We start from the raw sequence: 72,089 nt of genomic DNA, 5'->3' as shown, positions 1-72,089 counted from the left end.
GCTTAAAGAGAAATATAAGCGAAAACGTTTGGTGTTGGCCAAAAGTCTTGTGGGAGACTCCCCAAACATATGGAAGAAGGTACTCTGGTCAGATGAGACTAAAATTGAGCTTTTTGGCCATCAAGGAAATTGCTATGTCTGGCGCAAACCCTACACCTCTCATCACCCCGAGAACACCATCCCCACAGTGAAGCATGGTGGTGGCAGCATCATGCTGTGGGGATGTTTTTCATCGGCAGGGACTGGGAAACTGGTCAGAATTGAAGGAATGATGGATGGCGCTAAATACAGGGAAAGTCCTGAGGGAAACCTGTTTCAGTCTTCCAGAGATTTGAGACTGGGACGGAGGTTCACCTTCCAGCAGGACAATGACCCTAAGCATACTGCTAAAGCAACACTCAAGTGGTTTAAGGGGAAACATTTAAATGTCTTGGAATGGCCTAGTCAAAGCCCAGACCTCAATCCAATTGAGAATCTGTGGTATGACTTAAAGATTGCTGTACACCAGCGGAACCCATCCAAGTTGAAGGAGCTGGAGCAGTTTTGCCTTGAAGAATGTGCAAAATATTTTGCATCTTCAAAATGGTAGGCATGTTGTGTAAATCAAATGATAACCCCCCCACCCCCCCAAAAAAAATCAATTTTAATTCCAGGTTGTAAGGCAAGAAAATGGGAAAAATGCCAAGGGAGGTGAATACTTTCGCAAGCCACTGTATCTCTTGACGCATTAATGAAAATAGTCATGCTTCTATATCTTCAATCTGCATACTGGACCCTATTCCAACTAAACCTTTGAAAGAGCTACTTCCTGTGCTTGGTCCTCCTATGTTAAACATAATACAATGCTCCCTATCCACCGGATGTGTACCAAACTCACTAAAAGTGGCAGTAATAAAGCCTCTCTTAAAAATTCAAACCTTGACCCGGAAATTTTAAAAATATATATGCCTATATTGAATCTCCCATTCCTCATAAAAAGTTTAGAAAAAGCTGGTGCGCAGCAACTCACTGCCTTCCTGAAGACAAATAATGTATACGAAACGTCAGTCTGGTTTTAGACCCCATCATAGAACTGAGACTAAACTTGTGAAACTGTACATTTCGATGAAACATTGTGAAGCCCCAAAATTGCCTACCCTGGAATCCTGTGTTTCAGACATAAGGAAGTGGATGGCGGCAAATGTTTTACTTTTAAACTGGGACAAAACAAAAATGCTAGTTCTAGGTCCCACGAAAGAAAGAGATCTGCTGTTGGATCTGACAATTAATCTTGATTGTTGTACAGTCGTCTCAAACTGTGAAGGACCTCGGCGTTACTCTGGACCCTGATCTATCTTTGGACGAACATATCAAGAATATTTCAAGAACAGCTTTTTTCCATCTTCGTAATATTGCAAAAATAAATGTTGTCCAAAAATGATGCAGAAATGCTCATCCATGCTTTTGTCACTTGTAGATTAGACTACTACAATGCTCTACTCTCCGGCTACCCGGATAAAGCACTAAATAAACTTCAGTTAGTGCTAAACATAGCTGCTAGAATCTTGACCAGAACCCAAAGATTTGATCATATTACTCCAGTGCTAGCCTCTGGCTTCCTGTTAAGGCTAGGGCTGATTTCAAGGTTTTACTGCTAACCTACAAAGCATTACATGGGCTTGCTCCTACCTATCTCTCCGATTTGGTCCTGCCGTACATACCTACATGTACACTATGGTCAGAAGACACAGGCCTCCTTATTGTCCCTAGAATTTCTAAGCAAACATCTGGAGGCAGGGCTTTCTCCTATAGAGCTCCATTTTTATGGAATGGTCTGCCTATCCATGTGAGAGACGCAGACTCAGTCTCGACCTTTAAGTCTTTACTGAAGACTCATCTGTTCAGTAGGTCCTATTATTGAGTGTAGTCTGGCCCAGGGGTGCGAAGGTGAACGGCAAAACACTGGAGCAATGAACCGCCCTTGCTGTCTCAGCCTGGCCGGCTCCCCTCTCTCCACTGGGATTCTCTGCATCTGACCCTTGAGTGGATTGAGTCACAGACTTGATCTTCCTGTCCAGTTTTGCGCCCCCTCAGGCTCGTGCGGTGGAGGAGATCTTCGTGGGCTATACTCAGCCTTGTCTCAGGTAGTAAGTTGGTGGTCTATTGATATCCCTCTAGTGGTGTGGGGGCTGTGCTTTGGCAAAGCGGGTGGGGTTAAATCCTGCCTGGTTGGTCCTGTCCGGGAGTATCGTCGGATTAGGCCACAGTGTCCCCCGACCCCCCCGTCTCAGCCTCCAGTATCTATGCTGCAATAGTCTATGTGCTGGGGGGCTAGGGTCAGTCTGTTATATCTGGTGTACTTCTCCTGTCTTATCTGGTGTCCTGTGTGAAGTTAAGTATTTCTCTCTCTCTCCCTCCTCTCACGGAGGACCCAAGCCCTAGGACCATGCCTAAGGACTACCTGGCCTGATGACTCTTGGCTGTCCCCAGTCCACCCGGTCGTGCTGCTGCTCCAGTTTCAACTGTTCTGCCTGCTGCTATGGAACCCTGACCTGTTCACCGGACGTGCTGCCTTGTCCAGGACCTGCTGTTTTCTACTCTCTCTCTCTACCGCACCTGCTGTCTCGACCTCTGAATGTTCGGCTATGAAAAGCCAACTGACATTTACTCATGAGGTACTGACCTGTTGAACCCTCTACAACCACTGTGATTATTATTTGACCCTTCTGGTCATGTATGAACGTTTGAACATCTTGAAGAACAATCTGGCCTTAATGGCCACGTACTCTTATAATCTCCACTCGGCACAGCCAGAAGAGGACTGGCCACCCCTCAGAGCCTGGTTTCTCTCTAGGTTTCTTCCTAGGGAGTTTTTCCTAGCCACCGTGCTTCTACATCTGCATTGCTTGCTGTTTGGGGTTTTAGGCTGGGTTTCTGTATAGCACTTTGTGACATCTGCTGTTGTAAAAAGGGCTTTATAAATACATTTGATTGATTTAGGTCGTTAAAATCTGGCATTGCCAAAGCTCCATTGTTTGACCTGCAAGGACGCCGGTACAACAGGCTTGAAAGACCTGCAAAGGAATGGCTACTGGCCTGCCACCCTCAACTTTTGCACCATCTTCTCAACAGACATGTTTTCTTCATATGAATAGATGAAGATGGCTGCGCCAGGCATGTCACTTCACTCATTTCCGACAATGCTTGACCAGAGGACAGAGAGTTTTGGAAGAGTACGTTTGTCTCAGAAATGAAGCGTTCTTTGAATGACACTCACCTGGCTTCATCAATGAGAGAAGATTTTAAATAGAAAGATGGCGATGTACACATTGTTGGATTACTTCATGGAGCAAAAAATAAAAAATAAAACAACTATAATAAAAAAAGCCTGTTGATTTGAATGTTAAGGTAATTTGCTGGATCTTTTCAATAAAGTTATGTCCACCGCTGGAAGTCATTCTCTCTCGTTCCCTCTCGCGCTCTCTCGCTCTCTTTCTCATTCTCTTGCTCTCTCTGATTCTCTCTCTCTCCAATTCTTTCTCTGATTCTCTCTCTCCCTGATTCTCTCCTCTCTCCTCTCTCCAGTCCACTCCTTCTATGGACGAGTTCAGACAGGTAACCGAAAACTCCCAGAAATCTCTGGTGGACATCAGGAGCAGAAGCATTGTAGTGGACAATTTTTGTGTCCTCTGTGTCTCTGCAAATGCGTGACTACATGTAGCGTATTGTTTGTTGTTATTGTGTTAGGATGTTCTGTGACTTTGCTCTCAGGGAAAGGACTGATAGGAGAACAGAAAGAAAGGAACACATTGTTACTTTGGCCCAACGCCTAGAAACTGTGTGTGCAAGGTCATGATCAGCCTACTGCACCCTGAGAGCAGAGACGCATATTTTGTGCATGAGTATAAAGAGTGCTGAAGGGAGAACATCTCTTCAGAGCTTCTGACAGACTTGTACTTTAAATATTAATTTTGTTGTAACCTCTCCGGCCGTGATAATAAACAGCTGTTCACAACAATTTGGCGTCACAAAACAGGATGATTGATTCTACCTGTGGAGCTCGGCAGTGAGGGTCTGTGAGGGAACACCGGTGGCGCATTCCATGTGAAAGCGTTTGTTATGATGAGTTTCTGGTATTGAGAAGTTCAAGATGCAAGAATTTACTTAGACATTCTGTGGAGACTTTACCAAGTATTTATTTGATCACAAGCCCGTGGGTTCATCTAACAAACGGACATAGACTTGCCCCGTTGTCAGTTGAACTGCCCACACACACACATCTCATATCTATTATACTCTTGGTTATACATTTCTTCAACCACATCTGGCCATCGTCAATGAGCACTCCCATTCTTTGATGTTATTACTCTTTACCCCAAGTCAGTATATCCTGTCCATCAATCATGCTATCCTAAACATCAGTAATCTCCTTTGACATAACGGAATGTAGACTCCGTGGCACCAAGCCCATTATCTACTAACCCTAACCTGGTCCCCACGATACTATGACATGTCGTCATAACACTATAAAAACCTCATATCAATCCACTTTCTTTTTCTTATTTTGTGGTAAGTAGCATAACTTAATTCCATATATATATATATATATATATATATATATATATATATATATATATATATATATATATATATATATATATATATATATATATTAACTATGCCAGATACCTGAATCCAACAAGATTCCCACTATATTTAATCAACAAAGGTATAACTTCTCAGTCATTTAGCTCATGCCCTATCAAACCTCTCACACAGTGGCGGCTCCTGAAAAAATTCTCAGGGGGGGCAATTTTTCTGATGATTTAGGTGACCTACACACATTTAAAAAAAGATATGTCCAGCAACAACATGAAGACAGGGGCAGCATATAAGTCAATACCAGAAGCATTTATTGACTGATCTCAAAAGTGTTGGCTTACAAAAGCAAAATAAGTTATCACAGTAAAAATAATCAAGGGTGTTCTTTCACATTCCTCAACACTGCATAAACAATATGCATTTCCATAAAACACCTCATCTAATTGTGCCACAAAGTTGACAAGTCCAAGAAAAATACCAGGGTTGGTGGAGCCCTCAGTTTCATCTTTGCCTCGCAAAGCTAACTCAAACACTCCGCAAAACTTCACACACTGGATTAGCCGGCTGAGGATGTGGTGGTTCTTGCTAACCTCATCGTTGTGGCGGCGGACAGCTAGCCTGTATCCCTCATCCAGTTGAGTGGCAATGTTCACTCTCCCCAAAGCAGACAGTCTCAAACAGCTATCCATGTGGGTCTTTGACAGCTCATGTTTCTTAATCTTTTCTGAAAGATGGTGCATGTCCGTTACACCAGTCGCTGTCCAAGCGGTGCTGTCTGCCGTGCCGCCTTCAGGGTGAAAGAGTAAGCAGGGGTAGCAGAAGACTGCATTAGCTACATCGCAGCCTGCTAGCCAGGTTTTTCGTTCGTACCAATTTTTGGAAAATCCTCGGGTGTAGGACTTTCCCCCTTTAGTAGAAACCTGTTGAATTATTAAATTTGGTCTGGGAGGTCCTAATTGTTTCGTTGCCAATTTATCTTGATTTGTTCGCCGACAAAAAGGAACTTCTTTCAAAGAGACAATCGAGTTGCACTGAACGCTAGCCATCTTGACAGTAGTACGTGAATTGATTGACGCTGCTACCCGCTCTTTTCTTAGTTACGTTCATGGTTATGTTACGTATGACGAAAGCGCGTAAGTGCAAGCCCTCCCGGAACCCATAGAGATTGTATTGAAAGCTCTGATATTTGAAAAAAAAAGATTTTACATGAGAGTCTATGAGAGACTTCTGGGGCGATTTTCAACCTGACTGAAATCGCCCCTAAAGGGGCGGGGCCATTTGAAGCACGACTTTAGCCTGATTGGACATTTAGTGGCAGATCAGACGTCTAGATTAGAACACTGATAACTACTGTTGCCGTGATATAATTGATTAGGAAAAAAATCCCTTCCTTTTCCCGTTTGGCAGTGCGTCGCCCATATCGCCCTAATGAACACACCGCCCCTGCTCTCACACGCTTATGTCTTCAGTATGAGTAAAAGATAGACATGCTTAACTACTATATATTCATACTAATATTCTATGTAGTCAAAACCTTACTAATATATATAAGGAAAAATCCCACATAGACCATATCCCCCTTTTTGAAATGACATTTTTGTATACATCATTTTCAAATATACCCATTTCTTAGACATGCTACCAAGAAAATATACATCAACTAAAGTGTGACCATCATGACATCATCCCCACAAATACAAAGATCCATGACATTTACTAAGTTACATGGATATTATAATCTGGTCACATGAATATAAAAATAACAAAACGTCCATCTTCGTCATCCATGCCCCGTCAGATGAACCCCAAGCTTGTCACTGGTCACTTGGAGCGCTATCTGATCTACCGAGACAGTCTTCTTTCCAAATCTTCAATCCTGTAAACCTTAAAATCACTTTATACATTTCCAACTTAACATTTCTCATTCCTCAATCAACATTATCAATGTACTCTAAACTGTAATAACATATAGATTAATCATTTATCCTTTCTCTCCCTGCATTTATATTGACTGATACATCTCTATTCATACTCCTAATACCTTCCTATATGTATCTAATATTTCCCATATCTTTATTTAAATTCACAATACCTTCCTAATCTTAATATCCAACATGTATCCCCCATATAATCACATACATTCCCTCTTTATCTACTATAATAGCATCCAATGCTATGTGATTATCACTTACTTAGTCTAATGAGTAACATCTCAGACCCAATTGCTTAAAAACCCATGATTGTTAAAATATACAATGTTCAACTCCAACTTTGTCCTCCTAATATACCTGATTTAGATACACATTATAACACTCTATTTTCACTCCCTGTTAAATCATTACATCCCTCAACTATTCATGCTTTAAGAATTTAATCAAAATCAGATCATATAAAAATATCATAACCCCATGATAGTAACCAATTAAGTACATTTACCACTCTAAACATCCATATCAATATCACCCAATACTTCAAATGTATATAATGACTAAAATGTTAATACGTTAAACCAATTAATCAACATATTCATGATTTCATTCACAATCCTCACCTTAACTTCCATGTTTGAAACAGTATTATTCAACAATGTCTACTCAAAATAAATCATATAAGTGTATCCTAAGACATCATAATATATCACTGTTTTAACCTATAATATCTATATAAAAAAATTCTATACTAATACATACTAATGATTTACTTAAATCACTCATTTATGTTATAAATCATAACCATAACCATAAACATAACCAACCAAATTACTTAACCAAATTTAAAATGACAATTGTTATTGATTCACTATATCCTTATCAATGAAAATTAAAACCCTCAACTTCATCACCCATTACAACTGTCAGAATGTACACTTATATTATCATACATTATAAACATCCATAATTCAATTATGACTTACCTCATCCTGATAATAAATACATATTATTATCTCAATGCATTCTTAATACTATTAATTTAGCAGTGTATATACCTACTACCCAAATTAGCAAATTTAGATAAATCCAATTTTATTATCAACACAGCTAAGCAACCCCTTTATTTCTCCCGGCACTTAAATCTTCTTGCGTCTCTTCATTATGTTCTTCAGACAGCTTCATAGATCAAAATGACTTGCCCATGACAATGTCACAACTACAATGTCTCATTCGATTCACCACCAACTCCACAACCTCATTGTCTTGTCCATTTGCCAACCATTATGCCCACAACATTAAAAAATGTTGCATTTGAACATATATCTCTCCATTCTCACTTAATGGTGGACTCCTTTCCCACTCCTTCGAGATAAAAACATGAGAAAATCTTTTGATATCTTCGATTGGTTGTTGTAGACCAATTGCATTTAGAAGTGGTATTTTACAAAAACGTCTTCAACGCCTCTGATATTCATCTTCAGCCGGTGCAGAGTTTGTTACTTTTATTTATTTAGGTTCACACCATGCTAGGCCAAATTATCCCTACTATGCATCAAGACACCATCTGTATTTACCTCACTAGAAGACAAATATAACAGTTTAATTATTTACATTTCTAATCCAATAAATCCATACAATCATTGACAATATGACAAATTATTATGTTTTACAATTATTCCTAATACCAATTTCTAATATACTTCCCAATTTCAATTAGATAAACCCTTTAAATACATATAGTCAGTTGATTCCTGAAAATCTGGAAGATCTTGAAATTCTTGGAGGTCTATAGCTCTGTGCCTCCACTGAGGTAATCAGCCATAACCCACAGCTCATCAGTATCATTCCTCTGACATTGTCTTCCATCACCTGATAATTGTCATCAACAGCATCCTCATCTCCCTCATCTCTATATCGTCAGTTTCCTCGTAGCAATCTGTTGCAGTGGTTGACATGAGATTTGGTCAATCTCACCTCTATTCGTACCTCCGTTGGTGTAGACTGTGTGACGATGCATGAACCTGCCGAAGCGGTGCCATCTTCCTCCTCTGCGTTAGAAAAGTCCTACAGTGGTACATATAGATCTAGGAATCTCTCTCTCTTACTTGCCCCTCCATCAAGGTAGCCAGCAACACCTATTACTAACCTTCCCACTTGGGTTTTGTCCATCTCTGACCTCTTTAATCCTTTACCACCACATAGTCTCCAAGTCGCAGAAAATCTCCAGATTCTCCTGGTAGGTCTGGCAGAGAAGCCTTCACCTTTTGAAAAAAATCTTCAGAACATTGTTTATGTGAGACACAGCATGCTACCTCATCCTGTCTTCTTAGCAGTCCTGATAAGCCTTTTAGATTAGGAAGTGCACATACTTGCAGCTTGTTGCAGTCCACTCATTTCGTAGAAAGGCCTCCTCTAAATTCTGCCTTATGCCACAAATACATTTACCCCTAAAACATTTAATCTAACCCATAACACATTACTTACTACTGCTCATATTCTTAATACAATATGCAAATGTACCAATAAATCCTCTTACCATCATTACTACCCCGTTTTCTGAACACATGAGTCACAACGTGATTGCTTTCAAAAACAAAACACCAACATTGCCTAAATTAGATTAGTACAATTAACTTGCAACAGGTATCCCTCGTTCAGGGAAAGCTCTCTCTCTCTTTTGTTATTTTATGGTTCGAATCACATATATTATTACCAAATTATAAACTTCTTTACACTTTTCACAGTATTATAAATTACCGTCAACTCTGTAAAATAAACTATCTTAAATTCCTCAGCCCTTGTTTCTAGGATTTCCAGCATGGATGATCAAATCACACTAGAAAGTCAGAACAGAGTGCAGAGGTCATTGAAATCATTAAACGAATTGTTCCATCAAATAGTATACTAATCATTACCAACATTCAAAACATTTCATAAATGTTGTGTATCCCAAGTGTACATTAAGTCCTCATGACATTTCTTCTCATAAGAAATCATGTGTATACCCAAAACTCAGTCAATTTTTTTTTTTACAAATAAAATAAAACTCCATAAAATACACTGTGTGTGCTCCTTTAAGACTTATCACCTTTGACCTGTTGAAAACCCCCTAAAATCAAAATAACAACCCTTTCTAAACATCATACTAAGTGTGTTGTGTTTTTTATATGAAAACCCCAATTGAAAAACAACAAACAAAAATAGCCAGTCCTTACTTAATTTGGTAGCTCCCTTTTACGACCTAATACTTCCTAACTTCACCTCCAAACGAGCTTCAATGCCATACAACAATCCTTCAGTAGCCTCCAACTGCTCTTAAACACTAGTAAAACTAAATGCATGCTTTTCAATCGAACGCTGCTGGCACCCGCCCACCCGACTAGAATCACCACTCTCGACGGGTCTGACCTAGAGTATGTGGACAACTACAAATACCTAGGTGTCTGGTTAGACTGTAAACTCAACTTCCAGACTCACATAAAGAATCTCCAATCCAAAGTTAAATCTAGAATCGGCTTCCTATTTCGCAATAAAGCCTCCTTCACTCATGCTGCCAAACATGCCCTCGTAAAACTGACTATCCTACCGATCCTTGACTTCGGCGATGTAATTTACAAAATAGCCTCCAACACTCTACTCAGCAAATTGGATGTAGTCTATCACAGTGCCATCCGTTTTGTCTCCAAAGCCCCATACACTACCCACCACTGTGACCTGTACGCTCTTGTTGGCTGGTCCTCACTACATGTTCGTCGTCAAACCCACTGGCTCCAGGCCATCTATAAATCACTGCTAGGCAAATCCCCGCCTTATCTTAGCTCATTGGTCACCATAGCAGCACCCACCCGTAGTCTACGCTCCAGCAGGTATATCTCACTGGTCATTCCCAAAGCCAACACCTCCTTTGGCCGCCATTCCTTCCAGTTCTCTGCTGCCAATGACTGGAACGAATTGCAAAAATCTCTGAAGCTGGAGACTCTTATCTCCCTTAATAACTTTAAGCATCAGTTGTCAGAGCACCTTACCGATCACTGCACCTGTACACAGCCCATCCGAAATTAGCCCACCCAACTACCTCATCCCTATATTATTTATTTTGCTCTTTTGCACCCCAGTATCTCTATTTGCACATAATCTCTTGCACATCTAGCATTCCAGTGTTAATACTATTGTAATTATTCTGCACTATAGCCTATTTATTGCCTTACCTCCATAACTTGCTACATTTGCACACACTGTATATATATTTTCTGTTGTATTTTCTGACTTTATGTTTTTTTTACCCCATATGTAACTCTGTTGTTTTTATTGCACTACTTTGCTTTATCTTGGCCAGGTCGCAGTTGTAAATGAGAACTTGTTCTCAACTGGCTTACCTGGTTAAATAAAGGTGAAATAAAAAAAATAAAATAAAAACTTCACTAAACTGCTCCCCCTAGCCCTGGGCAACATTCCAATGAGATAAGGAAATCCCCTTTCTCCTGGAAGAGAAATTATACATTTTGTTAACATTCAATTACAAACAGTAATCCAACGATAGTAAGTACACACAAACATACAGATATACACAGTCCTATCTCATCAATAATCGTTTGTTCCAATCTAATTCCTCATAACTACTCCATAAAAAGATTATATAAAATCTCTCAAAAGATGAAAACCACTCAAAATTCCTTGAGTATACAATAATTATGTTTAATTGATTACCCTTCAGATCATATCCTCTTTAATTCTCACAATGATTATTGAACCCCTAAATCGGCTCCATGTGATCCCATATCAAATGATCCATTATCGTTTACTTGATCAACAACATAGGAAAATCTGTTTCCCCTTCTATTGTTCCTGTCACCCCTGTAAATTACATATTTCATTCATTAGTCAGTACTCCGTGTAAGTAAGACGTGATATTTTATCCCCTGCATCTATTTAAAAAATGTTAGATACGTCATCTCCTACTTACCCTTAACATATACTGTACTATACTTCCATCAATCCTGGAAGACACTATATAATACCACGTTTCATTAAGTTCACTACACCTTCTAATATAAACCTATAACCCCGTTCTAGTAATTTAATCATTGCAACCTGTTGCATTGATGTTTTACAATAACAACGTATTGTTTAATAACTTCATAACTTACAAAAAAAATGTATGTAATCCATCAGCCTATCCAATTGTGCGCCACTCCATGGGTCTCCCGGTCGCGGCCGGCTACGACAGAGCCTGGATTCAAACCAGGATCTCTAGTGGCACAGCTAGCACTACGATGCAGTGCCTTAGACCACTGTGCCACTCAGGAGGTTACTTCCTTTCACCCTCTTACGAAATCATGTCATTAGTAAATTGTCTCCACAAAGCACTACTACCTAATAACATAGTCATTCACCTAAATATAAATTATTATTTTAATACCAGTCTTATTAAACAATCCAATTCAACATCAATTAAACATGTCTCATCACCCAATTACTTTGTAAACCCTCTACAATATCTATTATTCTCTATCGCTAACTTTCCATATAACGGTACCTCAACAAAATATAAATTTTTGTGAAGTTATAGTCAAAACTAACAAAACATCTAATCACCGATATGCAACTTTAATTACTATGTTATACTATTCGCTATGTGTTGGTAAGACAATTCCTTTCAGGTATTGTTATCAATTCATCTAGTAATCTAGGTCAATAGCATCAATGTAAAAGATTTGCTTTCTGTCCCTACCTGGGCTCAAACCAGGGACCCTCTACACATATCGACAACATTTACCATCGAAACACCATTACCCGTCGCTTTACAAAATCCGCGATCCTTGCAAAGCAACTACTTTTAGTTCACATAGCAAGTTACGTCACCAAATGAAACCCCACTAGCTATCACCGCTAACTAGCTAGCCATTTCACACCAAACATTCAACCCCCTATGACTTCCTTCTCCACAGCAACCACTGATTCCTGTACTCCTAATTTAACCCATAATGTCCCTTACAGCGCTCTCACGTTTCAGCGAGCCCCAAAGGTTAACACCCTTAGACAAAAAACATGGAAATTCTTCCATTTTTTACTAGCAGACCAAATAAAACATTTTCAAACAGCGTTCTGCATTCACCTCTATCATAGGGTTTTAAAATGGAGTTAATAACATTAACAATCCTAAATTGCTGTAGTAACGTCATGTTTGGTTCAGTTTATCTATTACGATAGTATGTCCATAATACTTCTAACAAAGCTACATTATCCCTAGTGTTTGTTTAATATTACTATTATTCTCTAAGTTCCCTTGCTTCACTTCCCATGAATATAAGACATTCACTTCTCCATGCGTCGTAAACTATATCCTATTTCCCTTATAATCAACTAAAATCATAGCCACAGCACTTAAATACAGCAGATCTAGGCAACTGTCCTTTCTAAGTAGGCTCCAATCAACACCAAACACATGCCGTAGTTGACCAGCATATATTGACTTTATATCCACTTATTAATATCCAGTGTAGTGATCGACATTACGCCACCATTCTCAATCGCTTATCTAGCAAACCCTTAGGCAACGCACAAAAAAATTACCAACACACAATCGTCTCGCTATTCCTGTTAAATAAGTGAGTATGTCTATTTCAACCACGCACGCGTCAAACTTCCCTTCTACATCACCAAACCAAATACTTTATAGGATCTATCTAAGCAACACATACCAGCAGATTAATTACACTCCAAAACTTTTAGTCAGTACCATGGAACCGATGCCTTTTGAAAAGACAATAAGTCCCACAAATAGCCCAACTACAATGGTTCGTAGTCTTAACCTCTGGTACATAATAACGACACAATTTCAAGAAAATATCCTTAAAAAGGTCTTTCAAGTGTTTCTTTGCAAAGATCTCACGTGCTCAAAATTAATAAATTAGCAATCAACGAGTCAAATCCACATTCATTGATTTGGAAATAGATCTGCCGATTTTAATAAAACGGATTATGTTTTCCCCTGCGACATAATGAAATTCCTTTATTACATCATATGCGCTCCATAATGAGTTTTATTTTGATGGAATCCCTAAATTGGCTCTGTACAATATTATAACTTACGTCTTTAACCACATTACTCATGGTCAGTTTATTCCTTGAACCCTACCTCGATCACACCATCCAACCACGGTACAAACTTAGAAAACCCACATCAATTATGTCCCACCCATGACGTACCTCTACATTTGGGTGAGCAAGCCAAAATATAATTATTATTCCAATTATTATTTAATGAAATCACTAGCAATCACCTACCCGCACATAAAATGGATCATATTTTCACATTTGTCACAAACTCCATATAGACCGTTAGAAACTTCTAGGTACTCACATCAAAGAATACGTGCGCTCCTTAAATCACATGCTACTTATGCCTCTTTAATATAATGTAAATCCCATTTCGTGTTGCTTACAACGATATTGTCCATGACATATTTTGACGCTATCTGTAATTTACCCCTTTTGACTACTCTATTGAGAATATTCATTATCTGTACATGCTGACCTATCACTAAGATATGGGTCCACAATGTTTTGTATTATTAATTCATGCAATGTTAGTAAATTAAACACTTGCATCAAATTTCCACCCTGGTGTTATTAACATTTTGTTTGCTTATTTAGACTTTTGGTGCTATAATACAACAGGTTTACTTATCTCTGCTCTGGTTCTTTCTGTCGTATGACTTATTGCTTTCTCTCTCTCCTTCCTGTTTGGAGCAACTTCACACGCCTTAATCTCTTGTTACTACAGCACTCTACCTCTCAGAAGGTTGACCCTCCTTAATTTGTACTTCTCCTCTATATTGATCTTACTCTCGTAAAGAATTACGGCATATTTTAATTGTAACCTTCTACCAGGGATTTGAACCTTTATCCCTAACCTCGCTGAGGACTTGAACCTCGCACCTTTCTATGTTCGTCTAGCAAGACGTTATGGCTGAGGACGTGAACCTTGCATCTTTCTATGTTCGTCTACCAAAGATGTTTATCGCTGAGGACGTGAACCTCGCATCTTTCTACGTTCGTCTACCAAAGACATGTATCACTGAGGACTTGAACCATGGATGTTTCTACGTTCATCTACAAAATACGTTTATCGCTGAGGACTCAAACCTCGCATCTTTCTACGTTTGTCTACCAAAGACGTTTATCGCTGAGGACTCAAACCTCGCATCTAATAATGTCTATCCTGTCTTCACGGGACTGACATAACCCATCTATCTTACTTTAGGACACAAATCTAACTTAACATAATAAAAGAGCCTACACCCAATGTTGTTAAAACCCACTCTACTACTTCTGTTTTGTGTTTGGTCCTTTACTCAGACCAAACCCTGTTTAGAATAATAGCACCCTATTATCGTCAAATGTAATTAACTCCTTACATCTCAATATATAACTCAATACAACTCATCTTCCCCCTTTAAAATATATAATTTTAAAAGTCTGTTACAGCTAAGCCTTACCACAGATAAGCAGAATTTGACATAATCAAAAAATGAAAGTCTGCTTACCTGTTAGTTTGGCTGTGAACTGCATCCTGTTCGTTTAGACGCCAATCTGTTATGATGAGTTTCTGGTATAGAAAATTCAAGATGCAAGAATTTACTTAGACATTCTGTGGAGATTTTACCAAGTATTTATTTGATCACGAGCCCGTGGGTTCATCTAACAAATGGACAAATGGACTTGCTCCATTGTCAGTTGAACTGCCCACACACACAAATCTCACATCTTTCATACTCTTGGTTATACATTTCTTCAACCACATCTGGCCATCGTCAATGAGCACTCCCATTCTTTGATGTTATTACTCTTTACCCCAAGTCAGTATATCCTGTCCATCAATCATGCTATCCTAAACACCAGTAATCTCCTTTGACATAACGGAATGTAGACTCCGTGGCACCAAGCCCATTACCTACTAACTCTAACCTGGTCCCCACGATACTATGACATGTCGTCATAACACTATAAAAACCTCATATCAGCGTTCAATGGAAATTCCCGTCTGACCAAAGACGAAGAGGACCCGACCAGACCAGACACTCACTATGAGCTGCCCGGGAGAAAACACATAATCTATGAAACCTGGAAGGACTGACAACTAAATTTCAGTAAGTCAATATAAATGAATTTAAATGAATTTTGAACAATAAGAACTGTTTTGAAAAGCTTAGAAAAGGATCCAGAGTCCCAAGAAGGGACTAGGCGGGGGTAGAGAGACCCCATCGGCAACGTTGTCTGTAGGTATTCAGGGAATACTTACGTAGTTCTGGTAACTACATGGAAGTTCTGGGAACTCCATTTTAGGATTTAGAGAATAGTAATTGATTCAGTGGAATGATTTTTGTATGATTGACTAATTTACTGAAAAGGGGAAATTAGTTCCCAGAATGATTGTGGTATGAGTGTGATAATTGTCAGAGTAAAGTAAATTGATGTATAAAAGTATCATTAAAAGTAATGGGAAAGGGAACAGTAAAAGTAGATATGAAGACCCAGATTGGGCACCAAAGGGACCCAGTAATGTGATGGCAAAAAAGGTTTGTAAGGGGGTACTGTGCCAGACAGAAGATTGGACAGCATGGACTGATGGTGGTTTCCCTGAGGAGGTTATCCTAAGCTCTGACAAATTGGAGGAAATAAGAAAGCAGCTGGAAAAGAAATAGAAAAGTAATTAGAAGATTAAAGTGAAGTGGGATGATTTTAGAAAGTGGGAGAGAGAAGCGGCTTCTCTGAAGGAGAAAACAATAAATGGCTGATGGTAAAGCAAGTGCAAGAGCAAGACAAAGACAAACAAAAGGAAGACGAGAGAAGTAGAAGAAGGCTGAGAGAAGAGTTTGACTGTATCCAATCTTGGCAATAGCACCGCCACCACCCCCTCCGGTTCCTCTGGGAGGACGAGGCAAGCCAGGACATTTTGCAAGGGACTGTCGTGGTGATGGAGATGACCAGATTGAATGGTCAGGACCACCTGAAGATGTAAGGGTTGGAAATCCCTTTGGTGGGCAAAGAACATAGGATGAGGTGGAAACAGAAGAAGACTGATGATGAAGAACCACAAGAAGCATTCCAGATGCTGAAACTTACCATGTTTTTTGATTAACCTCTTAAGGATAGGACCCTTTTTTTTTTTTTTCACCTAAAATTACATACCCAAATCTAACTGCCTGTAGCTCAGGACCTGAAGCAAGGACATGCATATTCTTGATACCAATTGAAAGGAAACACTTTGAAGTTTGTGTAAATGTGAAATTAATGTAAGATAATATATAACACATTATATCTGGTAAAAGATAATACAAACAAAAAAACATGAATTTGTCTTTTTTTTTTTTTTTTCATCATCTTTGAAATGCAAGAGAAAGGCCACAATATAAAATTGCAGTTTAGGCGCAATTTAGATTTTGGCCACTGGATCGCAGCAGTGTGTGTGTAAAGTTTCAGATTGATCCAGTGAAACATTGCAATACTGGACTATTTTGTATCAAGTCTGCCCAAATGTGCCGAATTGGTCAATTGATACATTTTCAAGTGCATAACTATAGAGAACATACAAAAATGATATGGTAATACAAAATGTAAGTTTACACACTCCCAGGAATGTCATACATGATGGATCATTACCTTATACACTAACTTTCACACATCTAGAGAGACAATCTGCCCTGAGAGTAAACCCCTCTGAAATAAAAACTCCACGCTGTTATGAGCATCAGGTCACTTACAGAGATCACTTACCTCCCCACACCGCTGTGCATGGGAGGTCCCGGAACATCTTCACTGCAGAGCAGCTGTCCCTGTATATCAACAAATATGGACAAAGCAGAAAAGCAGAGTGGAAGTGACAATTGATGGAATATACTACGGTGAGGAATTTACAGCGGGCGGAGTTCTGCTCTCTGATGAGATCGCTGTCTGATGAAATCGCTGTATGAAGTACTGGGCGCTGTCCCACACTGTAGTATGTCGATACCCCCAATCGAGAATGGAAATATGTTGGATCTTGGATGAAGACTGTGATGACAGCCACTGATTGGGTGGCCTGGGAGTGGGATGGGAAGTGGTCTCCATCAACAGCAACCTTTTTCTCCCCTTTCTGGGTTACTACTCGAACGATACCAAAGAAATAACCTATTCCTACTGAAAGTATGATGGTCGTGTCCCAAGACCATCTCTGGGCTGTCTCCAAGACCAATATTGGGAAAATGAAAGGTGCCACCCCGGTGAAAGTTGTCCCAAGAATAATCACAGACCATATAAAGCTCAGTACCCTCTTAGAAAATAAGCAGGAAAGGGTATTATTCCCATCCATCAGGCCCTGGTTGAAAATGGGGCTTTGATCCCATGCCCAAATTCTCCCTGTAACACCCCTATTTTACCTGTTAGGAAGCCATCTGGTGAATATTGTTTTGTGCAAGATCTTAGAATAGTTAATGATGCTGTTCACGCAAGAGCACCCCTGGTGCCAAACACAGTTACTATTCTTTCCCAAGATCCCCCAGGGAGCTGTTGTTTTTCAGTTATAGATTTGGCTAATGCATTTTTCAGCATCCCTGTTGACCCAGGGTCACAGGATTGGTTTTCTTTTACGTTTCTTGGGAAAAAACGCACTTGGACACTGATGCCACAAGGCTACGTTGAATCACTTGCCATTTTTGCCCAGGAAATGGTGAGGAACCTGGAAGGTTTTATTCCCCCTGGAGGTTGTACTGTGGTTCAATACATTGATGAGCTATTGGTCTGTTCCTCATCTGAGGAAATCTGTCACGAAGATACTAAGGCATTGTTGATTTTCTTAGCTGAAAATGGTCATAAAGCTTCCCCCTCTAAGATGCAGTTGTGTAGAAGTTCTGTTAAATATTTGGGTCATGACATTACTTCTGAGGGTCGCGCCCTCTCTAAAGATAGGCTTGAGGCGATAACTTCCCTGACTAAACCTGAGTAGCACATGATGTCGCTGTTGGGAGTGGCTGGCTACTGTCGCCCATGGTCGAAAGACTATGCTTAGACAGTACAGCCTCTGCAGGATTGTATTCACGGCAGAAATGTCTGAAGTGGGGGAATGGACACCTGAGGCTGAATTAGCCTTGATTAAGATAAAGCAGGCTCTAATGTCGACCCCCTGTTTGGGTTTGCCTGACCACACCAGACCATTCCATCTTTTTGTCTCTGAGAATCATGGGTTTATGTCTGCTGTGTTGACACAGTACCATGGAGGTGGCTATAGGCCTGTGTGGTATTACTCTAAGCATTTAGACGCTGTTATCCGAGGCATGGTTTCCTGCCTCCGCTCTGTTGCTGTGGTCACTGAGGCGGTTTTGGCACGTTCTGATATTGTAGCAATGACTGAGCTGACGGTGTATGTTCCCCATGTGGTTCATGCCATTATTACACAGGCTAAAACTGCCCATCTTACACCTGCCAGATTGATAGATTATCAGAACATCCTTTTGATGATGTCTCATGTTACACTGAAGAGATGTACTGTACTTAACCCCTCTACTCTCCTCCTTACAGCTGATTCCGGTGAAGAACATGACTGTGAATTGACCATTGAGATTGACTGTAGCCCTAGGCTTGATCTAAAGACGTTCATCTTTTGAATTCAGACTTTGAGTTTTATGTGGATGGCTCTGCCCAGCGAAATGACAAGGGTGAACCTTAAGTAGGCTATGCTGTTGTCACCTCTGTTCAAACTGTCTGCTCAGGCAGCAGAATAATTTGGTTTAACCAGAGCATGTATTTTGGCTAAGGATTGCTCTATTAATGTCTACACTGATAGTAGATATGCATTTGGAGTTGTGAACGATTTTTGCACGTTGTGGAAGAATAGAGGATTTTTAACTTTGTCTGGAAAAACTATTGCTCCCAGTGATCTTGTCTCCTCTTTGCTGATGGCCGTTCAGCTCTCCTCATCTATTGCTGTGGTTAAGTGCCAAGCACACACTTCTGCAAAGGACAGTGTTTCTCAAGGGAACGCTACAGATAGCAGCAGTTCCTGTTCCCACTAATCCCTTCTCTCCTAATGATGTTGTTGTTTTGCAGGCAGCAGCGTATGCGAATGAGAAAAGGCGGTGGGCTGAACACTGTCACAAGAACACCTCGGGTGTATGGCTTGATGATTCTAATAGACCTGTCATACCCTGTTGTACTATTGTAAATAAATATTGGAGTACAGTAGGATTTACTGTGTTTGCTGAATTTTTTTGTAAGAAATGTGTGATCTGTATGACTAATAATGTTGGATGCGACATTTCAGTAACCCCCATCCCAGGCCAGGAGGGCCGTTTGAGCACTTGATGATGGACTTCTTTGAGTTGAACCCATGTGAGGGGAACAAGTATTGTTTGATGATTGTTGACACATTTTCTAAATTGATTGAAGGTTATCCTTGCAGGAGAGCTACAGCAGCAGCTGTGGCAGGCTCTTTTGAGAGAGATCATACCAAGGTGGGGTCTGCCGTCAAAAGTCTCCTCCGACAATGGTCGACATTTTGTGAATGAGATTGTTCAGTCCCTGTCAGAGGATTTACAGATTGATTTGAGAACCTATTGTGCCTATCCTCCTCAATATGGGGGTGCGGTAGAACGGGCAAACCAAACCATACCACCGCAGACCCGGAGTAGTGGTCCAGAAGGAGAAGTTAAAGGTCAAGATGACAGAGGGAATATTTTCCTCTCTCGAGCTGAAATGGTGGCAATGTCACCTCATATGTACACAGAGAGCTAACATTAATATGCATGTCAATCTCTACTGGCTCAAAGTGGAGGAGAGATTGACTTCATCACTACTTGTATTTGTGAGAGGTATTGACATGTTGAATGCACCGAGCTGTCTGTTTGAACTACTGACACACAGCTCGGACACCCATGCATACCCCATAAGACATGCCACCAGAGGTCTCTTCACAGTCCCCAAGTCCAGAACAGACTATGGGAGGCACACAGTACTACATGTAGCCATGACTACATGGAACTCTTTTCCACATTAAGTAACTCATGCAAGCAGTAAAGTTTGATTGAAAAAACAGATAAAAATACACCTTATGGAACAGTGGGGACTGTGAAGCAACACAAACATAGGCACAGACACATGCATACAAACACACGATAACATATGCACTATACACACACGCACACATGGCATTTGTGTTGAAGATATGTGGTAGTAGAGTAGCGGCCTGAGTGCACACACTTAATATGTTGTGAAATCTGTTGTGAATGTATTGTAATGTTTAAAAAAAAATTTATAACTGCCTTAATTTTGCTGGACCCCGTGAAGAGTAGCAAATACTATACTATACTATAATAAATACAAATACAATACTTATTGTTGGGTATGTAGGTTGGGTCTTGAGGGAGTAGATAAGGGTCTCCGTTGGAGGTGAACATAACTATTCAACTGTCCTCAATATTGTCATTGGCTAATTTCCCCACCAAAGAATCCCGACTCCATTACTTATTTTGTCAGCCTTGTACAGTGCATTCAGAAAGTATTCAGACCCCTTGACTTTTTTCCACATTCTCTTACGTTACAGCCTTATTCTAAAATTGATTAAGTTGTGTTTTTTTCTCATCAATCTACACACAACACCCCCTAGTGACAAAGCAAAAATAGCTTTTTAGAAATAAAATACGAAAATATCACATTTACATAAGTATTCAGACCCTTTACTCAGTACTTTGTTGAAGCACCTTTGGTAGCGATTACAGCCTCGAGTCTCCTTGGGTATGATGCTACAATTTTGGCACAACTGTATTCGGGGAGTTTCTCCCATTCTTCTCTGCAGGTTGTCTCAAGCGCTGTCAGGTTGGATGGGGAGCGTCGCTGCACAGCTATTTGCAGGTTCGATCGGGTTCAAGACCGTGCTCTGGCTGGGCCACTCAAGGACATTCAGAGACTTGTCCCGAAGTCACTCCTGCATTGTCTTGGCTATGTGCTTAGGGTTATTGTCCTGTTGGAAGGCGAACCTTCACCCCAGTCTGAGGTTCTGAGCGCTCTGGAGCAGGTTTTCATCAAGGATCTATCTGTACTTTGCTCCGTTCATCTTTCCCTCGATCCTGACTAGTCTCCCAGTCCCTGCCACTGAAAAACATCCCCACAGTATGATGCTGCCACCACCATGCTTCACCGTAGGGATGGTGCCAGGTTTCTTCCAGACGTGACGCTTGGCATTCAGGCCAAAGAGTTAAATCTTGGTTTCAGCAGACCAGAGAATATTGTTTCTCATGGTCTTACAGTCCTTTAGGTGCCTTTTGGCAAACTCCAAGCGGGCTGTCATATGCCCTTTACTGAGGAGTGGCTTCCGTCTGGCCACTCTACCATAAAGGCCTGATTTGTGGAGTGCTGTAGAGATGGGTGTCCTTCTGGAAGGTTCTCCCATCTCCACAGAGGAACTCTGGAGCTCTGTCAGAGTAACCATTGGGTTCTTGGTCACCTCCCTGACCAAGGCCCTTCTCCCCTGATTGCTCAGTTTGGTCGAGCGTCCAGCTCTAGAAAGAGTCTTGATGGTTCCAAACTTCTTCCATTTAAGAATGATGGACCACTGTGTTCTTGGGGACCTTCAATGCTGTAGACATTGGTACCCTTCTACAGATCTGTGCCTCAACACAATCCTGTCCCGGAGCTCTACGGACAATTACTTCAACCTCATGGCTTGGTTTTTGCTCTGACATGCATTGTGGGACCATATGTAGACAGGTGTGTGCCTTTCCAAATCATGTCCAATCAATTTCATTTACCACAGGTGGACTCCAATCAAGTTGTAGAAACATCTCAAGGATGATCAATGGAAACAGGATGCACTTTAGCTCAATTTGGAGTCTCATAGCAAACGGTCTGAATTTGCAAAAATGTCTAAAAACCTGTTTTCACTTTGTCATTATGAGGTATTGTGTGTAGATGGATGAGATATTTTATTTATTTCATCTATTTTATAATATGGCTGTAACGTAACAAATGTGGAAAAAGACGAGGGGTCTGAATACTTTCCGAATGCACTGTATATAGATCCCCTGTGGTATTGCTCACTAGCTCTCCCCATCGCTCAAAGGTATTATTATTATTATTATATATTTTTTTTTATTATCAAGGTTAGAGGGGGCAAAGGAGGGATTCCTCGCAATAGGGAGCAGGAACGATATTGGTCTTAGGTCAAAATTGATCTTAATTTGCTTCCGGATACGGACTGTGCTATGTACAGTGGGGAAAAAAAGTATTTAGTCAGCCACCAATTGTGCAAGTTCTCCCACTTAAAAAGATGAGAGAGGCCTGTAATTTTCATCATAGGTACACGTCAACTATGACAGACAAAATGAGAAAAAAAAATCCAGAAAATCACATTGTAGGATTTTTTATGAATTTATTGGCATATGATGGTGGAAAATAAGTATTTGGTCAATAACAAAAGTTTCTCAATACTTTGTTATATACCCTTTGTTGGCAATGACACAGGTCAAACGTTTTCTGTAAGTCTTCACAAGGTTTTCACACACTGTTGCTGGTATTTTGGCCCATTCCTCCATGCAGATCTCCTCTAGAGCAGTGATGTTTTGGGGCTGTCGCTGGGCAACACAGACTTTCAACTCCCTCCAAAGATTTTCTATGGGGTTGAGATCTGGAGACTGGCTAGGCCACTCCAGGACCTTGAAATGCTTCTTACAAAGCCACTCCTTCGTTGCCCGAGCGGTGTGTTTGGGATCATTGTCTTGCTGAAAGACCCAGCCACGTTTCATCTTCAATGCCCTTGCTGATGGAAGGAGGATTTCACTCAAAATCTCACGATACATGGCCCCATTCATTCTTTCCTTTACAAGGATTAGTCGTCCTGGTCCCTTTGCAGAAAAACAGCCCCAAAGCATGATGTTTCCAACCCCATGCTTCACAGTAGGTATGGTGTTCTTTGGATGCAACTCAGCATTCTTTGTCCTCCAAACATGACGAGTTGAGTTTTTACCAAAAAGTTATATTTTGGTTTCATCTGACCGTATGACATTCTCCCAATCCTCTTCTGGATCATCCAAATGCACTTCAGACGGGCCTGGACATGTACTGGCTTAAGCAGGGGGACACGTCTTGCACTGCAGGATTTGAGTCCCTGGCGGCGTAGTGTGTTACTGATGGTAGGCTTTGTTACTTTGGTCCCAGCTCTCTGCAGGTCATTCACTAGGTCCCCCCGTGTGGTTCTGGGATTTTTGCTCACCGTTCTTGTGATCATTTTGACCCCACGGGGTGAGATCTTGCGTGGAGCCCCAGATCGAGGGAGATTATCAGTGGTCTTGTATGTCTTCCATTTCCTAATAATTGCTCCCACAGTTGATTTCTTCAAACCAAGCAGCTTACCTATTGCAGATTCAGTCTTCCCAGCCTGGTGCAGGTCTACAATTTTGTTTCTGGTGTCCTTTGACAGCTCTTTGGTCTTGGCCATAGTGGAGTTTGGAGTGTGACTGTTTGAGGTTGTGGACAGGTGTCTTTTATACTGATAACAAGTTCAAACAGGTGCCATTAATACAGGTAACGAGTGGAGGACAGAGGAGCCTCTTAAAGAAGAAGTTACAGGTCTGTGAGAGCCAGAAATCTTGCTTGTTTGTAGGTGACCAAATACTTATTTTCCACCATAATTTGCAAATAAATTCATTAAAAATCCTACAATGGGATTTTCTGGAATTTTTTTTCTCAATTTGTCTGTCATAGTTGACGTGTACCTATGATGAAAATTACAGGCCTCTCTCATCTTTTTAAGTGGGAGAACTTGCACAATTGGTGGCTGACTAAATACTTTTTTTCCCCACTGTATAATAGGATTGTTACTATAAAGTGACATCTCCAAATTGACGGGACAAAATCACAGCACTAATAGAGAAGGGGTCGCAGTACTCACGCTCCAAACTAAGCAAGCTGGATGATGGAGGTGCATCATCCAGCCAAAACGTAACAGCACGGAGGTGTTACGTTTAGTAAAATATAAAATTTGGGAGAGACAATCCTCCTTTCATCTTGGATTTACAGAGGTGTTTTTACCTATTCTGTGTGTTTTATAATCCCAGATGAATGGATTGATAATTGAGTCCATTTGTTAATGAAAGGACTTAGGTATGAATGTCGGGATGTTCTGGAATAGGTAAAGCAGTTGTGGGAGGAAGACCATTTTAATGGCATTATATCTTCCCGAGCAGGGAAATTGGGAGAGTTCTCCAAAATGTTACGTTTGCCTTCAGTTTTTGCATCAGAGAGGGGAAATTCTCTTTAGATAGAGAGGAGTATTGTTTGGAAACTACAATTCCTAGATAGGTACAGTGGCTTGCGAAAGTGTTCACCCCCTTGGCATTTTTCCTATTTTGTTGCATTACAACCTGGAATTAAAATGGATTTTTTTGGTGGTTTGTATCATTTGATTTACATAACATGCCTACCACTTTGAAGATGCAAAATATATTTTATTGTGAAACAAACAAGAAATAAGACAATAAAACAGAAAACTATTCACCCCCCCAAAGTCAATACTTCGTAGAGCCACCTTTTGCAGCAATTACAGATCTCTTGGGGTATGTCTGTATAAGCTTGGCACATCTAGCCACCGGGATTTTTGCCTATTCTTCAAGGCAAAACTGCTCCAGCTCCTTCAAGTTGGATGGGTTCCGCTGGTGTACAGCAATCTTTAAGTCAATGCACAGATTCTCAATTGGATTGAGGTCTGGGCTTTGACTAGGCCATTCCAAGACATTAAAATTTCCCCTTAAACCATTCAAGTGTTGCTTTAGCAGTATGCTTATGGTCATTGTCCTGCTGGAAGGTGAACCTCCGTCCCAGGCTCAAATCTCTGGAGAATGAAACAGGTTTCCCTCCAGAATTTCCCTGTATTTAGCGCCATCCATCATTCCTTCAATGCTGACCAGTTTCGCAGTCTGTGCCGATGAAAAACATGCCAACAGCATGATTCTGCCACCACCATGCTTCACTGTGGGGATGGTGTTCTCGGGGTGATGAGAGGTGTTGGGTTTGCGCCAGACATAGCGTTTTCCTTGATGGCCAAAAAGCTAAATTTTTGTCTCATCTGACCAGAGTACCATCTTCCATATGTTTGGGGAGTCTCCCACATGGCTTTTGTCGAACACCAAACAAGTTTGCTTTTTTTTTCTTTCAGCAATGGCTTTTTTCTGGCAACTCCTCCGTAAAGCCCAGCTCTGTGGAGTGTATGGCTTAAAGTGGTCCTATGGACAGATACTCCAATCTCCGCTGTGGAGCTTTGCAGCTCCTTCAGGGTTATCTTTGGTCTCTTTGTTGCCTCTTTGATTAATGCCTTCCTTGCCTGGTCTGTGAGTTTTGGTGGGCGGCCCTCTCTTTGCAGGTTTGTTGTGGTGCCATATTCTTTATAGTTTTTAATAATGGATTTAATGGTGCTCCGTGGGATGTTCAAAGTTTCTGATATTTTTTTATGACCCAACCCTGATCTGTACTTCTCCACAACTTTGTCCCTGACCTGTTTGGAGAGCTCCTTGGTCTTCATGGTGCCACTTGCTTTGGGGCCTTTCAGAACAGGTATATATATACTGAGATCATGTGACAGATCATGAGACACTTAGATTGCACACATGTGGACTTTAACTAACTATGTGACTTCTGAAGGTAATTGGTTGCACCATATCTTATTTAGGGGCTTCATAGCAAAGGGGGTGAATACATATGCACGCACCACTTTTCCGTTATTAATTTTTTTGAATTTTTTGAATCAAGTTTTCTTTTTCATTTCACTTCAGCAATTTGGACTATTTTGTGTATGTCCATTACATGAAATCCAAATAAAAATCCATTTAAATTACAGGTTGTAATGCAAAAAAATATGAAAAACGACAAGGCGGATAAATACTTTTGCAAGGCACTGTACATTTATCTGAAGATAACTTAAATGGAAGAAGTTCTAACCAAGAGGGTTTTGCAACCATATGGGCATTAATTAGCTCTTGTTCCAATTTATTCTATATCCCGAGAAGGTACCAAACAGGATAATCAAATCAAGAATAGCTGGAATACTAAATTGGGGTTCCTTTACATAGAGGAGAATATCATCTGCATATAGATAAATCCTATTTAGAGTATCTTTAGTATTATAGCCGTGTATTGTTGCGTGAGATCTGATCGCTTGAGCGAGAGGTTCAATGGCTAAATCATAAAGCAGAGACGACAGCGCACAACCCTGCCTTGTCCCTCTATAAAGGTTAAATTGGGGCGATAATGATTGGTTAGTGAGTATTCTCGCACAGGGGTTACTATATAGAAGCTGGATCCATTTTATGAACCCATCTCCAATATTACATTTCCGTTGGACCTTAACCCTTGTGCGTTGTTCGGGTCTGTGGGACCCATTTTCAATGTTTACTAAAATAAAAAATCTTCAACCTGAGACTCATTGACCTTCTGTGAAGAACATATAAAATAACACATTTTCATTGAGTGCACGCTGTGCACCCCCCTACACATTTATATTACATAAAGTTGAAGTCGGAAGTTTACATACACCTTAGCCAAATACATTTAAACTCAGTTTTTCAAAATTCCTGACATTTAATCATTGTAAAAACTCCCTGTCTTAGGTCAGTTAGGATCACCACTTTATTTTAAGAATTTGAAATGTCAGAATAATAGTAATAATATTTATTTCAGCTTTTATTTATTTCATCAAATTCCCAGTGGGTCAGAAGTTTACATACACTCAATTAGTATTTGGTAGCATTGTCTTTAAATTGTTTAACTTGGGTGAAACATTTTGGATAGCCTTCCACAAGTTTCCCACAATAAGTTGGGTGAATTTTGGTCCAATCCTCTTGACAGAGCTGGGGTAACTGAGTCAGGTTTGTAGGCCTCCTTGCTCGCACATGTTTTTTCAGTTCTGCCCACACATTTTCTATAGGATTGAGGTCAGGGCTTTGTGATGGCCACTCCAATACCTTGACTTTGTTGTCCTTAAGCCATTTTGCCACAACTTTGGAAGTATGCTTGGGGTCATTGTCCATTTGGAAGACCCATTTGCGACCAAGCTTTAACATCCTGACAGATGTCTTGAGATGTTGCTTCAATATATCTACATAATTTTCCTTCCTCATGATGCCATCTATTTTGTGAAGTGCACCAGTCCCTCCTGCAGAGAAGCACCCCCACAGCTTGATGCTGCCACCCCTGTGCTTCATGGTTGGGATGGTGTTCTTCGGCTTGCAAGCTACTCCATTTTTCCTCCAAACATAACGATGGTCATTATGGCCAAACAGTTCTATTTTAGTTTTATTAGACCAGAGGACATTTCTCCAAAAAGTAAGATCTTTGTCCCCATGTACAGTTGCAAACTGTAGTCTGGCTTTTTTATGGCGGTTTTGGAGCAGTGGCTTCTTCCTTGCTGAGCGGCCTTTCAGGTTATGTCGATATTGGACTCGTTTTACTGCGGATATATATATACTTTTGTACCTGTTTCCTCCAGCATCTTCACAAGGTCCTTTGCTGTTGTTCTGGGATTGACTTTTCGCACCAAAGTACGTTCATCTCTAGGAGACAGAACGCGTCTCCTTCCTGAGCGGTATGATGGCTGTGTGGTCCCATGGTGTTTATACTTGCGTACTATTGTTTGTACAGATGAACGTGGTACCTTCAGGCGTTTAGAAATTGCTCCCAAGGTTGAACCAGACTTGTGGAGGTCTACAATTTTTTTCCTGAGGTCTTGGCTGATTTCTTTAGATTTTCCCATGATGTCAAGCAAAGAGGCACTGAGTTTGAAGGTAGGCCTTGAAATACATCCACAGGTACACCTCCAATTGACTCAAATGATATCAATTAGCCTATCAGAAGCTTCTAAAGCCATGACATCATTTTCTGGAATTTTCCAAGCTGTTTAAAAGCTCAGTCAACTTAGTGTATGTAAACTTCTGACCCACTGGAATTGTGATACAGTGAATTATAAGTGAAATAATCTGCCTGTAAACAATTGTTGGAAAAATTACTTGTGTCATGCACAAAGTAGATGTCCTAACCGACTTGCCAAAACTATAGTTTGTTAACAAGAAATGTGTAGAGTGGTTGAAAAACGAGTTTTAATGACTCCAACCTAAGTGTATGTAAACTTCCGACTTCAACTGTATGTGGCGTTCGGGTCCACTGGACCAGGGGAAGGGACACAACAAATAAATAGCTTTGCATGTGTGGCTCTGTACCCCAATCAATCAGTATGGCAAAAAGTATCTCTGCTCAGAGGGTCTTAGAAACTTTATTGGCAGAGAGAGAAGCTAGTGTGGAAGGAGTGTCTTCCACTTTGGAAGAAGAATTTTCCAAATATGAGAATCATGTCTCTGGACCGCCTTCCCCTGTTTTACAACCCTGGGCCCAACGTTACTGTTGATGAGCAACTTATGCCATTTAGGGGCTGCTGCCCCTTCAGGCAGTACATACTGTCTAAACCCGCAAAATATGCAATCAAGATCTGGGCTGTCTGTGATGCTGCTTCATCATATGTGGGGAACTTGCAAGTGTATACGGGGTGAATACGGGGAAGCCAGATGGAGGAGCCCCTGAGAAGAACCAAGGGATGCAGGTTGTCCTGGACCTGACACAGGGACTCCGTGGCTACTGTTCACAGCCGACAAGTCCCTTGTGTCCCACGTGCCAAAGAAAGGCAAAAGTTTGGTACTCATGAGTACGCTGCATAGGGATGGGAGAATATGTGGCCAGGAACATCAAAAACCAGAAATAATGATGGATTACAATGCCACAAAATAAATGGTGGACAATTTAGACAAGCTGGTGACTGGCTACAGCTGCAAACGAAGAACCCTGCGCTGGCCACTTGTGATTTCTTCAACATCTTGGACTTCTCGGCGTACAACGCGTTTGTCATCTGGATGGCGTTGAACAGTGATTAGAACAGGAGGAAGCTCCAGAGGAGACGTCTCTTTCTCGAGGAGCTGGGCAAGGCATTGGTAAGACCTCAAATCCAGAGGCGGCAACATATCCCAAGGACCCCAGCTTCTGCAGCTATCGTGAGGAGGATTCAGGAGGAGGATGCTGGTGCCCCATCTGCCCGACCCACAAAACCAACAACTCTAATACCGGAAGTAAATGTGAGTGATGTTATTAAATGTGTGTGTGTGTGTCTGACTCTCCTACCTTGGCCTGATGTAACTATATATGTGAGTGAATGTTATGATGAGTTTCTGGTATCGAGAAGTTCATGATGCAAGAGAGTAATTGACACTCATATGGGGAGTTGATTCAGTCATTATTTAATTCAGTACTGGATTCAATGACAGGCTGTACGGACGTACCCTCCTGCCATCTCAATGAATTCCATACAAAATCTCTCAGTTTATATAATGCTCTCCGAGCTGCTTCTTCCAACATCTGCCAACCATCTTTGAGTGTCACTCATCTACCACAATAGCATCCACATTCTTGGTATCGTGTGGCACCCTAGCCAGGACATTCCCTCATGTACACCTTCTAAGGTTATCAGAAGTGGCATGCAGACCTTCTGTCCCTCACCAGTGACCTCTATAACACATGGCGTGTCCTTGTCCTCTCTCCCTCACATACATCTTATGAGTTTTACATACATTAATGAATCTTGTATCACAAGTCATTATAACAATCCCTCATTTTCTTTATTTTTGTTGTTGCAAGAAGAATTCCATTAATATAACATTAATTGAACCAAACAAACCAAACATACAAATGAATTCCTAACCTCCTGACATCATTCCTGAAAATACCTTGATTCATGACAATTTGTAAGTTACATGGAAATTGTAATATATTCAAATGAATATATCCCAATAAAAATAACTTCAGTCTTGTCATCCATGTTCCTATTGAATTATCACTAAAACCTTGAAAAGACTTCAACAGTGTTCAAATTACCATATTCCCCCACAATCTTTGCATCTCTATTCGTACTCTTAATACCTTCCAGTGTGTCTGTAATATTTCCCATAGCTTTAGTTAAATTCCCAAGACCTTCCTCATTCTGATGGCAATTATGTACAACCTGATTCTCCCCCTATAATCACATACATTCCCCCTTTATCTACTATAATAGCATCCAATGCTATGCGATTATCAATTGCATAGTGTCCAGTGAGTGACATTTCAGACCCAATTGCTTGAAAATCCAAGACTGTTAATAGTTACAATATTCAACTCTGTTCAACCCTGACTCTGTTCCCCTAATATGCCCGAGGAGAGATACACAGTATAACACTGTTTTCAGTCCCTGCTAAATCAGTACATCCCTGAACTATTTAGGATTGAGGAATTCAACCAAAATCAGATCAAATGAAATTAACATAAACATTCCTATGTCACAAATACCAAAACCCCATGATAGGAACCAGTTAAGTACTTGCCTAGCAACAGAGATATGTAGCACTCTAAACATCCACATCAATACCACTCAATACTTCAAATGTATATAGTGACTAATATGTGAATACGGTAACTTAATAATCAACATGTTATGATTGTGGTCCTCTGTAGCTCAGCTGGTAGAGCACGGCACTTGTAACGCCAAGGTAGTGGGTTCGATCCCCGGGACCACCCATGCACAAAAATGTATGCACGCATGACTGTAAGTCGCTTTGGATAAAAGCGTCTGCTAAATGGCATATTATTATTATTTATGATATCACTCACAATCCTCACATTAACTTACATGTTTCAAACAGTATGATAAAAAAATGTCTACCCAAAACACATCACACAAGACATTACAATAATGTATCGCTGTTTTAACCATAATATCTAGACAGTTATCTAACACTTGTACAAGCAATACCCTTCATGCTGAAAATAGTTATACTAATATATACTAATGATTTACTTAAATCACTCAGTCATCTTATAAATTATAACCAAAACCAAATTACTTAACTCAAACAAATTTAGAATGACAATTCTTATTGATTCACTTGGCCCTTATCAATCAAAGTTAAAACCCAAAACTTTATCACCCATTACAACTGTCACAATGTACACTTATATTAACATACAGTATAAATATCCATAATTCTATTATGACTTTCCTCATCCTGAGAATAACTACAGATCGTCATCTCAATGCATCCCTAGTACTATTAATTTAGCAGTGTACAGTAATAAATCCAAATGTATTATCCAACCCCTTCTTTCTCCGGCACTTAAGTCCTCTGGCGTCTCTTCATTATGTTCTTCAGACAGCTTCATAGTTCAAAATGAATTGCCTATGACAATGTCCCAACTTCAATGTCTCATCCGAGTCACCACCATCCCTACAACCTCATTGTGTCTTGTCCATTTGCCAACCATTATACCAACAACCTGAGAAATGCTGCATTTGAACATATCTTTCTCCATTCTCACTCAATTGTGGACTCCTGTCCCACTCTCTCGAGATAAAAACATGAGAGAAAATCCGTTGATAGCTTCACTTGGCTGTTGTAGACCGGTTGCATGTAGAAGTGGTGCTTTACAGGAACGTCTTCAACGCCTCTGATATTCATCTTCAGCCGGTTCAGAGGTTGTTTATTTATTTTTTAAGGTTCACACCATTCTAGTCCAAATTATCCATGCTCTGCATCAACACACCATCTATATTTACTTCACCAGAAGACAGAACATAACAGTTTAATTGAGTTCATTTCTAATCCAATAAATCCATATAAGCATTGACTATATTACAAATTATTGTTTTACCAATTATTCTTAATACCAATTTCTAATATACTCCCCAATTTCTATTAGGTAAGCCCTCCAAATACGTAGAACTGAATGGAGTGCCAGTCAGGTGATTCTTGAAATTCTGGTAGATCTTGAAGTTCTTGGAGGTCTGTCCCTCCTTAATCAACCTAATACCTCAAATAACAATCCCTTCCTCCCCCGGCTCTCAATCTTCTGGCGTGTCTTCATTATGTTCTTCAAATAGATTCATAGTTCATCTTGGATTGCCCATGGCAATGTCCCAATTCCAATGTCACACTTGAGCCGCCCCACCTCTACCTCCATTCTGTTTTGTCCATTTGCCAACCAGTATACCAGCACCATGAGAGATGTTATATTTTGAACAGATCTCTTCTCATTCCCACTCCACATGGACTCCTGTCACACTCTTGAGAGAAAAGGCATAAGAGAAAGGCAGTTGATTGCTTCGATTGGATGCTGGTTCTGATTCAGGTCTCCTGGTAGAGGTGGTGCTGGACAGAAATGTCTTCAACGCCTTTGTTGCTCCTCTTCAGCCGGGTAGAGTTTATTTTATTTTATTGAGGTTCACACTGTTCTGGACGGAATTATCTCTGCTATGCATCAAGACACCATCCGTAGTAACCTCGAGAAAGGACAAATCATAACAATTTAGTTTAGTTAATTTCCAATCCAAAAAAATCCCTATTAGCATTGACTATATGAAGAATTATTCTTAATACCAATTTCTAATACTTGACCCTACTGCCTGATAGATTTTTCTTTGAGGGGTCCCTGCATTCCAAAGGCTATCTGTATCTAAGTGTGATATAGTTTCACATTCTCCCTTGACTTCACCTAAATTATAACCCAATTGTTTTATTGTAACACTCATATTTTTGCTCATAGTCTATTTGATATTTCTCTGGTGTTTACCTTTCCCTCGTCTCTATTCTAACATGTAATTGCTTACACTTCTCTCCCCACCCTGGTTGATTATAAAATTGTTTATATTTAGGATTTCCTAAATATGACAAACATTCTACTGGGCAATATAGTTTTACCTAGTTCCTTAGATGACAGAAGTTGTGGTTGAACATACCCACAGTTACCAGGACTGTGCTATTTGGCGATGTGGCTATTTGGAGATGTGGTGCATATTATACTATTTTCTTTATTTAAATGTAATATAGTATGTTGTACTCATCTATACTAGTCATTGTTTAATGCCTCCTTCCATTCCCTTTCTTCTGCATTTGGTATGGCTTTAACATATAAAGGATTTAGTGCACTTTCCCAAGGAATAACTACTTCAACAACACTTCCCTCTGTAAATGTAGCACTAAGTACTACATCTAATTGTTTATCTAAGTCTTGGGCTATTATCCTAATGTCTATGATCCACCGGTCTTTTTATTTTATTATCTCAAGGTCACAGTTGCCCCATGTGATTTCCCCATAATCCTTGTGCTGGTTCCTCCCACACCAATAACCATTTAACCTTCGTACTTTAATAGCGATTCCTTTCTGTATTCTAGTTATGGTTCCTGCTTGTGCAGGAATATACATTTGAATCCTGTCTGTTTCTCTTCTCTGTCTTGTTCTTTTGCTCTTTACTATTGTCAGTATGCCATTCCCCTTATTCTTAGGGGAACTACTCAAGGGCAGAGAAATCAATGATGGGGATATCTGGTGCGTCTTGGATGTCTGGAATATCTTGGAGGTCTGGGATGTCTTGGAGGTCTGGGAGGTCTTGAAGGTCTTAAAGGTCTTGAATCAGCAAGAACACGTAGCTCATCAGTAATTGCCATCCTCCCCAATCTCCTGATTCTCGCCAGCTCCAGCATCCTCATCTCTAAGTCATCGGTTCCCTCATGGTACTCTGGTACAATGGTTTAGATGATACCAGGTCGATCTCCCCTCTATCCGTACAGCCATTGGTGTAACCTGGATGTTGATGTATGTTCACTTTAGCTGTTAACCTTCTTCCGTCACTAGGGTCTCCCGATCAGCCAGATTCCCTCTCAATCCATCGACATTGGTCTGCAAAGAGTGTCCTTCTACCAGCCTATCCATAGGGAAGCTCGGAGTTACTGCTGCAAAGACACACAAACACAGACAAACATAAAAGAAAACAATGCAACCCAATGGCGGGGTCATCTTCCTCTCCAGTGGTTGGAACACTCCTATGGTGGGAAACATGGATCTCAATATCTGTCTCTGCCACTTTCACCGTCACTGAGGTAGCCAACAACACCTGGTACGGGCCCCCCACCTAGGGTCTTTCCAGCTCTTTCTTCTGTAATCTTTTACCACCACATAGTCTCCAGGGCGCAGAAAATGCTCAGATTCTCCTCCTCAGTTGGGCAGAGTTGCCTTCACCTCATGGAAAGAAAGTTTTAAGAACATTGTTAGGTTAGGTGAGACACAGTATGCTACTTATGCCATTGTACCATGTCTTCTCATCAGTCAGGAGAAGCCTTGAGATTAGGAAGCGCAACCTCTTGCAGCTTGTTGCAGTCCACTCATTTCATAGACAGGCCTCCTCTACACCCTGCCTCCTATTTAAAAAAACATTTAACCTAACCCATAAAATATTAATTACTACTGCTCATATACTTAATACAATTAGCATATTTACCAAAAAAATAACATGCGACCAGTACTTCTGACCAGTACTCCCCCTTTGGACACATGACTCACATCGTGATTCATGCGTTCAAAAAACAAAACAACAACATTGCCTGTTAAACCAAAATAAGAAATGAAATTAAAATGACAACCTTTGAGAATATCTTAACTTAATTGTATCCCATAACATTATTCAATGTCACGATCGTCTGATGAATGAACGGACCAAAGCGCAGCGCGTTGAGTGAACATGATAACTTTAATAAAGTAAAGCACGTAAATACAAAACAAACGACGATTCGTGAAGTCCTCTGCTAAACTGACAGAAACGGAACAATAACCCACAATGCCCACAAGAACACATACAGAATAAATATGGCTCCCAATCAGAGATAACGAGCCGACAGCTGACACTCGTTACCTCCGATTGGGAGTCATATGACTAATCAACATAATTACAACACTTTGACACCCAACATAGAACCAAACCACATAGACTGCACACACCCTGGCTCAACATAATGAGTCCCAGAACCAGGGTGTGACAGTACCCCCCCCTAAAGGCGCGGACTGCGACCGCGCCTCAAAACCCCCAAACAGGGGAGGGCTGGGCGGGCATACCTCCTCGGTGGCGGTTCTGGCTCCGGTCTAGACCACCACCCCACCATCGTCACTACCCGCTTACGTAGGTTCCTCCAAATGACCCCCACCGGTTTAAGGGGCAGCACCGGACTAAGAGGCAGCACCGGACTAAGGGGCAGTACCGGACTAAGGGGCAGCACCAGGATAAGGGGCAGCACCTGACTCAATGGCGGATCCTGGCTGGCTGGCTCTGGCGGATCCTGGCTGGACGGCTCTGGCGGATCCTGGCTGAACGGCTCATGGCGGGCTGAAGGATCTGGCTGCTCATGGCTGGCCGACGGATCTGGCTGCTCATGGCTGGCCGACGGATCTGGCTGCTCATGGCTGGCCGACGGATCTGGCTGCTCATGGCTGGCCGACGGATCAGGCTGATCCTGTCTGGCCGAAGGCTCTGGCTGATCCGGTCTGGCGGAAGGCTCTGGCTGATCCGGTCTGGCGGAAGGCTCTGGCTGATCCGGTCTGACGGAAGGCTCTGGCTGCTCCTGTCTGGCGGAAGGCTCTGGCTGATCCTGTCTGGCGGAAGGCTCTGGCTGATCCTGTCTGGCGGAAGGCTCTGGCTGATCCTGTCTGGCGGAAGGCTCTGGCTGATCCTGTCTGGCGGAAGGCTCTGGCTGATCCTGTCTGGCGGAGAGCTCTAGCGGCTCCGGTCTGGCGGACGGCTCTGAAGGCTCATGGCAGACGGGCGGCTTTGCAGGCTCAGTACAGACGGGCAGTTCAGACGGCGTTGGGCAGACGGACAGTTCAGACGGCGTTGGGCAGACGGGCAGTTCAGACGGCGTTGGGCAGACGGGCAGTTCAGGCGCCGTTGGGCAGACGGGCAGTTCAGGCGCCGTTGGGCAGACGGGCAGTTCAGACGGCGTTGGGCAGACGGACAGTTCAGGCCCCGTTGGGCAGACGGACAGTTCAGGCCCCGTTGGGCAGACGGCAGCCTCTGGCCGTCTGAGGCGCACCGTAGGCCTGGTGCGTGGTGCCGGAACTGGAGGTACCGGGCTGAGTACACGCATCTCAGGGCTAGTGCGGGGAGAAGCAACAGGGCATGCTTGGCCCTGGGGACGCACATAAGGCCTAGTGCGGAGAGCAGGAACAGGCCGGGCTGGGCTGGCGACGCGCACCGTATCTCTGGTGCGAGAGGCCGGAACAGGCCGGGCTGGGCTGGCGACGCGCACCGTATCCCTGGTGCGAGTGGCCGGAACAGGCCGGGCCGGGCTGGCGAAGCGCACCGTATCCCTGGTGCGTGGAGTAGGAACAGGCCGGGCTGGGCTGGCGACGCGCACCGTATCCCTGGTGCGAGTGGCCGGAACAGGCCGGGCTGGGCTGGCGACGCGCACCGTAGGCTTCGTATGAGGCTCAGGAACAGGCCGGGCTGGGCTGGCGACGCGCACCGTACACTTAGTGCGAGGGGCCGGAACAGGCCGTACCGTACTGGGGACACACACGACTGGCTGTACCTCGGGATTAGGAACGGGCCGGACCGGACTGGTTACACACCCCAGTACCTCTCGCCGTGCCTCTACACCTTCCTTCCCTGCCTTTCCCAGTCGCCCCCTTAACCTGGTAGCCTCCTGAATCCGTCCCTTCTCTGCCTCCGTCAGCCCCCTTAACCTGGTAGCCTTCTGAATCTGCCTTGTGGCAGCCTCCTGCTGCTCAGTCGCCCAAGCCATGTGCCCCCCCCCAAAAACTTTTTGGGGTTGCCTCCCGTCCTTCCGACGATGGCCCTGCTCCTCTCCTGCCAGGTTCTCCCCCTTCATCGCCCTCCGGTACCGGACGGCCTCCTCCTGGGTAATATGTCCCCAGCCGAGGAGGACATCCACCAACGTTCTCTCCTGACCCGGCGCCTCCTCCGATGTCCAGACCCTTTGCTCCTGGACGCGCTGCTTGGTCTTTCTTTGGTGGGTTATTCTGTCACGATCGTCTATTGAATGAACGGACCAAAGCGCAGCGCGTTGAGTGAACATGATAACTTTAATAAAGTAAAGCACGTAAATACAAAACAAACGACGATTCGTGAAGTCCTCTGCTAAACTGACAGAAACGGAACAATAACCCACAATGCCCACAAGAACACATACAGAATAAATATGGCTCCCAATCAGAGATAACGAGCCGACAGCTGACACTCGTTACCTCCGATTGGGAGTCATATGACTAATCAACATAATTACAACACTTTGACACCCAACATAGAACCAAACCACATAGACTGCACACACCCTGGCTCAACATAATGAGTCCCAGAACCAGGGTGTGACATTCAAGGAATATCCCTCATTCAGGACTAACTCTCTCACTTCATCCTTGTCCTGTTTGGAATGATATATAGGATTATTGCCGAATTATAAACTTCTTCATAATTATCAGTATTATAAATTACCCTTAACTCTGTATAATAAATTACGTTAAACTCATCATACTATGTCACTCTGTTTTCCAGTGTGGGTGATCAAATCACACTAGAAAGTCAGGACAAAGGTCAGAGGTCATTCAAACTCTTCAAATAAGTGTTTCTTTATATAGTAGACTAATCATTAACAACTTTCAAAACATTTCATTAATTTTATATCCCAAGTGTACATTAAGTCCTTAGTACAGCTCTTTTCAAAATAAATCACATGTATTTACTTAAAACTCACTCAGTAAATAAAACTTCAAATTACATGTATTTGCCCCTTTAAGATACATCACTTCTATCTCGTGAAAAGAACCCTAAAATAAAAAATAAAAATCCTATACAGCTAACATTTCATACTAAGTGGGTTGTTTGTGGTTGTTTGAAAAGCATATAGTAAAACAAAAACAAAAAATGGCCAGGCCTTATTTATAGTCTCGGAAAAAATTTCTAAGAAAAGAGAAAATCACTCTTCCCTTTTTCCTGGAAGAAAACGTACACATTTCGTTAGTTTCCATTTTGATACCTCTTAACCAGTTCAAACAATTCAAATTCGAAATCCTCACTTTCTATTGAATTTACCAGTCCACATCTACTCCTCCCTCAACTCAGACAACCCTTAAGAACAGCACTCGTGACTCCTCTCCTCCCTGGTCAATTCCACAATCCAGTTCACATAAAACAAAATAAAGTCTCATGAGATTTAAACCCCTAGGCTTTTCCTTAGTCGCACTGCTCCCACTTGATCACGCCCAACATGATTTGTGACTTTGAAAACTCAAATCCCCAAATATTGACTATCTCTTGCCTCGGTGGTTGCACTTTCCCACATGCCCTGTGGCCCCCCTCCACCAAACCAGTTTACTAATGTGATGATGGTCTGGTCCATCAGTGTTCTCGTCATTCGACGCCCATAACAATTTACTACAATACACAACACAAAAATTCACCCCTTTCAGCGATTGTTTAAATGCAGCGTGATACAACATTTGACTATTTGCAACCCTCATTCGTGCTGTCGCCCATACATACTGCCAATTTACATGTCACCCCCTTCAGAATTCATTATCTTGGACTCTAGGAAGGATCCTTTAACCCCACTAAACGTAATATTTTTCCCTATCGCAAATAGTCAATTTCTCAGTGTAAGGAATCAGTGATATTTGATCCCAAGCATCTATTAAAATGTTGTTTGAGAGATGGTTTCCTACATTTCCCTTAACATTCAACTGTAGGGGATTTCCATCAATCCCAGAAGAAAGACTCACACTCAAGACACATCAGATATTACCAAGTTTAATTACAATTGGCCCAGCGTCGTCCTGGTTTGGCCAATGTAGGTTGTCATTGTAAATACGAATTTGTTCTTAACTGACTTGCCTAGTTAAATAAAGGTAAAATAAAAATAAAACAATAAAGTGGAATATACTCCTATAAAATAACAAACCCATAACCACTTTCCGGTAATCTAAACATTTCAACCTGTTGCATTGATTTAGTAAAAATATAACTTGTTGTTTAATCAATCCAGAACCTACAAAAAGTTAGTGCTGTCCCCTGTCCCCTAGTCAAAAATAAATGCTTCTCTAGCTACCCTGATTTGGTCCTTCCCACGGGTTCACTGGGCCCTGTGGAGCCTGTGTCTGAGACTGCTGCCATACATCCGAGCTTGGGCAATTTCATTGCCAATTAGCCTGTGGTGGTTGCCTAGGCAGCCACAGGTTGGTAGGACAATTCCTTCTCATATGTCCTGATTGATTGCACCCCCAGCAGACACCTAGCGGTCCTCTTGGTCCACCATTTTGGTATGTCTGCTGTTGTGATCGGTACCCTGGATTCTTTGGTCTGTTTCCATTTCCTTTGTTTTGCCACTGTCCAGGGGATTCTTGTGTGTACACGTTCACTACTGGTAAGGCAGGAGCTCTTTGGCTTTGCTGCTGAGGCGGTGGTTGTTGACCTCCCTGGATGACAAGTGCCATAATGCGCTCTTCAGGCGGCGCTGGAGTGATCACTGGGGCTTGTGTTTTCTTTTTTTCCTTTCTTGTCAGCTCTTCCAGCTGCATCTGTGTCAGCTTTCTTTGAATGTCTCTTCCTTGCTCTGTCAGTTTCTGTTCATCCTTCCTGTATTTCTCCACTGCATGGATAACATGGTCGCAGAACTTGAACTCTGACTTTGACGTTAGTCCCACCACATCTTCTAGTCTGCTTCTGACAGGCATTGGCATTGCTTCCATCAATGATGTCCTGAACAGTGTTGTCATCAGTGGATCCCCTCTGGATCTCTTTCTGTTTCTTGTCGCCACCTCTTGAGCTGGTCCTCCAGGTAACCTGCCAGGGTTTCTTTATCCCCCAATGGCTCCCCTCTCAATGCTTTAGGGTCTATTTTGGCTGGATACTCTATTCTCAGAGTGTGCCATAGTCCTGGCCTATAATTGTCAAAGGCCAATCCATCCAGTATCGTCCTCCACACAGCCGGTATGAGGCCATCCGCCTGCAACAGGTTCTCCATTTTGGCCACTCCCACCACCCTGGCCAGCAATGCCTTCAAGTCTCCCACCGCCAGCAGATTCCCCATTGTTTGTTCTTCAAATGTTCTAATCCATTTTCCTGCTCCTTCGTGCAGGTTAGGCAGTCTAGTCACCAGGCCTTCCAGGTCCTGTGATCCCCAGGGCACATAGTGACCCTGTGTTCCTTTTACCAAAATGGGATATTGAGCTCCATACTTTTCAGGCATTTCTATTGTCCTTCTGTTTCTTAAATTTGATTTTTCCAGATGGGCTTGCCGTGTCTTACCTAATTCTGTTACTATAGGTTTGCCTCCCGTGGCTCCTTGCTCTGATAGTCAGAGTCAGCATACTGTCTAAGTTCTTCACCTTCCTCATCACTTGTATTCTCCCCATCTTTTTGCCCATCATACTCTTGTTCATCTATCCCATAATTTTCCAGTTCCGTTAACATGCCCCTCAGCCCTCCATAACAGTCTATATCTTAATGTGATTTTTCTCCTCTTTTTGGTGTGGAAACCTGTTGCTTCCCTTTTTCTTTTTCTATCTCTACATTCCCTGTTATTGAGACTAGACCTGTGACCTGTCACGGATTCTACCGAGACTGCTCCTCCTCCTGGTTCGGGCAGGCTTTGGCGTTCGCCGTCCCCGGAGTACTAGCTGCCACCGCTCTATGTTTCGTAGTGTGATTGCTTTTGTCTGTCTTTTACACCTGTGTCCATTTGTGTGTTGATTACTTGTCTTATAAGTTCCTTGTTTTGCATTAGTCTGATTGTGTGTTGTTATTTTCTGCCTGTCGTGCAGAGCTGCGTGTCTGCACTCTGTCTTTGTTTGGGATTATTGTTTACGCGTGTTTGCGTAATTGCCTCGCCTCCGTCTGTTTTCGAGGTCGTGTTTTTGTTTGTTGCTCTTTGGACTATTAAAGTCTTTTGGACGTATCCTCTGTGTCCTGCGCCTGACTCCTCCACCACATCCACATCGGAACTACTGACATGACCTGAGAATACTGCCCCCCTTCTGTGTATGTTGGTGGTGTAGTTAAGCCAGCCTTTTTCGGTTCACTTTCCCTCTCCATTATTATCCTTCTAGCTTTGGCTATGCTGTCCCTCCAACTCTTTCCTTCCTCCCAGAATATTTTCAAAATGTCCCTCGCTTTCTCTCTCTTCCTCTTTCTCTCCTGTTTTATAGTTCTTTATTAGGGTATCCATTTCCTCACACACTGCTACATCAAATGTTCCCTCCTTTGGCCATTGTGTTGTTATTTTCCTGGTTGTTTTTTCCCATTTATCAGAGAGTTGACCAATCTCTTCACTATTTTCTGGGAACCTTCTCTTCATGATTGCTACTGCTGTTCCTGCAATCCCTATGTTTGGTTCAGTGTCTAGGTTAGGATGCAAGGTAAATTATTTCTGTTAGCTTTCTCAGCTAAAAGCTTTTATATTCCTCAGTTAATGGTATTCTTCTTCCTAATATCTCTTCATACTCTTCTTCTTTCCAAAAAGTGAGATTTTATCCCTTTCTTTTAATATTCTTCTTATCCTTTGTTCCCTTGTCTCATCTCCCATCCAGATTACATAGTTGCTCTCCTGTCGTTATGTGCTATATTCTTTTAATTCATTCCCTTTTTCTTTCTCATTACTTTCCTGTAAGTTACCTCAAATTGATAAAACCACTCTCGCTTTCCTGTGCTTAGGTATATTCTCAGTGGGGTCACTAGACCACACCCTATTTTCCCAAATCAATATCCTCGTTACTCTACTTTTCAAAAACCCTCCAGTTGTATTGATGTACTCTATTTTTCCCGTATCTGAATTCTTGTATCTGTTCTCTCATTCCTTCCATATGTGTACCTCATATGTAATTATTTTTATGCTCGCTGCCACTGTATATTCCCCTATGTAACATCCCCTTATATTGTATCTGTTTTCCTGTGGTTCTCTTTCTATAATCTTGGTTTTTAGCTTTCCCTTTTACTTGTTTATATCTGGACAGCTAGTCCCTATCCTAAATTCTCCTACCTAGATTTCTATTATTACTATCATCCTGTTCTCATTACTGGATCAATGACATAGGTAGCTGTTTCGCATTAGCTTGTGCCTTTTTCTGATAATGTTATAATTGTATCTTATTAGATTAATTTAGTTAAAATATAAATTTGTTGTTTAACAAATCTAGAACCCACATAAAGTTGGTGCTATCCCATCAGCATAATAGTTTAAACTACCTACACTCCACTGGTCCACGTAACGAAAACAAATTATCGTTTTAGAATTCATTAACTATTTGCATACGTCACTTGTGTTACACAAACTATAGAATAAAGTAATAACAATTAGAATTTGTCAAATAAATGATTTCCATTCAACTATTAAGACTTCTGCTTCAAATGTCTCTTACAGCTCGATTCGTACTCGCTGGACTGTCTCTCTTTTACCCGCGAACTAGAACATGGCATTAGTAAAGTCTATTCACAAACCATCAATAACTAATAGTATATTTGCATTCATATTATTAAAATACATTACTTTCATTCCAGTCTACCTAAACCAATTCAAAGTTAAAATTCAAGCTTCCCTATTCAATTACTTTCCTTTGTTATCAATTCAAATCATGGCCACAGCTCTATCGCAATTGCCAGTCCGCTATTCAAATGTATGTAACTGTCCTTTCTGATTAGGCTATAGTTAATAAAACAAACACTTGCTATAATTGACAAGCATACATTCAATTCATATCCATATTCAATTCAATATTCCAAATTACAACCCCATTCACAGTAGTTTAAACTCCCAAATCATTAGACCACACAAAAAATTGCCCTCGAAATCGTCCCACTATTCCTGTTGAATAAGTGAATCTTTCACTTCGAAAGACGCCGGCTGCTAAATTGTCCAGCCTTGTATCACAAAATAAACACTGACTGTTATATCAATATAAGCAACCCATAACCATAGTCGAACTACAATCAGAAAACCTAGATTTTAGTCAGTAATAATCTATGCTTTATTGAAATGACAAGTAAATCCTCCTTTATTCCAATTATAATGGTCTGTAGTTTTAACATATGGCACATAACACAATTATCAGAAAATAGCTTCACAGGACAAAGATCCCGCAAGCTCGAAGGGAATGACTTAGCAGTCACCGAGTCAAATCTACATTCATTGACTTGGAAACAGATCTAACTACTTTGATCAAATGGATTATGTTTTTTCCCCCCTACAATATACTAAACTTCCTTTACTATATCACCTCTGTTCCAAAATGATAGATAGTTATTATAATGCTTAATATTATTTCTATCACATGATCTATGTACTGTCTCCCACCCCCACGTACAGTGAGGGAAAAAGTATTTGATCCCCTGCTGATTTTGTGCGTTTGCCCACTGATAAAGACATGATCAGTCTATAATTTTAATATTAGGTTTATTTTAACAGTGAGAGACAGAATAACAACAAAAAAATCCAGAAAAACGCATGTCAAAAATGTTATAAATTGATTTGCATTTTAATGAGGGAAATAAGTATTTGACCCCTCTGCAAAACATTATTTAGTACTTGGTGGCAAAACCCTTGTTGGCAATCACAGAGGTCAGACATTTATTGTAGTTGGCCACCAGGTTTGCATTCATCTCAGGAAGGATTTTGTCCCACTCCTCTTTGTAGATCTTCTCCAAGTCATTAAGGTTTCGAGGCTGACGTTTGGCAACTCGAACCTTCAGCTCCCTCCACAGATTTTCTATGGGATTAAGGTCTGGAGACTGGCTAGGCCACTCCAGGACCTTAATGTGCTCCTTCTTGAGCCACTCCTTTGTTGCCTTGGCCGTGTGTTTTGGGTCATTGTCATGCTGGAATACCCATCCACGACCCATTTTCCATGCCCTGGCTGAGGGAAGGAGGTTCTCACCCAAGATTTGACGGTACATGGCCCGTCCATCGTCCCTTTGATGCGGTGAAGTTGTCCTGTCCCCTTAGCAGAAAAACACCCCCAAAGCATAATGTTTCCACCTCCATGTTTGACGGTGGGGATGGTGTTCTTGGGGTCATAGGCAGCATTCCTCCTCCTCCAAACACGGCGAGTTGAGTTGATGCCAAAGATCTCGATTTTGGTCTCATCTGACCACAACACTTTCACCCAGTTCTCCTATGAATCATTCAGATGTTCATTGGCAAACTTCAGACAGGCCTGTATATGTGCTTTCTTGAGCAGGGAGACCTTGCAGGTGCTGCAGGATTTCAGTCCTTCACGGCGTAGTGTGTTACCAATTGTTTTCTTGGTGACTATGGTCCCAGCTGCCTTGAGATCATTGACAAGATCATCCCGTGTAGTTCTGGGCTGATTCCTCACTGTTCTCATGGTCATTTCAACTCCACGAGGTGAGATCTTGCATGGAGCCCCAGGCCGAGGGAGATTGACAGTTATTTAGTGTTTCTTCCATTTGCGAATAATCGCACCAACTGTTGTCACCTTCTCACCAAGCTGCTTGGCGATGGTCTTTTAGCTCATTCCAGCCTTGTTTAGGTCTACAATCTTGTCCCTGACATCCTTGGAGAGCTCTTTGGTCTTGGCCATGGTGGAGAGTTTGGAATCTGATTGATTGATTGCTTCTGTGGACAGGTGTCTTGTATAAAGGTAACAACCTGAGATTAGGAGCACTCCCTTTAAGAGTGTGCTCCTAATCTCAGCTCGTTACCTGTATAAATGACACCTGGGAGCCAGAAATCTTTCTGATTGAGAGGGTGTCAAATATTTATTTCCCTCATTAAAATGCAAATCAATTTATAACATTTTTGACATGCGTTTTTCTGGATTATTTTGTTGTTATTCTGTCTCTCACTGTTCAAATAAACCTACCATTAAAATTATATACGGATCATTTCTTTGTCAGTGGGCAAACGTACAAAATCAGCAGGGGATCAAATACTTTTTTCCCTCACTGTATGTCTACGTTTTGGGTGCGCAAGTCAGCACCCATACAATATTCCACTTATTATTTTATCCAATCTCTAGTAATCAATTACACGCACATACAATTCATCATATTTTAATATATTCATATCAACCCAACTATTCTTATTTTTATTGATTCGTTATTACCACACGTTAGTTTACCATAACCTAGTCCCAGCGGAACAACAACTTTAACTACCTAGACCCTGCCCCTCAGTCATAAAAAAAAAAACTCCCAGAATCCTATAGACTGGTCACTTATTCACTGATCTTACAATATTCTATGACAGGCAGTGTTGTACAAATCCCAAGATATCATTATATCAACAGTTTATTCTCCAAACATCAGAATAACTCATTCCCATATTCACACGACTTTCATATCACATTCACACAATGCTATTTCCCAACACACAATCAATATTCGTATAACCTGCAGGAATATTTTCTTCGATAAAAGTGCCCAAATTTGGAATGTTAACCCTATCAACATTTGACATTTCACTATGGTCAATTTTACCATAATCCTACATTACTTCTAAATTTCCCAAATATAATGATACCCTAAAAGATTGGCAGAAATACAATGTGTATATGTCATAAGATCACACCCGTACTCGTGACCTGTTCCTCCAACAGGATTTCTCATACCCCTCCTGGTAACGTGAATTTTCAACACTCGGTTGATAAATGAATATCCACATACCGTTAATTCTCCTCTTCCTAATGAAAGATTGGGCATGCCCTTTCTCATCCAGCCGTAGAAGCTTTAAGCGACCTCAAATATAGTTATTTCCTGACACTCACACAGATAAGCAGCCACCTGTGCTTAAATGAATCAGACAGAATTACCAACAGGATGAACAAATTAATCAGATTGAACAAAGCTAATTGATCAAGCTGACCAAAGGAAACCTGAATGAGACAGATGAAACATACAACTTAATCACAATTGAATGAACCACAGCCGCTCAAGCAAACCATTTCCCCCACATGAGATGAGCAGACCTACTCTATCTAATACTTTCTCTATACTTTGAATCCCCAGTGGCTTTTTTCACAACTGTTCAACCATTCTGGATGTCCGGCGCTACTTCCAATTTATGATGTCACCTACTCCGGATGACCTACTTTTTACCCGAGTGGCCCTGTCTAATTAGTGCATCACCACACTACAGGCTGATGTGTCACCTACCCATCATTGTTAGAGCAGCCTCTGACAATGATAAACACGTTAGAACGGTAACCGTAGGCAATATAAGCTAGCCACCTGCCCGTTCAGCCCTCTGGAGTGCTAATTTTAGCTCTCCGAAGCGTTATCCGCAGGATTTAACTTATTTACATTTATCTACAATAATATTGCATGCATGCTTATTTCTCATTCCAACAAAAACTCTGTACTTTTGCTAAATGTAGTCCTTAATACTGGAGAGACCCCTCTCGTACCTTACCCTCAGATTCAGCTTGATCGAATCACACAGCGTTTTATGCTAAAAGTAAGAATGTCGCTTACCTGTATTTAACAGTGGCCAATACATTTGTGTGATTCGTCCAAATGTTCTCAGATGGCATTCAAAGAAGATCTCTTTCCCCAGTTCTGCTGGGGTCGCCAATTATGATGTGGAAAATAATCACTATACTTTATTTAAAATCAAAGTTCTTCCAGAAATTTTGTAGAATCAAGATTGATTTTATTACAATGGACAAAGCTGAGCTGATCTGCAGAGTAGCTCCCCTCTATCCCCAGCTCCCCGTTCAAAGATCTCTTTCCCCAGTTCTGCTGGGGTCGCCAATTATGATGTGGAAAATAATCACTATACTTTATTTAAAATCAAAGTTCTTCCAGAATTTTTGTAGAATCAAGATTGATTTTATTACAATGGACAAAGCTGAGCTGATCTGCAGAGTAGCTCCCCTCTATCCCCAGCTCCCCGTTTATATAGTCACATTCACACACATCCTAGTTTAGAGCCCCTCCCTCTGGGGTTCCCCACCAGTATCTTCAGTTTCCCACTCTCTACCGCTCCGCCCACTCCCTTCGTCTATGATAGCGGCTCAATTTGACTTTTATTCAGTTCAGAATCAATAGTAATAAAATCAATCACGCCCTTGTCATGTTCAGTTTAAACTCTGTTCAACCCCGGCTCTCCCGGGCTTGACCTGAAGATTGATTGTTGGACATGACAGGTCCATACTTAATCTTTCAAACATACACAAACCCACTCCTCTTCTTCCCTCCCGTCATGCTGTAATTACTCATGATTAGTCTAAACTCTGTTTATCTCTGGCACCACTCTTTTCACTTTGTTTGAGGAGAGAGGCAAAAGGCCACAGTCTGGTTTCAGTCTCTGATAAGGTAGGACAGCCATGGATTAGGTAAGAGTGAGCAATTTGACCCTAGGTCAGATCCCCACTTCACACACACACAGTGAAATGAACCAATTAAGTTATTGCCTAGCAACAGAGAATTTTAACTATATGTTCGTGATTAACTCTGTCTTATCTCATAGTCCAATAAAAAATCCACCTCATGGTTAAGATGATACCGCATTGATTGCCAAACATATACCAGCAGAAGTTATGGTTCTTGTGAAACCACAGAGTCACAGAACCTCAAATGTTAATGTCGCTGGAGATACTGTATGTCAGATTGTCAACCCAAGCTCTGTGGAACTTCAGTGTCATTAGATATAGAGATATAGTCTCCCTGATCCATAGAAAAATCTGTCAAAGGAAACATAATACTTCCATGTTGTGTTTGTTTCTTCAATAAGAGCACCCACAAATCAGCACTCGTTATATCAATTGATTTTCGACTACTGTACTACAGTTCTCTAACTTATAAATCATTAGCTGTATACTTGAAGAAGGTAAATACCTTTGGAGCTACAGCTAACACAGTTTAGACCAGTGGCGTGTATTCATGGATGCCAAGGGAAGCCATGCTTCCCCAAAAAGAATTCAAAGAAAAATATATATTAAATAATTTATCTTTTGTCTCTCTGTGTTTCATAATTTTCCTTCAATTCGCAAGAGGCTGAATGTATCTCACCAGAGAAAGCATCAGAATGAGCGAAACAGCGCCCCTCTGTCTCAGTATGTGTAGCCCATCTATCTGATGCTGTCTGGTCAAAAAGAGTATGACATTGTTGCCGGCCGTAGCATTGAATCCAGGGAAAGCCAACAATAATTTGGTCTCCCTTGATAAAAAAAAGAATAGATAATCAGCATTGCGCTAAACAGAATGAGCTCAACTGTGAATTGTCCTGGCACACCCAAAGAAAGTATCAAGGAAAGCCAGTTTGGAACCACATCACATCAAAAGAAAAATGTAATTTACAGCGAGCTAAAATCGTCCCTTTCCTAAATTAGCCATGGATGGAGATAGGAATTTGGACTTCAGGTTTTACTTAATTCTCCATAATGGCCAATGATTATCACACCGATTCTGATCCAACCATAAATTATTGTGCCCCTGGCCTGAGAGGATGGAAGTTCAACATATAGCTAGATGTAGTAGGCTAATGTTAACTAGCTGGCTGAACGCATCGTTAGCCAGGTAGCCTAGGACAACAACAACACTAAAAAGTGTATTGTTTGACAGTCATAGATCGTTTAGGCAACATGAAAGAGAGGAGGTCGTTGGTGTTTCTCAACAAGTAGGGTGAGTCAACATGATTTTTCTACTTACACACACACACACACACACACACACACACACACACACACACACACACACACAGTTGAGTTTAACTGACCTCAAAATCCTATTTTCCCTAACCTCTAACCCTAAATCTAACCCTAAACCTTACCCTAATCCAAATCCTAACCTTATCCCTAAACCTAACCCTAACTCCTAACCCTAATTCTACCTTAACCCTAAACACCCTAGAAATAGCATTTGCCCTTGTGGGGACTAACAAAATGTCCCCAGTTGGTCAAATGTTTGTTTGATTCCTATTCTTGTATAATTGAACACGTCCACACACACACACACACACAAACACACACACATACACACACATACACACACACACAGAAATCATGGACAGCCACATCATATTTTGCTTACGTTGATTGGACTAAATTGTTTTTGGTACAGTGTATCTTAGTTGTCACTGTATTAGACTAAGCATACAGTAGGTAATTTGATGATGTTGAAATGTTAAAGTTGTAATGATGCTGGTATAGTGGAGGCAGCTCCTGACTTGTGGTAACTCTCCGTGGTTCTAAATCAATAGTTGTTTGCCTATGCTGAAAGTCATGTACCTGTTTGTTACATGCAATATCCTTTGTGGACTTCACCGGACAGAAGTTGCTCTCTGGTTTTGTGATGAAACAAAGGTGTGGTTGAGCTTTTTCTGCCCGTGTGTCTTCCTATTGTCTCGGCCTTAGGCCTACATATCACGGTGGCAATACATATGAACTAACAGGTTATTGAGCAAGCAACGCAATTATCACAACACATAGGTTGTAATATGGCTTTTTTTACCCTGGGTTAGCTTCCCCAGTGATTTTACCCATGCACCGCTACTGGTTTAGACTTCTTCTACTGTATTAAAAAAGCAGCATATCTATCTATTCAGGTGTAGAAGCCATTAGTGTCTGTGTACAGGGTTAGCATCCTCCTTCAGTTCCACAGCCAAACTGTCTCTCCACTGCCAACAGGTTACAGGGAGTCAAGGGTTAGGGTCAGTCATTCACCCTTTATGAGAAAGGGTGAATGGCATTGTGCACGGTGGCATTGTCATGTTGAAACAGGAAAGGGCCTTCCCAAAACTGTTGCCACAAAGTTCGAAGCACAGAATCATCTAGAATGTCATTGTATGCTGTAGCATTAAGATTTCCCTTCACTGGAACTAAAGGGCCTAGCCCGAACCATGAAAAACAGCACCGGACCATTATTCCTCCTCCACCAAACTTTACAGTTGGCATTACGTATTCGGGCAGGTAGCGTTCTCCTGGCATCTGCCAAACCCAGATTAGTCCATTGGACTGCCAGATGGTGAAGCGTGATTAATCACTCCAGAGAACGCGTTTCCACTGCTCCAGTCCAATGGCGGTGAGCTTTACACCACTCCAGCCGATGCTTGGCATTGCACATGGTGATCTTAGGCTTGTGTGTGGCTGCTCGGCCATAGAAACCCATTACATGAAGCTCCCGGCAAACTGTTATTGTGCTGACGTTGCTTCCTGAGGCAGTTTGGAACTCGGTAGTGAGTGTCGCAACCGAGGACAAACAATTTTTACGCGCTACGCACTTCAGCACTCGGCGGTCCTGTTCTGTGAGCTTGTGTGGCCTACCACTTCGCGGCTGAGCCGTTGTTTCTCCTAAACGTTTCCCCTTCACAACAACAGCACTTACAGTTGACCGGGGCAGCTCTAGCAGGGCAAGAATTTGATGATCTGACTTTTTGGAAAGGTGTCATCCTATGAAGGTGCCACGTTGAAAGTCACTGAGCACTTCAGTAAGGCCATTCTACTGCCAATGTTTGTCTATGGAGATTGTATGGCTGTTTGCTCGATTTTATTTACCTGACTGAAATAGTTGTATCCACTCATTTGAAGGTGTGTCCACATACTTTTGTATATATAGTGTACAGTATGTCTCTCTCTCTTTTGCTCTCTCTCGCTCTCTCTCTCTCTTTCCCTCTCTCGCCCCTGGGTACCATCTTCGTGCCTTATTGCTGTACCCTGTCATCTGTGGAGAGAGGCAAGAGAGGTGAGAGAGGGGTCACTGCCCATGAGATCTTTTTTAACCAACACAGCCAGTGCTTTTGTACAAGACAACATGACAGCTATGTATATCAGCTCTGGCGCCATTAAAATAAATGTACTCTTAATAATAGAGGACAAATGTGTATCTGTGCAGTCATTCCAAATTAGGCAAGTTATCTTTTCGATGAAAGCAATAAAGTCAATGTGCAGCAGCAGGGATGTTGGGGAGAGTTATAAAAACAAAGAGAGTCACACTCCGTATGTATGACCTCCCAGTAATGTATTGGATAAAAAACCACCAACATTTCGGCATCACTGTGTCTTCTTCAGGGTCAACATGCATTTTGATCCATATTTCTTTGAATGTTTGTGTATGTAACAAAAGAGGAAGTATGGTGCCTGGTTATTGCAGAAGGTTATTACACAACACAACTACACAGAACAACACATAAACCTTATGAAAATATATATATTTCTCACAGGTTATTGGCTACATTAAATAATTTGATTCGGTCTTCTTTACTGCACATTGTATAACATCTAGTTATCCTAGTAGTAGTATCCTAATCTAGTTATTAACGGTGAAAGGCAGATGACTTCAATGAAGCACTTACCATGATCTTTTAGTGTTTGAAACGACAAGAGTTAAAGCCATTGTGTGTGTGTGTGTGTGTGTGTGTGTGTGTGTGTGTGTGTGTGTGTGTGTGTGTGTGCGTGCGTTTGGCAATCAATGACTGTATAGAGTGATGCTGCTGGGATGCTGTTGGGAAATATGCTTTTTTCATATGACTTTTTCACTCTTTACATTAATTGCTGTTTGATCTAGCTTTGGAATTTTGCGTTTTTACCGGCGTCTTGGTATTGTCTTCACCCAGCGTTTTTCGTCAAGCTTTTCGCTTCGGACGCTTTTATCTGCTCCAACACGCACCTGTCTGGTAAGTTTGAGCGCCTCTTCTCCTACTCAGTCTCCAGACAAAAGCTTCTTCCAAGCGGGTGTGACACCTACTCCTGTTGCCTGCTGCACTCCTGCTTGGGTCCCACCCGGCGATCTGCTCCCCGTCTCCACTTTCTGGTACAGGTACCCCCGCCTCATTCCCCCCTCTCTCCCAAGCTTTCACTCGCACCAGCACACACACACACATACATACACACACGAAGACTTTGGACTGATCTAAATTGTATGATTTTTTAAAATTAACTTGAATCTTATTATGTGAGCTTTACTCAGAAATGCTTTAATTAACTAGCATATGCCTGCTATTTATTTATTCTATCTCAGACTTTTACAACCTACTGGACTCATAGAGAGCTACACTCTCATGTTATTTTGTTGGGGCGGGTGACTCTAAACTTGCAATGGCTAGCCCCTAGCCATTACATTTTTTTCTTGTGCTTTGTGCTATTTGCTCCATGACTTGAACGCTTTGTTGACTATTAATGTGCTCGTTTACCGACCTTGGGACAGAGAATGTTTGTTCCCACACTTGCGACTTTGACTCTATCGGTGACAGAGTCTTGGCCTCCCATCCTATTCTAACCCCCTCTCGCCAGCTGTGTATTCATGTAACCTGATGAAATTGATGTAAAATATCTGATGCACAGTCAAATGTTGTAAAGAATCAACACTGCAGAGCTCTCCCTGTCCTCTGCAGTGCCCTGATTGTATTACTGCTGTCTAATGTTGCTAACCTCAATTCTGACTTGTGCTCTGATTTCTACATCACTGATTTCTTCTCTCCTTAAATTCTAGGTTTTCTGCACGTTAACACTAGAAGCTTATTACCTTCAAAAAGTTGAAGGTATGGGTTCACAGCTCCAATCCAGATGTGTTGGTCATTACTGAGACATGGTTAAGAAAGAGTGTTCTAAACATTGATGTTAACCTTTCTGGTTGGAAACTTTTTGGGCAAGGCAGATCTTCCAAAGGTGGTGGAGTGGCAATCTTTACCAAGGAACACCTTCAGTAATCGGTTGTCTCCACCAAGTCTGTCTCCAAACAATTTGATTTGCTGGTTTTAAGCATTAAGCTTTCAAATAGCTCTTTGTTGACTTGTTGACTGTCACCGCCCTGTACCCTACCTGCCCTAAGCTCTGTCCTGGCCCCTTACCTTAAGTCTGAATTTGTCCTGCTAGGTGACCTAAATTGGGACATGCTTAAACCACCTGGCCAAGTCTTAAAACATTTGGACTCCCTAAATCTCTCTCAGATTATTACCAATCCCACAAGTATGACTCCAAACACCAAGAAATGCTAATCTCCTTGATGTTATCCTCACAAATAATCCGAAGAGGTATCAGTCTGGTGTTTTCTGTAATGACCTTAGTGATCACTGTTTTACGGCCTGTTTTCGTAATAGATGCTCAGTTAAACGATTACGGAGAGCTAGTTTATAGATCAACAGGTAAGGGTGCTGTTACGGTCCGGCACTGTTGGTCCTGTCCCCGCTTGTTTTCCTTTCCCTTTTTTCCCTGTGTGTGTGTTTGTGTCTGTCTCCCCCTGCTGTGCAGCCCAGTCAGAGGATCTAGGTCAGGGGGCGTGGCCATTCTCTCACAAGATCAGTTACATCCAGCTGCAGCTCATTGTCACCAATCAACCAGCAGTTATCTACCCGGGCTGGACACCTCTCCAGCGCCAGTTCGTTCCTACACCACCTGTGATCCCGTCTGTTCCTGCTGCCTGCCTGCCTGCCATTCCCACGCCGCAACCTGCTCCTCTGTTGTCTGATATCCTCGTCATCCAGCTCTCAGGACTACTGGCTCTCCACCCCACTCAGCTCCTACCCCGGCCTGAAGCTACTCCACCCTGAACTGCTTCTCTCTGCCAAAACACGCTGAATAAACTACATCCTAATTCACCCTCTTTGTCCGTGTGTCCGTCTCTGCACCTGAGTCCCCCACCCAACCTAACAGAACGAACTGGCCAAACATGGACTCAGCAGAGATGCCACATGAAACAACGGGGGATGGCGTACAACGCGCCCTCCAGTCACAGGGAATGTTATTGGGACAACACGACCAACTCATCCGGTCTCTATTGGATAACAACCAGCGGTGGTTGGATCAAGTATCTCATCTCACCTCTCAGGTAGCTAACCTGGTAACACTCACTACTCTTCCTCCCTCTGCTTCTCCTCCGCCTGTTCCTCCTACAGTGGCTCCTGGCTCGGCTTCCGCTCCTGCCCTTCGGGAACCACCTACAACCTCACCCGAACCTTTCACCGGGGACCTGAACAAATGCCGTGGTTTCCTGCTTCAGTGCCGCTTGGTGTTCCAACAGAAGCCCCTGTCTTTCTCCACGGAATCATCAAAGGTACATTACGCTCTGGGGTTACTGAGGGGCAAAGCTTTGATTTGGGCAGAAGCGGCATGTTCTACTCAGCAGATTGCCAGCCTGTCGTTTGACGATTTTTCCTCTCAATTGAAAGTTGTGTTTGATCACCCGGACCATGCCGGGACCGCCACAAAGAGACTGTTGAAGCTACGACAGGGCAAGGGTAGCGTGGCTGAATACGCCATTGATTTTTGGACCTTGGCAGCCGATTCCAAGTGGAATGACGAAGCTCTTCAGGGAGCGTTTGTTAACGGGTTAAGTGACACGATTAAGAATGAACTAGCTGTTCGTGAAGAGCCTGCTAACCTTCATGTTCTCGTTTCCCTTGCTACACGAATAGACAACAGGCTACGGGAGAGGAGACAGGAGAGGGGCAGACGGGTCCACACCGCAGGCGGGGCCCCCTCGCTTTCTGCAACCCGAGCAACACCACCACTCGGACACCGCCCACACACCTCAGCGGATCCCTCCACGGAACTAGACGAGCCCATGCAGCTGGGCCGTGCTCGTCTGTCCCCTGCCGAAAAGGAACGGCGCATGCGGGTTGGTGAGTGCATGTACTGTGGGGACCGCACTCATTTCCTGATTAACTGTCCGGTTCGCCCAAAAGACAAAGCTCGCAGGTAAAAGTGGGCGTACTTGCGAGTGCTACACCTGACTCAATGCCCACAGCACCCCGTCTAGTTATCCCAGCTACAGTCCAGTTCAGGAATCTGTCTCTCCCATTAGCTGCTCTCATTGACTCTGGTGCTGAGGATAGTTTCCTTGACGTTAACCTGGTCACTCAGGCTGAGATCCCTGTTAAGCCCCTGCCTAAGCCTATAACAGTAACCGCTATAGACGGCCGTCAGTTTGCCAACATCACCCACCAAACTGTCCCCGTTTCTCTCATGCTGTCCGGCAATCACAAAGAAACCATCCAGTTTAAAGTAGTCTCCTCCTCGGCCTCCCCCCTTATCCTCGGTTTCCCTTGGCTTAGCCTTCACAACCCCCATATTGACTGGCAAAACCACAAGATACACAGTTGGAGCACTCACTGCCATTCTGCTTGCCTTGGGTCGGCTATTCCGCCCTCGGTAGGTTCCCCTGCTTCCCCTGTCAAAACCCCAGACCTCTCTTCAGTCCCTGAGGAGTACTTGGACCTGGCCGAGGTATTCAGTAAGTCCAAGGCACTTTCACTACCACCTCATAGGCCATACGATTGCGCTATTGAGTTACTGCCTGGAGCCCCTTTGCCGTCCAGTCGGCTTTTCAATCTGTCCCGTCCTGAGAGAGAAGCTATGGAAACCTACATAGGCGACTCCCTAGCCTCTGGCATCATTCGTCCCTCATCTTCCGCTGTTGGTGCTGGGTTTTTTTTTGTAGAGAAGAAGGACAAAACATTACGCCCCTGCATTGACTACAGAGGACTAAATAACATCACAGTCAGAAATACATACCCCCTGCCTCTCATCAACTCAGCATTTGAACCCCTTCATGGTGCCACCGTGTTTACCAAACTCGACCTGCGTAACGCTTACCACCTCGTTAGGATCAGGCAGGGAGACGAATGGAAAACTGGGTTCAATACCCCTCTCGGACACTTTGAATACCTAGTCATGCCATTCGGTCTCACTAACGCCCCAGCAGTGTTTCAGGCCATGGTTAACGATGTGTTGAGGGATTTTCTACACCGTTTTGTGTTTGTCTATTTGGATGACATTCTAATATTCTCTAAGTCACAGGATGAACATGTCTCCCACGTCCGTCTGGTTCTCCAACGCCTCATGGAAAATAAACTGTATGTGAAAGCAGAAAAATGTGAGTTCCACCGGCAGTCCGTCCCCTTTTTGGGCTTTATTATCGAGCGGGGACAAGTGTCACCAGACCCTGACAAGATCAGAGCGGTTGTGGGGTGGCCCACACCCACGTCTCGGAAGCAGCTACAACGCTTCCTGGGCTTCGCCAACTTCTACCGCCGCTTCATCAGGGGTTTCAGCCGAGTGGTTGCCCCCCTGACCAAGCTCACCTCCCCAAAGGTGCCATTCCTGTGGACGCCTGAGGCCGAGTCAGCCGTGAGTACATTGAAGGAACTGTTCACCACCTCACCTGTTCTTATTCATCCAGACACTAGTTTGCAGTTTATTGTGGAAGTGGACACCTCTGATTCGGGGGTGGGGGCTGTCCTGTCACAACGTTCCCCCACGGACCAGAAGCTCCATCCTGTGGCCTTTTTCTCCAGGAGATTGACCCCTGCTGAGAAGAACTACGACGTGGGTAACCGGGAGTTGCTTGCTGTCAAGTTGGCGTTGGAGGAGTGGAGGCACTGGCTAGACGGAGCAGAGCAACCGTTCATAGTCTGGACAGACCACAAGAACCTGGCTTACATCCAGTCATCCAAGAGGCTAAACTCCCGTCAGGCCAGATGGGCTCTGTTCTTCAGCAGGTTCAAGTTTATTTTAACATATCGTCCTGGCACACGTAATGTCAAGCCTGATGCTCTCTCTCGCCAGTTTACAGACAATGAAGACTCCAGCAATCCTGAACCTGTTCTGCCCGCTTCCTGTTTGGTGGCGGCTGTTCACTGGGAAATCGAGTCCCTCGTCCGATCGGCACAAGAGTCGGAACCTGGACCGGCCGATGGCCCCCCCGACCTTCTCTATGTTCCCGCAGCCGTGCGGCCGCAAGTGCTCAACTGGGTCCACACCTCGCGCTTCTCCTGCCACCCTGGTATGAACCGTACACTGTCGCTACTGAAGAGGCACTTTTGGTGGCCATCCGTCGAGACTGACGTCCGGGAGTACGTGGCGGCCTGTTCCATCTGTGCCCAAAATAAGGCTTCCCACCGGGCTCCTTCGGGCCTGCTGCGGCCTCTCCCAGTCCCGAGTCGTCCTTGGTCTCACGTGGCCTTGGACTTCGTCACTGGACTTCCTATGTCTGAGGGTAATGACACCATACTCACCATCGTGGACAGATTCTCTAAATCTGCCCATTTTGTTGCATTACCAAAATTACCGTCTGCCAGTGAGACAGCCGACCTCTTTGTCCTACATGTATTCCGTCCCCATGGAATACCTGTGGACATAGTGTCCGATAGAGGTCCACAGTTCATTTCTCGGGTATGGAAGGAGTTTTGTTCTGCTCTGGGTGCCTCTGTCAGTCTCTCATCAGGTTTCCATCCCCAGTCCAATGGCCAGACTGAGAGGACCAATCAGGACCTGGAGGCTGCTCTACGCTGTGTGACATCCCAGAACCCGTCCACCTGGGCCAAACACCTCCCGTGGGTCGAATATGCCCACAATTCCCTCACCTCATCTGCCACCGGCCTTTCACCATTTGAGGCGGCTTTGGGGTACCAACCGCCATTGTTCCCGTCTCAGGAAAAGGAGTTAACCGTCCCGTCAGTTCAGGATAACCTTCGTCGCTGCCGCAAGGTGTGGGTGGACACCCGTGAGGCCCTTCTACGGACAGCAGAGCGCAACAAGAGAGTGGCGGACAGGCACAGGGTAGTCGCTCCCCAGTTCCAGCCTGGTCAGCGAGTCTGGCTCTCCTCCAGCAACATCCCCCTACGCACTGACTCCCGTAAGCTGTCGCCCCGGTATTTGGGTCCTTTCGAGATCGACTCCATCATCAACCCTTCGGCTGTTCGGTTGAAGCTTCCCCAGGCCATGAGAGTCCATCCTACATTTCACGTGTCCCAGCTGAAGCTGGTCTCCTCCAGCCCTTTGTGTCCGCCTGTGGATCCCCCTCCGCCACCGCGTATTATTGACGACCATCCAGCCTACACGGTGCGGAGACTGCTGGACGTCCGGAGGCGTGGAAGAGGGCTTCAGTACCTGGTGGACTGGGAGGGATACGGTCCCGAGGAGAGGTCCTGGATTCCCCAACGGTTTATACTGGATCCGCAGCTGGTGGCTGATTTCCATAGGGACCACCCTGACAAGCCGGGTGGGTCGCCGGGTGGCGCCCGTTGAGGGGGGGGTACTGTTACGGTCCGGCACTGTTGGTCCTGTCCCCGCTTGTTTTCCTTTCCCTTTTTTCCCTGTGTGTGTGTTTGTGTCTGTCTCCCCCTGCTGTGCAGCCCAGTCAGAGGATCTAGGTCAGGGGGCGTGGCCATTCTCTCACAAGATCAGTTACATCCAGCTGCAGCTCATTGTCACCAATCAACCAGCAGTTATCTACCCGGGCTGGACACCTCTCCAGCGCCAGTTCGTTCCTACACCACCTGTGATCCCGTCTGTTCCTGCTGCCTGCCTGCCTGCCATTCCCACGCCGCAACCTGCTCCTCTGTTGTCTGATATCCTCGTCATCCAGCTCTCAGGACTACTGGCTCTCCACCCCACTCAGCTCCTACCCCGGCCTGAAGCTACTCCACCCTGAACTGCTTCTCTCTGCCAAAACACGCTGAATAAACTACATCCTAATTCACCCTCTTTGTCCGTGTGTCCGTCTCTGCACCTGAGTCCCCCACCCAACCTAACAGGTGCTCTCGAGAGGCTAGATGTTCTTTACCATTCGGCCATCAGATTTGCCACCAAAACAATTACAAGCATACCCATAACATGATGCAGCTACCACTATGCTTGAAAATATGAAAGTGGTACTCAGTAATGTGTTGTATTGGACTTGCCCCAAACATAACACTGTATTTAGGACAAAAAGTGAATTGCTTTGCCACATTTTTGCAGTATTACTTTAGTGCCTTGTTGGGAACAGGATGCATGTTTTGGAATCATTTTATTCTGTACAGGCTTCCTTCTTTTCACTCTGTTCATTAGGTTAGTATTGTGGAGTAACTACAATGTTGTTGATCCATCCTCAGTTGTCACCTATCACTGCCATTAAACTAACTCTGTAACTGTTTTAAAGTCCCCATTGGCCTCATGGTGAAATCCCTGAGTTGTTTACTTCTTCTCCGACAACTGAGTTAGGAAGGGATTTTTAATGTCTGTCTTTTTTTTCCTTCACCCATCTACCAATAGGTGCCCTTCTTTGCAAGTCATTGGACAAACTTTCTGGTCTTTGTTGTTGAATCTGTGTTTGAAATTAACTGCTCGACTGAGGGACCTTACAGATAATTGTATGTGTGGGGTACAGAGATGAGGTATTCATAAAAAAATAATGTTAAACACTATTATTGCAGAAAGAGTCCATGCAACTTATTATGTGACTTGTTAAGCACATTTTTACTCCTGAATTTATTCAGGCTTACTGACTCAAGACATTTCAGCTTTTCATTTGTAATTTTTTAACCCATTTTTTTTTTATGTTGCCTAAAATGACATACCCAAATCTAACTGCCTGTAGCTCTGGACCTGAAGCAAGGATATGCATATTCTTGATACCATTTGAAAGGAAACACTTTGAAGTTTGTGGTAATGTGAAAGTAATGTAGGAGAATATAACACATAAAATCTGGTAAAAGATTATACAAACAAAAAAACATGTATTTTTTTATTTTTTTATCATCTTTGAAATGCAAGAGAAAGGCCACAAAATAATATTGCAGTTTAGGCGCAATTTAGATTTTGGCAACTAGATGGCAGCAGTGTGTTTGCAAAGTTTCAGATTGATCCAGTGAAACATTATAATACTGGACTATTTTGTATCAAATCTGCCCAAATATGCTGAATTGGTCAATTGATACATTTTGAAGTACATAACTATAGAGAACATACAGAAATGATATGGTAATACAAAATGTAAGTTTACACACTCCCAGGAATGTCATACATGATGGATCATTAGCTTATACATTAACTTTCACACATCTAGATGGCCGGGCAGGGTGGGTGTGGAGCCACAGACAGCCGGGCTTCAAACTGTAGAACCCAGTTCCTACATTTGAATATAAAAATTGATTTTATCAAACAAAACTATGCTACATTTTGTCTGGGACCCTTAGGATGACAAATCAGAGCAAGATTACTGAATGTAAGTACATTATTTACCTTCAGAGGTGAATGTATCAAACCAGTTGCCGTGATACGTTTTTTGTTGTTGTGCACTCTCCTCAAACAATAGCATGGTATTATGTCACTGTAATAGCTACTGTAAACTGGACAGTACAGTTAGATTAACAAGAATGTAAGGTTTTTGCCCATTTAAGACTATGTCTATGTCCTGGAAAGTTTGCTGTTACTTACAACAGTCATGCTAATCACATTAACGCATGTTAGCTCAACTGTCCCGTATAAGGGATACCGATCCCGTAGAGGTTAATTGAATAAATCCACTTTGACATTATGGGGTAGTGAGTGTAGGCCAGTTACAATGTTTTTCTCCATTTAATCCATTTTCAATGCAGGCTGTAAAACATCAAGGGGCACGAATTCGTTCTGTAAGCACTGTACCCAGGAACCAGTGTTGAATTAAATCAACAACGAAAGTGTTAAATCAACAATGAAAGACTGGAACCAGTGTTAAATTACAACACTGCTTAGTCTCATATAGTTTTCCCAACTCTGGCAGTTATTCTGAATGCAGGTTGCTGGTGATAAAAAATTCAAAATGTTGGAAAGCCCCTCTCCGGCTGGATTCCAATAGGAATTATGCATCACCTTGCAAGCCAGCACAATGTGACTTGCAGGACTGCTGTGGCCTGTAAACAGAGTTTTGGGGCATTGTACTACAATCTTTTGTGCCCAAAGTGCTACAAACTTGTGTTGTACCTCTAGTCATAGGTACGTAATACATACACCACAGCAACAAAGCCATTTGTTTCTTCAAAGTGGTAAAAATTTACCTCTACCATACATCACTTAAACTGGTACAACACTTCCACTCACATGTGGCCAAAAATAACTACCTGAAAGCCACGCCCCCACTAAGCGATGCCTCCATTATAATTTACCAGCGTGCATTGCCTTTTCAAGTGAATTCTAGAGTTACCGCCCATGACTGTATTTGTTACATGGTTGTTGAATTCTTTCAGTTTCAATCCTGTGGCCTTCACCAATTGAGTTCCTAGGTGAATGTTATCATTCAAATTATACTTATGACAATAAATCACATCTCACAGGGCCTTATTTTGACAACTCTGAGTTCTGTTCATTATGCTCATCACTGTGCGGCGGAGGTTATCTGGAGTTGTCTCACTATCTTTTTCTTTGGACGGACCAGGAGGCAGCAATGGTAACAGTGGCTGGCACTGCTTTCAGGTCCAGCGGACAAGGCTGGAACTGCCTGAAGAACTGAGGAAGACGGAAGGGTAACAGTGGCTTGACAGCGGCCCGACTTGACTCCCCAGTCCACGGACCACCCCGGACCCCTTCAGCATCAAGAACCAGCACTGGACCAGCTGCCTGAGGAGGAGATGATGATGGACTGCAGAGGCGAGCCATACTCCCTCTACCCTTGGCCTGCAACCCTCCTTCCCTGCCTTTTTCCCCACCATCTAACCTCCTCAGGCCACCACTGACCAGACCAAGACCAGCTGACCATCAACCACCTGGAGCAGACCAACAGAAGGAGAGACCAGACCAGACAGCATCACCACCAGAACCAGAGGCGCAGACAAAGGACCAAAGACACCGATGTATGCATGGAGCGAGCAGACCACAGGAGAGAGCCCCCATTGACCTCTGGGTCATGGGCTTCCAGGTGTGTCTGTTCGCTCTGAGGTTGTCCTTCCTCCCCCTTCAGGACCGGAGCAGACCGACGACCAGACCAGACCAGACCAGGCAACACCAACACCAACACCAACACCCTTCCAACCCTCCGTCTCCAAATCCCCCCACCTGAAGAGGACTGGGGCGAACCCAGGAGCGATGCGCCGCTACAATGCGGTGAGGCTGACACTAACACCCAACGAGGAGGCTGCCAAGGATGGAGCCAGCAATCACTGGGGAGTGGCATTAGCAGCAACTGCAACAACAACCGCCAGACCAGACACCATGACCTGCCTGGAATTCAGCAGGGCAGTTCTCCAGAGAGGCATTCACAGGAATAATTTGCATCGGCACACTGCTCTGAAGTTGCTTAGCAATTTCGACGCATGCCTCAGAGCTCCGGTATCAAACGTAACACTAGTAGTATGCCGATGCGTGTATCACTTTATCAGAAGTACGTCATCAATGACGTCCAAAGCTTTGTTTGATCACGTTATTTTTCAAACACTGTGTTGCAAAATGCGAGATCCCACTGACTTCGCCATGGTTCCGGTGCTTTCTTCAATTCCAAGCTGCTTTCAAACACTGACCTCTGCTGGACACCTTACTTACAAATATGGTTAGAATTTAGTACAACATTTTTCACCTGACCGGTTGCTTAGCAGGTAGAGTAGGTGTTATGATGAGTTTTCTGGTATTGAGAAGTTCATGATGCAAGAGAGTAGTTGAACACTTAGATGGAGAGTTGATTCATAATTATTTAATGGTTACAGTACTGGATTCGTATGACAAGCGGTATGGGCATAGCCTATTGTCACCGAATGACTTTACATAGAAAACCTCTCAGTATATATAATGCTTTCGGAGCTAATTCCATCCAACAGTTGCCAACCATTATTGAGTGCCACTCATCTCCTACAATAGGATCCCCCTACATAGTATTGTGTGGCACCCTAGCCAGGCCATTCCATCACGTACTCCTTCTAAGATTAGCAGCAGTGGCACCCAGTCTATCTTGGCACGCAGACCTTCTGTCACCCCCCCCCCCCCCCCCCAGTGACATCCATAACACATGGCATGTCCTTACCCTCTCTCCCACATACAGCTCATGAGTTTAAAGACATTAACATCATTATGCTGTTGTAAGTGAAATCCCACAGATATAACATTACCTGAACCAAACAAATAAAACATACAGTAGGGAAAAAAAGTATTTAGTCAGCCACCAATTGTGCAAGTTCTCCCACTTAAAAAGATGAGAGAGGCCTGTAATTTTCATCATAGGTACACGTCAACTATGACGGACAAAATGTGAAAAGAAAATCCAGAAAATCACATTGTAGGATTTTTAATGAATTTATTTGCAAATTATGGTGGAAAATAAGTATTTGGTCAATAACAAAAGTTTCTCAATACTTTGTTATATACCCTTTGTTGGCAATGACACAGGTCAAACGTTTTCTGTAAGTCTTCACAAGGTTTTCACACACTGTTGCTGGTATTTTGCCCCATTCCTCCATGCAGATCTCCTCTAGAGCAGTGATGTTTTGGGGCTGTCGCTGGGCAACACAGACATTCAACTCCCTCCAAAGATTTTCTATGGGGTTGAGATCTGGAGACTGGCTAGGCCACTCCAGGACCTTGAAATGCTTCTTACGAAGCCACTCCTTCGTTGCCCGGGTGGTGTGTTTGGGATCATTGTCAAGCTGAAAGACCCAGCCACGTTTCATCTTCAATGCCCTTGCTGATGGAAGGAGGTTTTCACTCAAAATCTCACGATACATGGCCCCATTCATTCTTTCCTTTACACGGATCAGTCGTCCTGGTCCCTTTGCAGAAAAACAGCCCCAAAGCATGATGTTTCCACCCCCATGCTTCACAGTAGGTATGGTGTTCTTTGGATGCAACTCAGCATTCTTTGTCCTCCAAACACGACGAGTTGAGTTTTTACCAAAAAGTTCTATTTTGGTTTCATCTGACCATATGACATTCTCCCAATCCTCTTCTGGATCATCCAAATGCACTCTAGCAAACTTTAGACTGGCCTGGACATGTACTGGCTTAAGCAGGGGTACACGTCTGCCACTGCAGGATTTGAGTCCCTGGCGGCGTAGTGTGTTACTGATGGTAGGCTTTGTTACTTTGGTCCCAGCTCTCTGCAGGTCATTCACTAGGTCCCCCCGTGTGGTTTTGGGATTTTTGCTCACAGTTCTTGTGATCATTTTGACCCCACGGGGTGAGATCTTGCGTGGAGCCCCAGATCGAGGGAGATTATCAATGGTCTTGTATGTCTTCCATTTCCTAATAATTGCTCCCACAGTTGATTTATTCAAACCAAGCTGCTTACCTATTGCAGATTCAGTCTTCCCAGCCTGGTGCAGGTCTACAATTTTGTTTCTGGTGTCCTTTGACAGCTCTTTGGTCTAGGCCATAGTGGAGTTTGGAGTGTGACTGTTTGAGGTTGTGGACAGGTGTCTTTTATACTGATAACAAGTTCAAACAGGTGCCATTAATACAGGTAACGAGTGGAGGACAGAGGAGCCTCTTAAAGAAGAAGTTACAGGTCTGTGAGAGCCAGAAATCTTGCTTGTTTGTAGGTGACCAAATACTTATTTTCCACCATAATTTGCAAATAAATTCATTAAAAATCCTACAATGTGATTTTCTCATTTTTTTTTTTTCAATTTGTCTGTCATTGTTGACGTGTACCTATGATGAAAATTACAGGCCTCTCTCATATTTTTAAGTGGTAGAACTTGCACAATTGGTGGCTGACTAAATACTTTTTTTCCCCACTGTACAAATGAATTCCTAACCTCCTGACATCATTCCAGAAAATGCATTGATTCATGACAATTTGTAAGTTACATGTTGTGACGTCACGAGAGGCTACACAGCTTTCAGCGGGATTGCTCAAGTAGTGCAAGGAGACAAGGTTCAAACAAAACAAGGATTTTATTAAAGGTCTTGGGAAATTAACGAAAATATAACCAAATTCTGTTCTCTTGTGGCTCTTTAAGGGTTAACAGTTCAGGGATGTCTCTTCCACATCCAAAATCATAGTTCTCACTCGCTCAGATAACTTTTCCCCAGCCTTACTGTAGTCCACGTTGCAGCTAGTGGCCAACCCAGCAAAAAGTCCTTCCCAATGTCTCTCCCGTAGTTCCACAGGCGAATATATCCAAAGGTGAGTATTTCCCAAAGGTAAGTATCTCCAAATCCTTATATTCCTCATGGAAGTGGACGTGCAGCACTCTTGTCCTCCAGAGAGCCCAGGTTGGAGACTGTGTTACTTCACAACCCACACACTCACTCTCAGTGTGTCTCTTCCCTTCAAAACCTCCAGCTCATCAGCTCCTGATCTGTTTCAGCTGCGTGGGAAGATTGGCCATAGAGGGGTGGAGTTCCCGACCATACCAGCAGATGGAGCCATAGCTGTCTGGGTTTGCAGCCATCTCAGGGGGATGTAACGTCCCTCCAGGACACAGCCTCTCGTGACATCACACATCCCCCTCCTCGGGACCGACGTCCTCGTCGGGGTAAAGGCAGCGAAGAAGGCATCACGCCGGGAGAGGGCGTCCGCATTGCCGTGGTGCTTGCCAGCCCTGTGGACAACAGAAAAGTTAAACGGTTGCAAGCTCAAAAACCATCTGGTTACTCTACTGTTTGATTCCTTGTTCTTGGCCATCCACTGCAGAGGGGCGTGATCAGATACCACCATGAAACGTCGGCCCAGGAGATAGAACCGAAGGGACTCCAGGGCCCAGACTACAGCCAGACATTCTTTCTCCACCGTTGAATAGTTCTTCTCTCTGGGAAGTAACTTTCTGCTTAGGTAGAGAATGGGATGTTCTTCACCTTCATGTGCCTGGGTGAGGACAGCACCCAGACCCACCTCCGAAGCATCCGCTTGGACAATGAATTCCTTCTTGAAGTCTGGTGCCACCAGGATCGGACTGGAGCAGAGTGCTCGCTTCAGGTTGAGGAAAGCCGCCTCCGCCGCAGGGTTCCACTTCACCATTCGTGAGTGGCGTTTGGTCGTCAGCTCCGTCAACGGTGCAGCTATGGTAGCAAAATCTGCAATAAAGCGTCTATAGTAGCCAGCGAGGCCCAAAAATGACCTTACTTGCTTCTTGGTGATGGGCTGCGGCCAGTCCTGTATGGCCCGCAGTTTGGCTTCCTGTGGTTTGACCAACCCCCGCCCAATGGTGTACCCCAGGTAGTTTGTCTCACTGAAGGCCAGCTTGCACTTCTTCGGGTTTGCCGTGAGCCCTGCTTCCCTGAGCGAATCCAGCACCGCTTGTACCCGGGGTATGTGGCTGGCCCAATCCGGACTTTGTATAACAACATCATCCAAGTAAGCCGCTGCGTACCTCTTGTGGGGCGCAAGGACTCGATCCATCAGGCGTTGGAACGTGGCAGGTGCCCCGTGGAGACCAAACGGAAGTCGGGTATACTGGTAGAGCCCCTCCGGGGTGGCAAAGGCTGTCTTCTCCTTGGACGCCGGGGTCAGGGGTACCTGCCAGTAGCCTTTTGTGAGATCAAGAGTGGTTAGGAAACGAGCATGCCCCAAGGAGTCTATTAAATCATCGACACGAGGCATTGGGTATGCATCAAATTCAGACACTTCATTCAACTTTCGATAGTCATTACAAAATCGTACTGAACCGTCTGGCTTGGGAACTAGTACGATGGGACTTGCCCAGGCACTGTGGGACTCTTCGATTACTCCCAACTCCAGCATCTTCCTTACCTCCTTCTGTATAACCACTTTACGAGCCTCTGGCACGCGGTACGGGCGCTGGTTTACCGTTCGTCCAGGCATGGTGCGGATCTCATGTTGGACCACCTCTGTGTGACCGGGAAGGGAGGAGAAGACATCCTGGTTCTGCTCCACGAGTTCCAGGGCCATCTGTCGTTGATGTGGGGACAGATTTGGACCCAGCTGAACCTCTTCTCGCGCCGGTTCCTTGGTCTCTGTGGGGGGTAGACAGCTGAACATCGCCTCTCTGGCGTGCCACTTCTTTAAAAGGTTAACATGATAAATCTGCTCAGTTTTTCTTTTATCTGGTTGCCTCACCTTGTAGTTTACTTCTCCCACGCGTTCAATGACCTCATATGGTCCTTGCCAGGTTGCCAGGAATTTACACTCAACGGTTGGCACCAGGACCAGCACTCTGTCCCCCGGCTTAAACTCCCTGGGTTGAGCAGATCTGTTGTAGGCGGCTTGCTGTTGCCGCTGACTGGCCTCCAGGTGTTCCCGCATCATGGGATAGATGGCCTTCATTCTCTCCCTCATAGCCCCGACATGGTCGATCAGTGTCCGCTGTTGGCATGGCTGCTCCTCCCAGGCCTCCTTGGCGATGTCGAGCAGTCCTCTGGGTCTGTAGGAAAGCAAGAGCTCAAAGGGTGAAAAACCAGTAGAAGACTGAGGTACCTCTCTCACCGCAAATAATATGTATGGTAACAGCTGATCCCAGTTGCGCCCATCTTCCCCTACCGCTTTCCGCAGCATGGATTTTAGTGTTTTGTTAAAACGTTCGACTAGACCATCTGTCTGGGGGTGGTAGACCGAGGTTCTCAGCTGTTTGATTTTCAGTAAAGCACAGAGTTCTTTCATCACCCTGGACATGAATGGAGTCCCTTGGTCCGTCAATATCTCTTTTGGGATTCCCAGACTAGTTGAGAGACGGAACAGCTCCTTGGCGATTTGTCTGGATGTAGCCTTCCTCAGCGGAATGGCCTCCGGGTACCGGGATGCATAGTCCAGAATGACCAGAATGTATTGATGTCCCCTGGAACTTTTCGGTAAGGGCCCGACTATGTCTAATCCAATCCTCTCAAAAGGAGTTTCGATAATGGGCAAGGGAATGAGCGGGTTTCTATATGTGGGCTTTGGCGCAACCTGCTGACACTCAGGGCAACTACGGCAGTAGTTCTCTATCTCTTTGTGTACTCCTGGCCAAAAGAAACGTTGCATGATTCTTTCCTTAGTCTTCTCTACCCCCAAGTGGGCCCCTAGCGGGTGTGTGTGTGCTAGGTTGAGTACTGTGGCCCGATAGGGCTGTGGCACGAGGAGCTGTTCATGCACTTCATCATTTTTCTTGACTATCTGATATACTAACCCCCGGTTTACTGCGAAATGGGGGTAAGTAGGGTTTGTCTTATCACCTAACACTACACCTTCTAATACCTGCACATTTCTTAAGGCATTTGCAAGAGTAGGATCTTGTAATTGAGCCGTACCATACTGGCCTGTGAGAGGGGGAAGCTCTTGGGTGCCTGGGACGTCTTCTTCACTGGAGAACGGAGCACTTTCCTGGGCTGCGTTCTCTTCTCCCGTATCCGGACCAGTCTCTGTGTCGGTCTGGGCACCTGCCATCCCTATCAGAGCCCGGGCGGGAGTGAGTAATTCGGAGGATTGCACCGGAGCCTTCCCAGGATGAGTCTTGCCTCTCCGTTTCCGAGGTACTCGGGTTATCCTCTCCTGAGACTCTCTCCAGAGTGGGTAAAAGGCTGGGCAGTCTCGTCCAATTAGGACAGGGACGGGGAGGGAATCAACCACCCCCGCCGTCGTGTGTATGGTTCCCCGTGTGCTGGTCATTGTAAGTTCAGTAATGGGGTATTCTCTGGTGTCTCCATGGACACAGGAAACTGGGAGGACTTTCCCCGGGGTCAGACACGTTGGGCCCACCAAATCCTTACGCACCAGGGTGACCCGGCTACCAGAATCCAGTAAGGCCTCCACATCATGGTGATTCACAGTTACCGGGCAGGTGGGGGGTCGATCTGGGCCGCCATCTACGACTCCCAAGAGCGAGGCAAAACGGTGTGTGGGTGCTGAGCTGGAGGACTCCGCAGTGGGCATAGGTTCATCGGCTGGTTTCCCACACTGCCAGGAGATATGTCCCATCTCCCCACACCGGTAACACTGTCGAGTTTCCCCCTCCTGGTGTACTCTTCTTGGACCCGCCTGGTTTCTGGCTCCCCCTGGAGCCGGGATAAGTCCTGACGTGGCTGGGTTCGAGACCTTGGGGTCCTTTGGACGGGTTCTTCCCATTTGTGGTGGGGCCGCACTCCTGGGGTCTTTTCGGGAAGCATTCAGCATCTCCGCTGTGGCCTGGTACTTTTCCACAGCTTCCACGGTCAGATCAGCCGTGGTCAAGGCCTGTTGACTGATGAACCGTTTTGCCTCATAAGGCAGGGCGCGTAGGTAACGATCCACCACAACGGCCTCCACCACCGCTGCTGCTGTATTCCTCTGCGGATCCAGCCATTTCCTTGCGATTCGGACAAGTTCATGCATCTGCGCCCGAGGAGGTTGGTCTGGTTGGAAGGTCCAGCTGTGAAAGCGCTGGGCCATACCAAACTTTGTGAGTCCATATCTGCTGAGGATCTCAGACTTCAGGGCATCATAGTCAGTAACCTGGTCAGGGCCCAGGTCCCGGACAGCATTCAGCGATTCCCCGGTTAGGAAGGGGGCTAACAGACCAACCCACTGTTGCTTGGGACAGGCTTCCCTAGTGGCCGTGGCCTCAAATGCATGCAGGTATGCCTCAATGTCATCGGTAGCTCCCATCTTAGATATAAAGTCACTTGCCTTTATTGGGCGGGTATTTTGGACAACCCTCTGTCTCTGCAACTGCAATTCCTCTGCCTTCAGAAGGTTGGCTTTCTTTTGCTCCTCCAAGAGAGCCACGGTTGCTTGCATCTGGGCTTGCTGGCCAGCAACCAGGGCTTTCAATATGTCCTCCATTTCAGTCGGCGGGGAGCCTACGGCCAACTTGGAAAACTGGGTGATCAAACCTTCGGTATCCTCCTCTGACATGCACTATTAACGCTTGAGCTGCCCGTGTTCTCCACCATCTGTGACGTCACGAGAGGCTACACAGCTTTCAGCGGGATTGCTCAAGTAGTGCAAGGAGACAAGGTTCAAACAAAACAAGGATTTTATTAAAGGTCTTGGGAAATTAACGAAAATATAACCAAATTCTGTTCTCTTGTGGCTCTTTAAGGGTTAACAGTTCAGGGATGTCTCTTCCACATCCAAAATCATAGTTCTCACTCGCTCAGATAACTTTTCCCCAGCCTTACTGTAGTCCACGTTGCAGCTAGTGGCCAACCCAGCAAAAAGTCCTTCCCAATGTCTCTCCCGTAGTTCCACAGGCGAATATATCCAAAGGTGAGTATTTCCCAAAGGTAAGTATCTCCAAATCCTTATATTCCTCATGGAAGTGGACGTGCAGCACTCTTGTCCTCCAGAGAGCCCAGGTTGGAGACTGTGTTACTTCACAACCCACACACTCACTCTCAGTGTGTCTCTTCCCTTCAAAACCTCCAGCTCATCAGCTCCTGATCTGTTTCAGCTGCGTGGGAAGATTGGCCATAGAGGGGTGGAGTTCCCGACCATACCAGCAGATGGAGCCATAGCTGTCTGGGTTTGCAGCCATCTCAGGGGGATGTAACGTCCCTCCAGGACACAGCCTCTCGTGACATCACAATGTAGACTACAATATCGACTGAGGTAGTCTTGTTTCCACATTTTCAATCCTGTCTTTCTCTAATATATTTCCCATAGCTTTAGTTAATTTCCCAAAACCTTCCTATTCTGATGGCAAGTATGTACAACATGCATCTCCCCCTATAATCACATACATTCCCCCTTTATCTACTATAATAGTATCCAATGCTATGTGATTATCAATTGCATAGTGTCCAATAAGTGACACTTCAGGCCCAATTGCTTGAAAATCCAAGACTGTTAAAACAGTGCCTTGCAAAAGTATTCATCCCCCTTGGCATTTTTCCTATTTTGTTGCATTACAACCTGTAATTTAAATGGATTTATATTTGGATTTCATGTAATGGACACACACAAAATAGTCAAAATTGGTGAAGTGAAATGAAAAAAATTACTTGTTAAAAAAAAATCCAACAAAAAATTTATGGAAAAGTGGTGCGTGCATATGTATTCACCCCCTTTGCTATGAAGCCCCTAAATAGGATCTGGTGCAACCAATTACCTTCAGAAGTCACATAATTAGTTAAATAAAGTCCACCTGTGTGCACAGCGGAGATTGGAGTATCTGTCCATAGGACCACTTTAAGCCATACACTCCACAGAGCTGGGCTTTACGGAAAAGTGGCCAGAAAAAAGCCATTGCTTAAAGAAAAAAATAAGCAAACACGTTTGGTGTTCGCCAAAAGCCATGTGGGAGACTCCCCAAACATATAGAAGAAGGTACTCTGGTCAGATGAGACTAAAATTGAGCTTTTTGGCCATCAAGGGAAACGCTATGTCTGCCGCAAACCAACATTGTGGTGGCAGCATCATGCTGTGGGGATGTTTTTCATCGGCAAGGATTGGGAAACTGGTCAGAATTGAAGGAATGTTGGATGGTGCTAAATACAGGGAAATTCTTGAGGGAAACCTGTTTCAGTCTTCCAAAGATTTGAGACTGGGACGGAGGTTCACCTTCCAGCAGGACAATGACCCTAAGCATACTGCTAAAGCAACACTTGAGTGGTTTAAGGGGAAACATTTAAATGTCTTGGAATGGCCTAGTCAAAGCCCAGACCTCAATCCAATTGAGAATCTGTGGTATGACTTAAAGATTGCTGTACACCAGTGGAACCAATCCAACTTGAAGGAGCTGGAGCAGTTTTGCCTTGAAGAATGGGCAAAGATCCCAGTGGCTAGATGTGCCAAGCTTATAGAGATATACCTCAAGAGACTTGCAGCTGTAATAGCTGCAAAAGTTGGCTATACAAAATATTGACTTTGGGGGGGGGGGGGGGGGGGGGTAAATAGTTATGCACGCTCAAGTTCTCTTTTCTTGGGTCTTATTTCTTGCTTGTTTCACCCCAAAAAATATTTTGCATCTTCAAAGTGGTAGGCATGTTGTATAAATCAAATGATACAAACCCCCCAAAAATCCATTTTAATTACAGGTTGTAAGGCAACAAAATAGGAAAAATTCCAAGGGGGGTGAATACTTTCTCAAGCCACTGTAGGTACCATGTTCAACTCTGTTCAACCCTGACTCTGTTCCCATAATATGCCTGAGGAGAGATACAAAGGATAACACTCTGGTTTCA

The sequence above is a fragment of the Coregonus lavaretus genome, assembly GCF_964263955.1.
Source record: "Coregonus lavaretus genome assembly, chromosome: 5".
Lineage (NCBI taxonomy): Eukaryota > Metazoa > Chordata > Actinopteri > Salmoniformes > Salmonidae > Coregonus > Coregonus lavaretus.
The sequence above is the reverse complement of the archived record's forward strand: the minus strand, read 5'-3'. Positions refer to the sequence as shown.